A 72089-nucleotide genomic window follows, 5' to 3' on the forward strand; every position below is an offset into this window, starting at 1 on the left:
GATTGGATACTGTTTAGCAATTATAATCCATTTGACCTCAATTAATTATTTTAAAAGACAAACCACGAAAGTAGTCGTAAACGACACTCGCTAGACGTATCAACACGTGCCGCACAAAAGAAGCGAGTAAATAAAAGACGCGCTTAAGAAACCTTTTTTATTTTTATTTTTTTGTCAATGGAAATTAAATGCTAACCCCAGTGTGGCCTCGTGTCCAATCATGTGAACCGCTTCAAAATTCCACCAAGCTTGTGTGACACGTCAGCTGAAGCCACGTAATCACCACTAAAAATCTGGTGGATTGCCACGTCAGACTCCAGGTAACGAGCGTAGAACGAGAGAGAGAAAGGGTTTGGGCAAGGACGGAGTTGTCATTTTCGAGCACCTACCGCCTTTTTATAAGGGTTGTGGATGGCGTTGTTGGGGTTTTCACGGAGCAAGGGAGAGAGAGAAGACAGTTCAGTAACCTAAAGAGAGCCTCTTCCTTTTCCCTTATTATTTTATTTCTATTTTCTCTTTCTTCTCTCTAAATATTTTACTTTCTTATTATCTTTGAAGGAAAGTTTAAGAGAGAGAGAAAGGAGACAGTGTGTGTTTGTTTGTGAGCTCGTGTTGTTGTTGTACGAGTGGCCCTTTTTATTAATATTTAAAAATCATTTCAGACAGCGGTTTTCCGATAGCGGTTTCGAGGTAATAATGGTGGTTTTGGGGTTTATTCATCCTTATCACGACGTATTACTCGTTTGATGAATGTGATTCTCTTTATTGATGTTTGTTTATCTCCCGTTATGGATCTGGCCTGCTAGGGTTTTAGTTTATGTTGTTGTTAGCGATTGTGGACTGTTTCGTCCGGATCTATTTTGTTTGGTACTTATTTGCTGAATGACTTGTATTAGTATTATTGTCTTCGTTTTTACTCTCCTGTTGCTACTTTTTGTGTGTTATGTACTTTTGCTGGAGATCGTTAGATCTTCTCCGTTTGTGTTTATTCTGAATTTTGATTCTATGTTTTCAATCTGTGGGTCAGTCTCTTGGTTCTGAGGCAAGTGCTTTAATTTTTTCTTCAGTTATTAATATATGACTGGATATTTTTGAAACTCTTTACTTCAAATTTTTCTTACATATTTTATTGAGAATTCATTATTCAGTGTTGTGGTGAAGAAATGTTCATGTTTGTAATTTTTGTTTTAAAGCGCATAAATTAACTAATGTTGTTTTCATATATTTTTCCTTTCATGTTGCCTTTTGCGTAAGTGAGCGCACTTGTGATATACACTATTAATGTTTCAGTCCTATTTCCTGCAGTAGTTGGTACTACATCTCTTTTTCTCTTCTTTTACACTGTTGATGGCTAAGATATATTGCTTCTGTGACTATGAATGTTCATAGTTTTTGGTAGATGACTTAATTAGCTCAGTCTTTTTACATGCAATGAAATGTCAGGGTGCAGTTTCTGTCTTTGTTGCCTAATGTTTTCATGATCTTAATTTTTCTTTTTCATTGTTTTATTTGGTAATCTTTTGTGTTGGATTTTATGACTTCCTTGTGGTATTCTATCATAGTTGATTATTTTTTTGTTGCATCCAGGTATCATTATGGTGAGGAAGAAAAGAACTGAACAACCGTCTACTGGGGGTGAGAGCTCTGAATCCCAGGAAACTAGTGCAGGTGGTGGTCGTGGCTCTCAGCGCCCATCTGAAAGGAGTGCTCCACCTTCTCAGGGAGGAGGTGGAGGCGGAACAGGATACCAAGGTAGTGGAAGAGGCTGGGGTCCTCCGTCGCAGCAAGGAGGCCGTGGAGGTTATGGCGGTGGTCGTGGTCGCGGTGGACCGCAACAGCAACACTATGGTGGAACCTCTGAATATCAAGGCAGGGGAAGGGGAGGGCCACCCCAGCCTGGAGGTCGTGGTGGGTATGGTGGTGGTCGTGGTGGTGTTGGTATGGGTAGTGGTGGCCGCGGAGGACATTCTGGTGGCCCAACCAGATCTTCACAAATTCCCGAGCTACACCAAGCAACCCCAACTCCTTTTTCATCTGGGGTGATGACTCAGCCCACCCCATCTCAGGCAGGTTCATCATCCCATTCACCTGAACTGTCAGAAGTTTCTCAGCAGTTTCAGCAGTTGTCTTTACCAGAAGAAGTTTCTTCGAGCCAAGTTATTCAACCTGCGCCACCCTCGAGTAAATCTGTGAGGTTCCCACTTAGGCCTGGCAGGGGTAGTACTGGGACAAGGTGTATTGTCAAGGCTAACCACTTCTTTGCCGAGTTACCTGATAAAGATTTACACCAGTATGATGTGAGTTCTCTATTTTTGTTTCTATCTTTCCATCTTCTTTATATCTAGTACACTAGGTTAATAATTGAAGGTGTTAATGCAATATTAGGTTACCATAACACCTGAGGTCACTTCTCGTGGTGTCAACCGGGCTGTGATGGAGCAGCTGGTGAAACTATACAGAGAATCCCATCTTGGAAAGCGTCTTCCTGCTTATGATGGAAGGAAGAGTCTGTATACTGCTGGGCCTCTTCCCTTTTTATCAAAGGAGTTCAGAATCACTCTCCTTGATGATGATGATGGACAAGGTGGCCAAAGGTTTGTATTTTGTCAGATTTTTCTATTAACACTGAATTTTCCTTGCTTCCATTTGCACATTATTGCAGTTATCTTCTTTTTTATGCAGGAGGGAGAGAGAATTCAAAGTTGTGATAAAGTTGGCTGCTCGTGCTGACCTACATCATTTAGGACTCTTTTTGCAGGGGAGGCAAGCTGATGCCCCTCAGGAAGCCCTGCAGGTTCTCGACATTGTTCTGCGCGAATTACCTACAACTCGGTAGTGATATTTTTTTCCCCCTCTTGTAGTAGCATGTGCGATCACGTGTGCGATCACGTGCACTTATTTTTTTAATTTTTTTTTAAAATGATATTGAGAGATTGTTGGTTGATAGGTACTGTCCTGTGGGTCGTTCATTCTATTCTCCTGATCTGGGGAGAAGGCAACCACTGGGGGAGGGATTGGAAAGTTGGCGTGGTTTCTACCAAAGTATTCGTCCAACTCAGATGGGCCTATCCCTAAATATTGGTATAAAACTTTTGGTTCATCTATTTTGGTGTGGATACCTGTTTGGCATATTTGTAATATGTTTTCCTCCATTTCCAGCTATTATTTTTTATCACAGTTGCAGAAGCCGGGACGTTCCTGACTATACACCTTCTATTGTTCTAATTATCGATTATTTTATAGTTTTTGGCTTGCATCTCTTTAAGTTTCTAGTTCATGCTGCTTATACTCCATCTTTTTTCCTCACTGTGTAAAATATGTATTATGCAGATATGTCCTCTACTGCCTTTATTGAGCCTTTGCCAGTGATTGATTTCGTACAGCAGTTGCTGAACCGAGATGTTTCCTCAAGACCATTATCTGATGCTGATCGTGTTAAGGTCAGACTTCCCTTGTTTTCTATCCCCAACAAGTTGTAGTCGATCAAATTTGTTTTCTTTTGCTTTTGGAATTCAGTTTTTTTTTTCTTGGATTTATGGAAGTTTATTTGTTCCAAAATCAACTTAATTCATTTGCAGTTTTGGTATACTAATAGTTCTTTGATCAATCAAAATCGCTGTAGTATCTATAATTTATTTGTTATGAGATGTGAGCTGGTTGCTTTATTTATGTCAACAGATCAAGAAGGCTCTCAGAGGAGTTAGGGTTGAAGTTACGCATCGAGGAAATATGCGTAGGAAGTATCGTATATCTGGCTTGACATCGCAAACAACAGGAGAGCTCACGTGAGTAATATAATCTCTTTGCAATTTGTTGAGTGTGTTTTTAAATTGGTTGTTGTCTTGGTCATATGAAAACACGGTTTGAAACTTTCTTTTCTAACATGATTTGTTTGTTGTAGTTTTCCGGTTGATGAAAGTGGTACCCTGAAATCTGTTGTTGAATACTTCTACGAAACCTATGGTTTTGTTATTCAACATACTCAGTGGCCCTGCCTACAAGTGGGAAATCAGCAGAGACCAAATTATTTGCCTATGGAGGTAAACTTGTAACTGTATCCTCGACTTCTATGAAGCATGTATCTGCATGCTAATTGATTGCTTTCTGGAAAATGTAGGTTTGCAAGATTGTTGAGGGTCAGAGGTACTCCAAGAGATTAAATGAGAGGCAGATTACTGCTTTGCTGAAGGTGACCTGTCAACGTCCTCATGAAAGGGAGCGCGATATCATGCAGGTCAGCTACGGTAGTAAATTGCTGGTGTTTGCCTTTAGCATGTATTTATTGACTTTGTTAATAACCTGATGACATCTACCTACTTAATCTCACGGAAGCATTGTATAATGGGTTTTTGTAGACTGTTCACCATAATGCTTATCACGAGGATCCTTATGCTAGGGAATTTGGAATTAAAATTAGTGAGAAGCTTGCATCAGTTGAAGCTCGCATCCTGCCTGCCCCTTGGGTATATTGTCTTTTACATAATTTAATTTTTGTTGCATGCCTTATAAATTTTAGCTTTAAAATTGTGGTTGTTACTGTTTGACTCTTATCTTCTGTTTATGTAGCTTAAATATCATGATACCGGTAAAGAAAAGGATTGTCTGCCTCAGGTTGGGCAGTGGAACATGATGAACAAGGTATCTATGCTGCTATGAAATCATTATTTCTTCCCAGTTTCCTTACACTGGATTAAAATTATCTGGGAAATGTTTGTTGTGCATTATTTGAGACTTCAACAAATATACAAACAACAATCCTGATCTCAGTAAAATCTAATGTTGATTGGATTACCTAATGTAGTTATATTTGTTAGATGAATTCTGCACACATGCATGATAGTTTATTTACAAAGTGTGCAGGTATTAATCACTTTGTAGTGATTTAAAACCTTTTCTGGACAAATTATAATCATTTTGGTTAAAGAAAATTGATTTAAGATGGAAATTGTATGAAATATTGGATCTGCATGCACTTTTTGCCATCACATCTTTTTCCTGATTAATCTATGTTTCTTTGCAGAAAATGGTTAATGGAGGAACAGTGAACCACTGGATATGCATCAACTTTTCTCGGCATGTCCAAGACAGCATAGCTCGTGGGTTTTGTTTTGAGCTTGCTCAAATGTGTTACATTTCTGGCATGGTGTGGAACTCGCTGCCATATGTTCTTTTTGGTTTTTGACTAATTTATTTTGAAAGGGTAAAAGATTGAAAAAAATTATATAATTTCAGAGATGTCTTGACCTTAGATCTGGATGTATGCAGGCGTTTAATCCTGAACCTGTAATTCCTCCGATTAGTGCTCGTCCTGAGCACGTGGAGAAGGTCTTGAAAACTCGGTACCATGATGCAATGACCAAATTGGGTCAGGGGAAGGAGCTTGACCTGCTTATTGTCATTCTCCCTGATAATAATGGCTCTCTTTATGGTATGCCACTAAAATTATTTTCACTTTTCCCTTTGCTGCATTGGTTATTTTCTATTAATCCGGATTTGTTTCCACGAATCTTGTATCAATTTCATTTTTCCTTCACTCTTTTTGGCTTATTTTAGCGCTACCATTCTTTAATCTAAAACTTAATTATGTTGCAGGTGATCTTAAGCGGATTTGTGAGACAGACCTTGGGCTTGTCTCCCAGTGCTGTTTGACTAAGCATGTTTTCAAAATGAGCAAGCAATACATGGCCAATGTGGCTTTGAAGATAAATGTGAAGGTTGGAGGGAGGAACACTGTGCTTGTTGATGCAATATCAAGGCGTATACCTCTAGTCAGTGACAGACCCACTATCATTTTTGGTGCTGATGTCACCCATCCTCACCCTGGAGAGGATTCAAGCCCGTCTATTGCCGCTGTATCTCTTCAAATCCATCTCTACATTGTTTCTGAATGCTTTTTTTCTTTCCTTGCATTTTCCTGAATTAGGTTGTTAATATTTCAATCCTTGTTAATGAGAGCCTTTTTTGAATGTAAAACAAAGGTCGTAGCTTCTCAGGATTGGCCAGAGGTCACAAAGTATGCTGGATTGGTTTGTGCTCAAGCTCATAGGCAGGAGCTCATTCAAGACTTGTTCAAGACATGGCAGGATCCTGTAAGAGGAGCAGTGTCTGGTGGGATGATCAAGTACGATTGATCTGTCTTTTATCACTTATTTCCTCTTGTGTGCACACACTGAAACTTCATTGTCATCTACATCGTCACCTTGGCTTTTATACCTATTGATGTGGAGCAGCATTTGGAAACCGATGTTTGCGGTGCTAACTGTTCTTAAACTTTGTGGGTAGTAGTATAACACTTCCTTCTTTTTTCCCTTTGGGGGATGCAGGGAACTCCTTATATCTTTCCGTAGAGCTACTGGACAAAAGCCTCAGCGCATAATCTTTTACAGGCATTGTCATAATCTCTGATATTGTCCAGCATGTCAATGGTCATTCTTGCTATTACTTATTTAATGTTTTATCTGCAGGGATGGTGTCAGTGAAGGACAGTTCTATCAAGTATTATTGTATGAACTTGATGCTATCCGTAAGGTAAAGTTTTTTTGCCGGTCAATTTTCTAATATGTTTCTTCCAAGTTTGCTCAAGATTGTATTGAAATTGGTTTAAATTCTGAAGTTCATACATCCCACTTATTAATTCTCTCTGATTTAACTTAATTCCAGGCATGCGCCTCCTTGGAACCAAACTATCAGCCTCCTGTGACTTTTGTTGTGGTTCAGAAGCGTCACCACACTAGGTTGTTTGCCAACAACCATCATGATCGCAATGCAGTTGACAGGAGTGGAAATATATTGCCTGGTAACTGATTTGGCTTGACAGTTTCATGATTTTGTGGTTATAGTATGATTGCTGAGATTTCAGATGGGGTGTGAAACTCTTTGTAATAAATTCTGCAGGTACTGTTGTGGATTCAAAAATTTGTCACCCAACTGAGTTTGACTTTTACCTCTGTAGCCATGCTGGAATACAGGTTAGTTATTTTTTAAGGTTCTGTTTTTGAGGTAGTGAGATTGCATTTCTAATATTCCCAATATGACAACAGGGTACAAGCCGTCCTGCCCATTACCATGTTCTATGGGATGAGAACAAGTTTACAGCTGATGGACTACAGTCCCTCACAAACAACCTCTGCTACACGTAAGTTGATTGATACCTCAATATGTTAAAAGTCCCTCATTGAATTGTAATAATCTGCTGGTTGTCATGGTTTCCTAGGTTTTTAGGTTGAAAATTTATCACCTTATTGATTTTTAGCCTAAGATTGTGACATTGAGTCGCTGCTATTCTGTATTATTGCAGATATGCTAGGTGCACTCGTTCTGTTTCCATTGGTAAGCTCTCTCTCTTGCCCGCATTCTCGTATTCAAGTGCATGCACACAAATGCAGATGCACAATCTTGCTTTTTCTTTTTCCCAATTATTTTTATGCAATGTTGTGTGAGGTTTCTGTTGTATGTTGCAGTTCCCCCAGCATACTATGCCCACCTTGCAGCATTCCGAGCTCGTTTCTATATGGAGCCAGAGACATCAGACAGTGGTTCAATGACCAGTGGAACTATTGGACGTGGAGGCATGGGTGGAGGGGTCGGTGCAAGGAGCACACGTGGACCTGGAGTTGGTGCTGCTGTCAGACCCCTTCCTGCCCTGAAGGAGAATGTCAAGCGGGTTATGTTTTACTGTTAGGGTTGCCTTTCCATGAGATAAGAATTCGACATTTGCCCTGAGCTAAGGATGTCAGGATTTAGATCTATTTTGAGAACTCCATAGATGGTTTGCCTTACAGTGTATTTCATGCGATACTTGTCTGTAATGGATGCCAGTGATATTTTAATTGTGCAATTGTGACCTGAATTTTGTGCCGTGCTCTGCTTGGACTGGACCTTACTAAACAGGTTGCAATCAAAAGATGAATGAAAGGCTTGGATCCATGGGGCTGATCCTGGTTAACTTTTGTTCTTGTAAAATTAAAGGAGCATGCTTCTACAATGGTGTTTGTTGGGATTCCCGTATTCCATCAAACATCTGGTTATTGATATGAACGTTCTCTTTGTGCTTTTACACTATTGCATTACACTGTTAATTGTATTGCATTAAGGTATATTGTACTAAGTTATAATTTAATGAAATAATATTATTTTATATTAATGTTAAAATTAAATTAATATTATTTAAATTTATAAAATTTTGAGGGTTTTATTATCAATGTTTGAAATTAAGTAGTAAATAATTATTATATATATATTATTTTTTATAATATAAAAATGATTTAATAATAATATATTATTAAATAATTACATTATAATATTATGTCATATTATTAATAATATTTTATTATAATTTATTTTTATATATTAGTCTCTCGTTTAGTTTATTTGTTTATTTATTTATTTGTGTATTCATTAAAATTTTATTATTATAATTACATTATAGTACGAATTTTTAATTCTATCATTCTAAAATGATTTTTGAACTAATCTCGTATGTTTTAATTATTTATTTATGTTGTGATATTATTTAGAGGTTATTCAATTGCATTATTAAAATTGATCTTTATTTCACAGGTTATATATTTGGGAAATGTTGCCAAAAATTTAAGACCAGAAGCTTAAATCTTTATGAAGAGTTATGATTTTTTTTAACATTTATACTAAAAAAATAATGTTAAATTTCTAAAATTTAAGAATTTTGTATTTAGTATTTTTCTAAATACTAATAAATGTTATTTTCTAAATATATGATTTAAATTAATCACCAAAGAAATTAATATAGTATAGTGCGGGACCAAATATAGTATAATTAAAAATTAATATAGTACAATGTAGCACCATATATTGTACAATATTATTATAAAATAATGTTAATGCAATACAGTATAATAGAATATATCTATATTAAAATAATGTAATATTTTAATTTCGTTTTTGCTTTGACTGGGAATTGAATCAATAAAAATAAAGAGGTGAAAGAAAGATAACGAACGAAGAATTCAAAAAAGGGTTTCCAAAAAAGAAATGGAAGAACAAAAGTCATGGATTTACAAAAATCATGTGTTGTGCCTCTGGATCGAAACTAAAAAAGAGATATCTAAAAAGTTTTGATGATTCAATAATAATATTATAGTTATGCCAATTGGGAGTTCTTAGTTACTTTGGCTGGGCAAATCCTAGTGACGGAATAATTAAGTCATAATTTATTGAACAATTGTATCATTAACGATTTCTTTAGTTTTTCTTTATTTTAGTGCGAGGGACTTATCATGAATCCATTGATTTCTGCAGCTTCTGTTATTGCTGCTGGGTTGGCTGTTGGGCTTGCTTCTATTGGACCTGGAGTTGGTCAAGGTACTGCTGCGGGCCAAGCAATAGAAGGGATCTTGAGACAGCCCAAGGCGTAGGGGAAAAATACGAGGTGCTTTATTGCTTAATCTGGCTTTTATGAAAGCTTTAACAATTTATGGACTGATTGTAGCATTAGCACTTTTATTTGCGAATCCTTTTGTTTAATCCTAGAAATAGGAAGGGAAATTTACTTATTTTTTTCTCTTATTTATTATATCTGTGTTTTCTGACTTTTTTGAATTCTATCAAGATTTAACTCTTCCAATTGGAAGGACTAATTTGAGGATGGGGAATTAGGATAGGCATACCAGTTCGCCCTTTTCTTTCCCTGTCTCAGTCTAAAAGAAACCCTCTTTTTAAGTGATATTGCAACAAATGAGGGGTTTTGCAATTGACAGTAGTCTCGGCCCCTAATACTAATAAATAGGGAAATTATCAGTCATATACTCTTAAATGATACTCGTATCAAATGTATGTGAACACTTTTCAAGTGTATCACTCGTATACCATAAATTGACAAAACACTTAAGTTGACAAAACACTTCTGCCTTTCACCAATCTGTTAACTGCCATTTGCAAGCATGACATCATAAGGGTAATATAGTCTTTTAAGATAGACGAAACTTTGATTAAATAAAACGACATGTCATCCCATTTAGCTAGTAACAAAATGACATGTTATATGATATATATTGATAAAAATGACATGTCATCCCATTTATCAGATAATTGTTAATAATTGCTAAAAAAAAATTATTTTACAACTGAATCTACTCCTAAAAAATTTAAGCTAAATTTTTTAAGATCTACTCCTCCAAGGTCCAACTGGATTTTTTTTATGGTATAATATGTATAATTGTAAATAATATGTTAATATTTTTTATGGTATAATATGATTTTTTTATGGATAATTATTAATAATATGCACCATTAATAATTCATTTTTTTATTAAAATAATGTATTGTTAATAACAAAATAAAAAAAATTTGTGTATTGAAAATTTACATTAATTTTTAGGGTAAATTTATCTTTTTACCTCATTTTGAGTTTCAAGAGCGAAATAGTCAATTTGCCACAATTCTGTTAACTTTCTAATAGAAGTTAATGGATTGATGGATGACAGAAGTGTTTTGTCAACTTAGGATATACGAGCGATACACTTGAAAAGTGTTCACACGTTTGATATGAGTGTCATTTAAGGGTATATGACTGATAATTTCCCTAATAAGTATCCCTCTTATCGGGAATCCCCAATTGTCAATTCAAAGAAAGGATTTCGAAATCGAATTTTTGACCTTGTTTTGAAATAGGTAAATTACTAAAAAAAAAAATTAAATAAATATATATTACATAGAAACAAAAAAGAATAATATAATACAGTGTACCAATAGCACCCTTAATATCTTACATACATCAAGAGTTTTAAGAATGTGATTTTCGGTGACACAAGATTGAGTATGTGCCAATAGCACCCTCAGTATCTTACAGACATCAAGAGTTTTAAGAATGTGATTTTTGGTGAGACAAGATTGAGTATTTTTCACCAAAAGTCTTAATTCAATCATATGATCTTGTTTATCCTCTCTTGTTAACATATGGGAAATGTTGGATGGAATCTAAGCAACCTTAATTTACTATATAAACCATCGAGACTAGAGATGGTAAAAAGTCCCTGTGAGTATGGAGCTCGTTGGGGCTCATTTTGTTAGGGGCAAGTATTGGATTTAATTATATTTCTATTTTACAAAAATGATCGGGTACAATATAATTTTTTATACCCAGTAATTGGGCAGTTTGGATATGGGCATAAAATACTGATACTCATATGCATTCACTAAATTCATTTGACTATTGATGATTTATTTTTTAAAAAGTTTTAAAAGCTAAAATTAATAGCTAAATCTGATAAATATTAAAGTAAAAAATTGAAAACCTAAAGTATAAACATTAGCACTTGGCATCTTAGTAAGAAAAAAAGACCATTTAACATGATATTATGGCAGACGTTTATCGAAATTTTAGTCATTTAAAGAATTAGGCATTTATTAGACTATTTAAAATATTGTACTAACAAGAAATAAATGATAATATGAAACTTGTTTGAATTAGGGTTAGTTGAAATAGGTGAAGAATGGACAAGGAAATTCCAAAGCGTAGACTTTTGATTTTGATCCAAATATTTAGTAGTACATTGATTAAAATTGAACTACAACCATCAAATTATAATTAATATTTACCTAAAATTGAAACTATTTTTTAAAAATATTTTAGAATAAAATGTTGCATGTTCATCTAAAGCTAAATAGTTGAGATATCATTTTTTCTTTTTTTAGAAAATAAAAGGGGACATAGGGGATAGGGGAAGGGATGAATATCTGCTAATTTTTATTGGGGAATCCCTAATATGTGCCCATTCAAGCCCACATTAGGTAAGGATTGGTAATGGGGATGTCCCTGACCAAAAGATGTACGGGGTACATATATTAGCATTTTCGCATAATACCTAGCCTGTTGCCATCCTTAATCGAGACTAGAGGTGGTAAAAATACTCGTCTGGTCCGGATTCGCACTGTACCCGGACGTTGTGGGTCGGGTATTATCCGGCTCTGGTATGAAGCCGGATCGGTCTTGAGCATCACTTGATAAACCTGGAACTCAAATTTTATTAAAAAATATTATTAAATATATATTATTTTAAATATTTATATTTATTTGACTCATTTTTTATACATATATAAAGTTTTAAATACTTAAAGTTTATATTTTCATGTCAAATTTTATTGAAATAAATTTAAAACTTATAAAATTATCAAAAAATAAAAAATATATACACATATAATATTAAAAATATAAAATTTCAAAAGTTCAAGCCCTGGTTAGTACAAAGGAAAACCACATCATACTTCACTCACTACGAAATTTCAAAACCGAAGAAAGAACAACGAGCACACACAATAAAATGCAACGAGGTACTAAAGGATTTTACAGAAGTAACCTAATCTATTCCAACCTGTTATTGTAGATAAAGTCATATTTCTGTCGGAAAGAAACCAAACATAGTGCCCGTGAATAAACATAAAAGTCTAACAAAAACACAATAAAATATATATAAAAAAAACCATAAAAAACCACTGCTATCAAAAAATTCCCTAGAAAAAGCCTCTTGATAATAAGTCCTTGCACCTCAATGCGCCACCATTAGGCCACTTACTGACTGCAATATAGGCATGAACGGATCCAATTCAGGCTCCAGAGAGGCTGAAGCCCCTTCTGGGCCATTAACTTTTCTTTTAAATGTATCCCAAACCCCTTATGAAAAAGTTAGATAAAATAATATAGATACATTTTTTGTATGTTTAAAGATTTGTAGTTCAGTGGTAAGAGTGATATTTGATTGTTTTAAAGTCTTGGTTCAAATCCCATAGCCACATTATTTTATTTTTTAAAATATTTTGTAGAAACTACTTTAAAAAATAATATTTTCATGCATTTAAAATAAATAATTTAACTCTTAAATTAAATAAAATTTTTTAAACTAAGTCCTCCTAATTTTAATTTCTGGATATATAGGCATATCCTCTTGATCCGAATACTGACACGTCCTGAATCCAAACACTGAAACAAAACCATCTACAGCCACCGGAAGCACCTTGAGAGGATCAGAAAAGCACAACCAACAACACCCACAAAAACAAAACACAACACCCAACATCCAAATTCGCCGCCGCTACAATTCTGTCTCCACATTCCACAAACAACAATACATCAACAGAATCAAAGAAACAACAAACAAGCAATCTACGTCCAAAATGTATGTATTTACTTACACTGATATGAGATTTTTTTTATTTCCAAAGAAACAACAAACAAACAATATACGTCCATAATGTATGTATTTACTTACAGTGATATATGAATTTTTTGTGTTATTTTTTTTTCTTTATTAGTTGGTTTCATTAAATTCACGTGCGTTAAAGTAATGGTCCATCTCATAGGATAATAATCAAAATTCTCACGTGAGGCGTCAGGAAAAATAAACTAATGATAATAATAATAATAAGAAGTCACATCCCAAATGTTCCTTAAATTCTTTCCCTCCGCTTTCAAAAAAATATTTAGTTAAAAAGGGCAAACTCCCAATCAGAAAATTCCTTTCTTGCTTTCAATCTTTCTTTCCCCATATTTGGCACCAAAGAATGTTCTTTCTCCTCTAATCTCATTTTTTTAGCCATTGTACTCAACTTTTGTCCCATCTGTTTCTCTATATAAGCACATTAAGCAACAATAACAAGCACATAAAAACAAACAGCTAGCGTTCTCAGTTCAAAATCTCTCTTTCTGAAATTATCATTTTTTTATCATTATTATTATTATTATTCTTCTTGCAACAATGTCTTCGTCTCCATCACTGAAGCGATCAGATACAATTGCTGATACCATGCCTGATGCCTTGAGGCAAAGCCGGTACTATATGAAAAAATGTTTTTCAAGGTACGTACGTACTTTCCAAATTGTTAGATCACATGCATGTTATTTCATCGACTCAGTTTAACTTTATAATTATTTTTTTCTTGGAAAAAAAAAGGTTCGTTGCAAAGGGAAAGAGATTGATGAAACGCCATCATTTGATGGATGAAGTTGAAAAATCAATAGAAGATAAAATTGAGAGAGGCAAGGTTTTAGAGGGCTTACTCGGTTATATCCTTAGCTCCACTCAGGTATTTACACGTAATTTTATCTAATTAGGATTCAGTCCTCAGCTTATTTTTTGCTAACGAAAGAATCAGTAATCAAAATTTATTTTATGTTTTTATTTTTTATTTTTCTTACCTAATAACTATTGATTCACATTCAATAAAAACTCAGCTCAGCATTGAATTCTTATCCAATTTTATCTCTTCATATGGTATGTTTATTTAAATCATGCATGTAACATTTTCTCTAAAAATTTGCAGGAGGCAGCGGTTGTTCCACCTAATGTTGCATTCGCTGTGAGACCGAATCCAGGTTCCTGGGAGTATGTTAAGGTGAATTCTGAAGATCTAACAGTTGACGGCATCAATGTTTTGGAATACTTGAAGTTCAAAGAGACAATTTTCGACCAAGACTGGTACGTATATAAATATAATTGTAAACATATTATGTAACAAATAAATATCAGTCCCCATTTTTTTTTCTTTTTTTCGCTTGAAAAATGCAGGGCAAAAGACGAAAATGCATTGGAGTTAGATTTTGGAGCAATGGATTTCTCTAGTCCTCACTTGACTCTTTCATCTTCAATTGGAAATGGAGTCAATTACGTCTCAAAGTTCATGTCCACAACGCTTAGTGCCAACTCTGAGAAAGCAAAGCAATTCCTGGACTATCTACTAGCTCTTAATCACAGAGGAGAGGTAACAGCACTAATAAGTTTTCAATAAAATATAAAAATTAAGAAACCAAAGGCTAAGTCAATATGCAGAAACTGATGGGATCTTGTATTTTCTGACATGCAGCAACTGATGATCAATGATACGCTGGATACAGTTGATAAGCTTCAGGCAGCCCTTATTGCAGCTGAAGTTTCCATCTCCGATTTACCAAAAGACACGCCATATCAGGAATTTCAGCAGAGGTCTCGCTTTTCTATCAACGTTATACTTCTGTAAGTGGGAAACCGTTTGCTGACTGCTTTCTCATTGTTATCCGTTTTCAGGTTCAAAGAATGGGGCTTTGAGAAAGGATGGGGGAATACTGCAGAAAGAGTTAGAGAGACAATGAGGCTGTTCTCAGAGGCGCTCCAGGCGCCAGATGCTGCGAAATTGCAAGTGCTTTTTAGCAGGCTTCCCAACATGTTCAACGTCGTAATCTTCTCTCCCCACGGCTACTTTGGGCAGGCAGATGTTCTCGGATTGCCAGATACAGGAGGCCAGGTACATAACTGCATATTTCAAAACACATTATCATAGTCGTTTATGAAAATTTTGTGGAATGACATCCTGGACTAATATCTTTCTATATGCTGAAATAATGTAAACAGGTGGTTTACATTCTTGATCAAGTAAGAGCTTTAGAGGAAGAATTGCTCCTCAGGATCAAGCAGCAAGGACTTAGTGTGAAGCCTCAGATTCTAGTGGTCAGCAAAACTCTACAACAATCATTCAATCCGAAGATGATATACAAAAAAATAAGCATTACACCAAAAACTAATGCATTTTCACTTACTCTTTAGTTTTACATATGTGCAGGTAACACGTCTAATTCCAAACTCAAAAGGAACAAAGTGCAGCCAGGAATTGGAGCCTATTTATGATACCAAGCACTCTCACATTCTCAGGATCCCATTTAAGACAGAGCAAGCAATTCTCCCACAATGGGTTTCCCGTTTCGATATCTACCCTTACCTTGGCAGATTTGCACAGGCATATTCCTCACTCGCCTCAAACATTCATCTTCTTCTGATTATTTTTCCCCTCAATACTTCATACTTATTTTAAAATCTCTGTTTTATCGAATCAGGATGCCACGGCTAAGATCCTTGACCTCATGGAAGGCAAACCAGACCTTATAATTGGGAACTACAGTGATGGAAACTTGGTGGCATCTCTAATGGCTTCAAAACTTGGAATAACACAGGTCAAAACCGTTATCTCTGACAGTTTCAACAACATTCTGAAAATCACTCACTTTCAATTGTATGACATATGTTCATCTTTTGCTTCCACAAAATCCAGGCAACTATTGCACATGCTTTAGAAAAATCAAAATATGAAGATTCAGATGCCAAATGGAAGGAATTAGATCCAAAGTACCATTTTTCATGTCAATTCACAGCTGACTTAATTGCAATGAATCAAACTGATTTTATCATAACCAGCACATACCAAGAAATTGCTGGAAGGTTAGTCTGCTACATAACCTCATATACCCCAGAACGGATCAGTAATTGCTTGAAATATTAACTGGTTTTTTCTTTTCTCAGTAAGGATAGGCCAGGACAGTATGAAAGCCATACTGCCTTCACAATGCCAGGACTTTGTCGGGTTGTTTCAGGCATCAATGTCTTTGATCCAAAGTTCAACATAGCTGCCCCTGGGGCTGATCAATCTGTCTACTTTCCCTACACTGAGAAACAAAGACGGCTAACCTCATTTCATCCTGACATTGAGGAACTACTATACAGCAAAGAGGATAACAGTGAGCACATGTAAGTCTCCCAGTTTGTTTCATCTCATGCATAACACTAATAATACCAGAAAAGAAGCTTAAAATGCTTACTGTTGAAACTAACAATGTCTGGGACAGTGGATATCTGGCAGACAGGAAGAAACCAATAATCTTCTCAATGGCAAGACTTGATACTGTGAAAAACATTACAGGACTGACTGAATGGTATGGAAAAAACAAGAGGTTGAGAAATATGGTGAATCTTGTTGTGGTGGCCGGATTCTTTGATCCATCAAAATCGCATGACAGAGAAGAAATTGCAGAGATCAAGAAGATGCATACTTTGATTGAGAAATACCAACTTCAGGGCCAGTTTAGGTGGATTGCGGCTCAAACTGATAGATATCGAAACGGAGAGCTTTATCGCTGTATTGCAGATACAAAAGGAGCTTTCGTGCAGCCTGCACTATATGAGGCTTTTGGTCTGACAGTCATAGAGGCAATGAACTGCGGCTTACCCACTTTTGCAACCAATCAAGGAGGTCCAGCAGAAATCATCATTGATGGGGTCTCAGGCTTCCACATTGACCCAAACAATGGTGATGAATCAAGCAACAAGATTGCTGATTTCTTTGAAAAATGCAAGACGGATGCTGGATACTGGAACCAGATGTCAGCAGCAGGTCGCCAACGTATATATGAATGGTAAAAACATGGCACTCCACCAGGATGTTTAAATTACATACCCTTGGATTTTCTGTATAATTTAATATGTACTATGTTGTATTGTAGCTATACATGGAAGATTTATGCAAACAAAGTGCTGAACATGGGATCCATTTATGGATTTTGGAGGCAGATAAACAAAGAACCAAAGCTAGCTAAGCAAAGATACATCCAGATGTTCTATAGTCTCCTGTTCAGGAAACTAGTAAGTTAGCTCAGCCAATTACTTCAAAAATTTTCGAGCATTAGATAGTCATTATTTTAACACTCACAATGTTTCAGGCAAGTAATGTACCCATCAAAGTTCCTGAACCTCTACAATCAGCACAAACTGCACCAGTTGAATCCCAGCAACCTGCAGCAGCAACAGGGATAGCTAAACCCCAGCCACCAGCATCAGCAGTAATAGATAAACCTAACCAACAAGAAAAGACCGCTCAGCAAAAGAAAAGGCATGTACGGAAAACTATGACTGTTATATGAAATTTTAATTTTAGGAGACTAATTCACATGGAAAATTTTGAGCTAGACTGGACAATTTTCAGAAAATTAAGAAAAATTAAATAAATTGTAGCACTGACTTAGTCGTCTTTGCTCTGACTCATCTTTGCATTTGTCTTTGGTTGATTTCTGAGTCCAAACTGGCTTTACTGTAAAATCACACGGGTTTTGGTTCACAGGGAAGAAGGTTCAGAGCTGAAGCCGCCTAGCTCTCAGCAAATAAGGAATCCTGTACGTGACCTTTGGACCCAGTGGGGCATCACCATTGGCTTTCTCTTCATCATCTATTACCTTCTCAAGAGATTGTATTGCATGTTTATGTAAATGTATCATCAAGATAGTGACACATATGCCGTTATTTGTAAGCAATTTGTTCACAATAATAAGAAAATCCCAGCCTTCTATCTGAAAGAGGTTCATGCTGCTTGCAATGCAGTCTGAAATTCAAAATCATTGAGGGTTCTGTGAAATTTCCCCAATAAATTATCATTTTGATTAATTTAACAATTACTCAACCTGCTAATAATTCAGTCGCTAAGATGGACAAATTTACACAATGTATGGGAGCTTAGAGCATTGAAATGAACCAAACAGAAAATAAAATAAAGGACGCTAAATCCCGTAATCTCACACATATTTAAAGAATGAAAAATTGAAAACAAAACCTCATTTTATTGTCTTTCACTTGTTCCTTCATTAGTTGGCTCTTTGTCTTGCATTTGAAAAGAGAAAGGGAAAACAAAAAAAAAAAAACTACAAGAAAGTACAAGTTGCCTCAGGCAAAGCAACAGCTCCCCTTCCAGGTTTCCAAGGTTTAAATTTCACTGCCTTAAAATGATAGAATTGGCATCAGTAAAGCATTAAATCACCTTCCACCTCTCAAATTCTGCAGAGCTTAACATAAAGGAACTGGCATTACGATGTCCACCACCTCCGAATTCCTACAAGGGAATTGCATAATACATTTCAGTAGTTTCACCATAATTACACCTATGACCACGTTAACCAGCAATAAAATGTATATGAAAAGCAATACAGCAAAAAGGATGAACAACCTGTGCAATAGCCGTTGTATCTTCACTATCTACACTCCTGAGGCTTATTTTCACCAACTGATCATTTTGGAGTTCTGGGACTCTATAAACAACAGCTCCTATGCCTCTGAGAGAACAATAATTTAATGGCTTGGTGAAGGGAAAAGAACAACATCAGGAAAGCTACTATGTTGAATAAGTCGAGAAGATAACTGAATGAGAAAAATAACATGAATAATTGAACAGTAATGAACATTAATGTAATTTTGCCCACAACTCTGATTTGCTGGTTATTTATTTTAATTTTAATTTTTATTTTTTGAACTTCGAACTCTGGACATCTTTTCTGCATTAAAAAATGCTTGTCTCATTACAATATGAGTAAATAAAGTGCCACCAAAACAAACTTGTGACTATAATTTTGATTGGTGCAAAACATATTCCAGCCCTACTAAAAGTCTAAAGCATCCCGTCACGAACAATTAAATAAACCAATGCCAATTTAAACAAAATCATCACGACACTTTGCAAGGAACCATAGGGGAAGAGAAAAGCATTAAGCATTTCATAATTGTATGAATCAAAAGAAAAGAATAAGAATCTAGTATATGCATCATTTAAGTGTTCAAAACCTCAAGTTTAAATCATGACTTTTTGTTGCTAACTGGTGTCCCAGTTCACTCCGCAACTCTGCAACAGCATCTGCATCGACAGCCTACAAGTAGAAGAATGAAATTAGAAATCTCTTCAGGGTTGCTATATAAGATAGACACATCAAAAAGTGTGTAATGCAATAATTGTGATAACAAAATTTTCATTATAATTAATAGGATACTAACCATTTTAGGTACCTCACCACTAAGTATACTTCAATGCGTATATTCCTTTATAGGGTATGAGGGTAAAATGAAACAATGTTTCAATGAGCACGGGCGGCACTAATGGTCTAAGGATGTTCATGGTCTAAATTGACAAGAAAATAGAAAGGTTTAATAGAGATCTTTAAATGTGGTCCAAATTGTCTTTTGAAGGAAGCTTTAAATAAATGGTCAGAACTATTTTATTTTAAATTCATAAGCTTATAATTATTACTTTAAGCCCTAGAGGTTAAAAGTCATGAAAGTGATATACACATGACCCCCTAGCACTTGATGTTAAAAAGCATTTCAAGATCTCTTAACTGATTTTATGATGAAAACATATCAAGAAATGCAATACATACAGTAGCCAAAGTCTAGAGCCGAAGCAAAAACATGATCAATGTGTTGAAACTTTCTACCTCTATTTCATGATCTTCTCTTGCACTTTAGAAAGCTAGATTTCTCTTATTTTCACACAAATAATATTTTATCACAAAAACCATACATTGAACCTAATCCTTTCCTCCCTCTATTGTCCAATTCAATCATCATGAAACTCAAATAACCTCAAATCGTAGGTCTTTCTTCCCTAGTTAAACCTAATCAAGCTTGAGATGTTAAACCTTCCCATTAAAAAGCCTTTACTAGTAGCTTGAACACCGGTTCAGTTGCCTAAAAGGTACCCAATTTCACATGACTCTTAACTAGTCGCATTTTAAGCAGTTTTATTATACCAAAGAAGAAAGCCTCACATCCCTTTTTTACACTTGTTTACCAAATAGAGCCTAAACTTATAACATTTGGATACCTCAAGTCCATTGCATCCCAAGTCCAATACTAGTTAGCACTATCTATTCTGAATAAAGTTAAGAAAATAAAATAATAAAGGGAAAATAACAAAAAAGGAATGCAAGCATGATACCAAGCAATGTCCGAATGCTTCACCTCCAAGTACAATTTCATATGAATGAGCGAGAGTCTCTTCAATTAATCTTTGCTTGTGTGATAGGCTCACTATGCCTTGACTGATTACAGATTCCAGGTCCAAGGAGAGTAACTGTCCAAATTTATCATATTTTAACTCATTTAAAGTAAATGTAAATAAACCATCCACAAAAGCATTGGTAAGGAATGTAGTACCTGCTCAAACAAGCAAGGGTTTAATTGAAAACTAAACTCAATGTTTAAATCTTTTAAACCACTACTAAAAGCTTTGCTGTTTTCAAGTCTCCATCTCCAAAGATCTCCATCTTCAATATAATCAAAAAGCAAACTTAACCGCTCGAATTCTCTATGTAATTGTAATCCATTATCCAAAAATTTATTCTTGAAATAATCATAAGCAATTGTCGCTCCACTTCTCTCCATATCAATTGTCTTACTCACATTTTCACCTTCGATTGGAGCCTCAAGAGCAGTTTTGTGATGGTCCAATATCACCACCTTTGAAACTTTGGAAGACACTTGCTGAACAAAACCAGAGGGACCCACATAATCAAGAAGGTAAAGATCATCAATTTCATGCAAAGGAAGATTGTTTGGGCTAATAGGATTGTAAACAGTGTTGGGAAAGAAGAGAGCGGGAACTGAAGAGGATGAGAAGTAAAGGTGAGCGGCAAGAGCCGCGAATGCACCGTCTGGGCAAGGGTAGTGGTATAGCACTGCTGGTTTTTTCTTCATCATGTTCATGATACTACTTGATGGGATGGCTCTTGCTATTGCTGCTACCATCGCATGAGTAATTTCAAACATAGACAAGTTCAGGAGTTCATCTTCCGCCTCAGACTGTCAACTCACCTGTTTCACTCTCTACTTCTGACTTCTGTACAATAAAATAAGGACACGTTTGGTGAATGTTTGTGGGATTGGGAATTTGGGATGATAAGTTTAGGTAAATAAATTAAAATAATTCATTATTAAATTATTATATTATCAAAAATAAATAATTAAATTATTTTTAAAAATTAACTTTTATAGTAAAATGTTTCGTAATCGAAATACTTTGCAAGAAAAATTTAAACTATTTAAATATTTAATAAAAATAAAAAATATTTTTATTAAATAAAATATTAATTTTGATAATATGTTCGAGGCATAATAAATAAAAAAATTCAATGTTGTAAAAATTTTAAACACTTATTTTTAATATTTTAAAAATATAAAATTTATATTATTATTTAAATATTTATTAATTTATTTGAATTAATTTAATTTAGTTACTGTTAGAGGAATATATAATAGCTAATTTTTTTATTTAATATTACTATAATAATAAACTTGAGTGTTTAATCTAGTCCAATTAAATGCTACATTGAACAAAAAATTAGGAAACATTAATGCTGCGTTTACTAAATTGGAATCGAAATGAGAATAGGAAATGAAAATAAGAATAAATTATTTACTTGAATTGTAGGATTCGAAATCAAAATAAGTTGGATTGCATTTAATATGTTTACTTTATCTTCAAATTAAAATCAGAATGAGTTATATTGTAACAAATTACTAAAAAGTATTTAATGATTATTATCATAATTACTATTTTAAATTTTAATTATAATGATTATTTATTCAAAAATTATTATTATTAATTATTTTCAATAATATATTGATATATTAATTAATTTTAAAATTATTAATTAATTTATTATAATAATATACTAATTAATTATAATAATTATATTTATTATTATTATTATAAAATATATTAATTAATTAATAATAATATTGCTTATTTAATTATAATAATATATTAATTATTGTGATTATTTATTCAAAACTATAATTACTAATATATTATTGCTAATAATGTATTAACATTTTAATTAATAATAATTATTATATTAATTAATAATTATTATTATATTAATTAATAATAATAATATATGAATTAATAATAATAATTATATTAATTATTCTAATAGTATATTAATTAATTAATCATAATAATAATATATTAATTATTGTGATTATTTATTCAAAACTATAATCACTAATATATTATTGCTAATAATGTATTAACATTTTAATTAATAATTATTATTATATTAATTAATAATAATAATATATTAATTATTGTGATTATTTATTCAAAAATTATAATTATTAAAAATTATTGTTAATAATGTATCAATATAGTAATTAATTAATTATATTAATAAATCAATTAAAGTGTAAATAAGGACAAAGTGGGCATGTTTTTAATTTGGGGAGGGGTAAAATGGTTAATCATGGGAATGCGAGACTCATTCCCACCCCAGCCCTTGGGAATAAGTCTCCCATTCCCCATTCCCAAATTGTGTTGCGGCCCCACGATTTCAATTTCGATTCTCAACTCAATTTTATGAAGTAAACGTTGTCAATGATTTTAATTTCGGATTCCAATTTCCTAATCCAGGAAGTAAACGCAACATAAACAAATAATACAAAATCCAATCATATCATGTAGTATTTCATCTTATCCCATCCTATTTAAACAAATTCAATCCAATCTCCTAAACTAACGTATTCAGACAAGTTTTGTTACTTTTAATTGTTGACATTTAAGTTATTGACTGCATTTTTTTATTTATTATTTTTATATATACACTTATATGTATGTTATAATCATAAATGTACTCATATTTATAATTGCAAATAAGTTGAGACTACCTCAGATCAAATTTATTGTGACAAAATTCGAATTTAACGTCACTTAATATCGGATAGATATCCTACTCCATCACATTAGTAAGGGAGATATCACCGATTAAATTGAGAGGGAAAATGAGTCTCAACAATTGCCAAGACTTGAACTCATGGTATTGTTGGCACGACTCAAAAGTGTTCATTACTCCCAAATATAAGAATATATAATTATAATATAACCCGATGAATCCAAGGTCGAATCATAGGGAATCTAAAAATCTAGTAGTCAATTATTAAATAAAATTAATTTATAGGAAAAGAAATTACACATTTAAAATGTTCTAAGGTTATGAGGTCCACTCTTAATGTTAAAACTATGATCATAATATTCTCTCATATTATATTTTTACTAATTTAAGTACTATATGACCTAATTATTAATTAATCACTTATAGATAAATATGGGAATAAGTACATAATGTGCTGCACCAATATGGCTTGTCGATATTATATCTAAATACCATATAGATTCAAAGTGAATCTAAATTTACAGATTAAAATAAAATGTAAGTAACTGGTGAAAAAAATAATATGTAAATAATATAATATAAACTTACTTGAGAGAATAATTAATTTCATAATTTAAATCATTGAGCTTCACTTTTCACCTTAGCTTATAAAATTAACAACTCATATTTACAAACAAAACATCCATTTTATTTAACGAACTCCTGAAATATATTATAAAAAAATTAACTACATAAGAAAAGATAAGAAATTGTTTTCTCAGCTTCAGTCTTCCTTTTTTCCTCTCTTCCTCCTCTCTCCTTCTCTTCCTCTTCTCCTTTTATAGGTGCCAGTGTCTCTTCTCATACTTATTTTATTAATATTTAATTTTTTTTATTATAATAATGAAAGAAAGGAAGAGATAAGTGATTATCCAAAGTGGTGGCTGCCACTCGACTATCACTTATCAATTGGCTCAACTTCTTCTTTTTTTTCATTTTTTATTTAATTTATGCAATCCGTCTTTTTTGTCCTCCACTTTTGACTCCGATTTATTCTTTATTTTTAAAATATATCTACAATATAAAATTAAAATAAAATTAACATACTAAAAATTAATTTAACATAAAATTATTTTAGGAGGTCATTAAAATAATTTACAAGTTGAGTGCATAAATCAACACTATAAGTGAAAAATTATATAAAAAAATGATAATTTTAACCTTTATTAAATGTACACTTTTAGTGTTAATCACACTTCTCAATTAGCTTGCTGCGAGTCCCTAGTAAATTAAGCAATAATATGTAACAAAATTCAAACCCAGATTGGATTTTTTTTTTTAGGGCAATTATGTTTTACTTCTTTAATCAGAGTAATGACAACAATCAAATAAAAGTATAAGCATTATCTTCCGCTTATAAGAAAAAAAACACTCTCACGTCAACCATTCACAAAATCAGTCAAGTAAACCCATGCAAAATGATCAATTATCAAAACTATATTAATTAAGCCACTTTCAAGACTGACACGTCAAACCCCAAAATCTCATAGGTAAGAATGACACTCAAAAGAAAATAAACCCAATAAAAACAGTCATTACAAGAAATGCTAGATTGAGAGATAATATGAAAAATAATATCACACACTCTTACCAAAATGAAAGAATAATATCCATAACTTAGAAATGAATGTGATATGAATTATAAAGTCAAATAAATTAGTAGTCCAACCAATAATATTATTTGTATTTATTTTAATGCATCATCACATCTTTTATTAGGATGTAATGAGGGTACGGGCATGGCTAACAAAGAAGGGATGATAGGAAAAATAAAACATATGTTTGAGAAAAAATTAGATCTTTTGGAGACTGCAAGGTGCTTTTCATTTTTTGTCATTTTTCATTATTTATTTATTTTGCATTTAATTTCTTTTCAATTGCACTTTTTTTTTGGTAATGCACCATTTTTTGAATAAAATAATCATCCATAATTTTCTCAAACATAAATAGGTGGGCGAAAATATAGAATATATGGTAATACTCCAAATTGGAGTGGAATATGATGATAAATTAACAAATTAATTATATATATATATATATATATATATATAAATAGGACTTTTAGAACTCTAGTCAAATCTACTAATTCAATGGATTTTCATATATAATAATGCACAAATGTTTTTTTAATCTTTGTCATTAATTAAAACAAACAAAAAATATGGAGATCGTGTATAAAATAATAAAATGCTAAGATATGGAAAATAGTAAAAAAAAAAAGTTACTCTCCAAGAAAAATAATAAGCTAAAAAACTCACTTGAAACTATGACATGTATATTTCTTCAAATCGTTCAATCAATTTCACTCATCAAATCTCTCAATTCACACTTGTCACCAACATCAACATGCAAAGTGACAAACATGGTGTAATATAATTCAAAGCTAAAGATAATACAAATACTAGAATTTCGAAATTATCATGTTATCCAATCACACAAAATACTTTAATTTTTTTTTGTTAATAAACAAAACAAATACTACTCCCACCCCAAAGTTTATTTAAATGTTGTCCTTACATTTTATAATCCAAAGTCATGCATGCCAAAAAAAAAAAAGAAGTTGTAGTGATTACACATGAACTAGCTGCAAAAGCTTAAAATAATATGACAAGAACAATAATTTTTTTTATTTTTTATTTTTTTGACAAACAAAACATAACAAATACTAAGATGTATTTGTAGAGTCATGACACTCTATTTTCAACTATCTTTAACTCAAATTTATTCAAAATTACTCTTTATAACAAAAATCAGTAAAAGCATCACCACTGAACACAACTATCAGTTATTCCACAATTGTTAACTATTCTTTTTCCCAACCAGAACAAGACATTATCTTTAATGTCTTCAAGAAAAAAAAGTAGAGTTTCGAAAATATCATTTAAACAGTACAAGAAAATATTTACAAATAGAGAGTGAAATCTAATTTGAACTTCTTACGAGGGCTACTGCTACCGTCAACCAATACAATGCCAAGGTCTTAGGATCTGACTCTATTTTGTAAACCTGTAAAAGATCAAGTAACTCATTTGTAGTAGGAGCACAAATAAAGATTTTTTTGAATGGAATGAAATGATTTTTAATTGCATGGTTAAGAAATGCTATCAAGTCATTCTAAAAGTTATTAACATTTAACAAATCGATGAGTTTTTGATAAATGTTCACATGACCCAAGGTACAAAAATAATTAGCGCCTCTAGAGTTGCAAGTTCAAATGAGCCTATATTCCAGGTGCAACTTTCTCTTGGCTATGACACAACCAATATCTATAGCTGCTCGAACGAACTCTTTGTATTTTCCATAGTGAAACCCAGAAAGTATGCAAATATTCATGAATTGTCTACTCAAAGTTGCTGCCAATAGGAAAATCTTCAAAAGCAATCTGTGAGTATTTGAAAAAAGGAGTTCGTATTTAAAGATCTTGGTGATCGACAAAAATGATCCACAGCTGTATATAGAATAGTATGTTTGTCAAATGACACATAAAGCTCGTGGCTCAATATTCAAAAGCAAAGAGTAAAATGATACATATAATGATTAGGTATAAAATCACACCATTAAAAGCAATAATGCAAGCAATAAAAGAAATATTAAAATAAAAAGGATATTTACTAGTAGTTATGATTGTGGCTCACATCTTCCTCTAGGTCTATGTTCAGTAGCAGTTTGAACCATATATTTCTTATAATTGGCAAATAAGGTCATATAGTTAAATTCTTGAGATTGTATCGTGCATGTTCTTTTTTGAATAATGGCCATAACTGGATAATTACTCTCTGTATGTATCCACTATGATGCATTTCAAGAGGTGCAAGGATATCGTCCAATGATTCTTTATTCAAGTCATCCCTAATGAATTGAATCTTGTATTTCCTATTATTAGACACAATTCCGTCTAGTTCTTCATTTTCTTGAATAGTTTTCTTTCCTGCAACCAAGCAGGTAGGCAACAAATTTTGAAGGTAACTTTCCTGCCAATTGTACAATCTAAAGGAGTAGGGTAAATAGCTTGTGAAGTTTTGCAAGAATTTCGTTCCTACGTTGGCGTGAGAATGTCAATGATTATGGAAAACTGAAGGAATTGACTTTAATAGTCACAGATTACTGTTATTCGCCACTTAACCTGGTAACAAATTATAGCACACTAAAAAAATTAACTTTACAAAATCAAATCAAACGTGAAAGTGAATAAAATGACAAAGTGAAAATACACTATGTAAATGAATATAATCGAATACTTAACTCACTATCGTTGTTTTATTGAGTTAACCTCAAGTTCTAATTGGATGTCACATATATCACTCTCTATTGCCCTAATTTGTGTTTCTAGATCCTCAACATGGGATATTAGCATTGGCGGTCATGAATTCCGAACAAAATGTAATTTACAAAATTATATCAGGCCTTTCAGGTGAAATTTCACACGTGAAGTTCTCCAAGATGCTTGAAGAGGATTTGTCTCGCTGAGGTACTCATAACATATATAAAAAAATGATGAAATAAAATATAGCTGTCAAACAACAAGCTTAAACGAGAAACAACATGATACTCAAAAGATGTGCATTCGCATCATTCAAGATAGAGAAATAAATGTTTAAACAATTCAAATAATAAAATAATAGTAAAATGAATTGACAAAAAGTAAAATCACCTATTAAAAACAAAAAAAAACTTAATCAAGATTTGGTGGGTCACTAAAATGAAATATTAACTAGGCAACCAAAGAGGGAGGGTGAATTGAGATTCTAAACATTTAAGCAACTAAAACTTAATGCAATTTAAACTAAGCAACTAAATTCAAAATAAACAAATTAATGTGTAATGAAAAATAAAGAGATAGGGTAAGGGAGAGCAAACACGCAATTTTTACGTGGTTTAGGCAACAGAGCCTACGTTCACGCCTCCAAGCTCATCGGGCTTTAAGATTTCACTAAAGGAGCCTCTAAGGTTTCAACAACTCTTACAATTAACTTCCAAGGTGTCAATAGACCTTTACAATAAGAGAGTATTCTTAATCTATTGTCCCAAGTATATCCTAACACTTATAATCTCTCAACTTGATTTTACAAAAGAGATTACAAGTAAATTTCTCTCACTCAATATGTTTGATTACAAATGAAAGCTCAATGTGTGAATGAATGAAACAAAAACAAGTTTAAAGGTCAATAAGAATTGTATATTCAGTAGTAAGCTCAATGATAACTCTTGGATCACTTCTTGTTTTTTTAATTTTTATTTTAAAAGGTGGGGCGAGGGGGGGGGGGGGGGGGCCCAAATACATTTTTTACCCCCCTTACCACCCCCAAGAATTGAACCCAAGTTCTGGTAGAGAATACAGCTGCACTGCAACCAACTCGACCACGCCCTTGGGGGGGCTCACTTCTTGTTTGAATTTGATTGAGCGATTTTATAGTTGGAGCTAAAAACTAGTCATTGTTGACTTTCTGCACATAATCGGATCGCCGTTAGCTTTTATCGGATTGCCATTTTGACTTGAGCAAGTGACCGTTGTGCTATAATTTCAAATTGTCCGATCACCGTTTTCCAGATGTCGGCTTGCCGTCAATGTCCAGAAGTTAATCTTCAATTTTGTTCGATGTTGGTTAACTGTTTTCTCCTAAATGGTTAGTCGTTTGCTACAGTGAAACTATTTTATAAAATTATAGTTTTGCCTTAAAACTTTTTGTAATTATACTATAACCTAAAACTTTATGAAACTTTTCAAATAAGTCCATTTTTAGAATTTCAAGCAATACTTGTTGATTTCAAAGTTCTCAAAACTTTTTCAATTTAGATCATGAACTGGAAAAACAACCAATTTCATAAAATCATTTTTCCTTTAAATATAAAACCTTTATATTATGAAAATAATGATTTATTTAAAATGTATGAAAAATAATTTGAGCTTTTAAAAGCTTAATTATTTTTAATCTTGTTTGTTGTCATCAAAATCATCATTATAGACACATTCATGTTAACATCAAATTTATTTGGTATTTTCTTCATGTGGTTAGTATCTCAGGTATGACTTTAGTCTTTAGCTATTAACTTTAAATGTGGCATTGTTCCTTAAATTCTCAATTTCTACGGCCTTATATGGATATGCATTTTTCACAACAAATGGGCAACTCCATTTTGACTTTAACTTCTCTGAAAATAAATGAAAATGAGAATTATAAAGCAACATTTATCGACCAATCTCAAATGTTTTTTGAATTTTTTTTATCATGAAAAATTTTGTATCTTGCCTTAATAATTCTTGAATTCTTATATGCATCATTCCTTAATTCCTTAAGTTCATTCAATTGTAATTTACACAAATCACCAGCAGCATCAAGATTTGAATAAAAAGTTTTGATAGCTCAAAATAATTTATGCTCAAGTTCAACTAGTAAGTGGCAATGCTTACTATAAACCAGTTGATAGGATGACATTCCTAAAGACGTCTTGAATGCAGTACGGTAATCCCAAAGTGCATCAGTCAATTGAAGAGACCAATCTTTATAGCTCAAGTTAACCGTCTTTTCTAAAATTAATCTCTCTATTTGTTAACTTAACTTGACCACTTGTTTGAGGATGATAAGGGTAGCAATTTTATGTGTGATTCTTTATTTCTTCATTAAAGACTAAAATGACTTGTTATAAAAATGCTTACCTCCATCACTGATAATAACTCAAGGGATTTTCTTTTAAAGATGGATCATAGTTTTATTACCGTTGTGCCAATAAGGAATCACTTCAATTCATTTTGAAACATAATCAACACCAACCAAAATATATATAAAACCAAATGATAATGGGAAGGGACCAATGAAATCAATTCCTTCACAATCAAATATTTCAATGATAACGATGGGTTTTAAAGGCATCATGTTTTACTTTGAGATGGACCCTAACATTTGACAATTCTTTAACATTTGACAATTCTTACACATTTTACTAAATGCATATGAATTTTTAAATAATGTGGGCCAATAAAATTCATACTACAATATTTTTGCAGCTGTCTTCTTTGAAGAAAAGTGGCCACTACAAGCTTCAGCATAACAAAATTAAATGACGCTACTTACCTGGCTGTTTGATATGCATTTCTAAAGAACAATACTTAAACAAGTATGGTCCTCCCAATAAAACTTTTTCACATCCGCTAAGAATTTCTTCTTGACTTGTGAGTTCCAATCAGATGGCATTTCACTTGTTGCAAGATAATTAACAATGTTAGCATACCATGACATATTGTGTATAGAAAATAAAAATTCATTAGGGAAGGAATCATTGATGGGTGGTGTATCAATAGAAGGCCTTTTGTAAGTCCGGACAGGTGGTCTGTGATAACATTTCCACACTTTTCTTGTCCTTGATTGTGTGGTTGAATTCTTAGAGTAACAAAATCCATCATATTAATCTTGGTTTGGCATCTTATTTAGATATTTATTATCTAACAGTAGTATAATCAAAATAAACAATAACAGATTAGACAATTAAATACGATTCAAATTACACCAAGTAGTTCTTTTTTAGAGGTATTCACTTGGGTACTATTCAACGTTTTACTTGTGTAATAAATACCAAAGGACTTGCTTTCCTTTCTTTGTCCCAAAACAGCTTCAATGGTATAATTGCCAGCATCACCCGTTTGCTAAAAAAGTAAAGACCAATCAGGGGGTTGCATTATAGGAGTTGATGTTAAAACATTTATTATTTTTTCAAAGACTTTCTGCCTTTTATTAGGAGATTACAATAGTGGTCTAGATATAGTACTAAAATCTTTTATAAGGCTCCTGTAAAACTTGGCATGACCCAAAAAAAAAAAAAAGCAGAGTTCCCTAACTATCTTTGGTGAGGTTAAATTTGAGATGACTTCAACTTGGATTTATTAACTTCAATTCCATTAGAAGACACTGCATGGCCCAAGACAATTCAATAAATAGTCATGAAATATTTTTCCAATTTAAAACAAGTCATCTTTCTTGCATCTTTTCAAACGTTTTCCAAATTATCAAGACATTTATCAAAAGAACTTCCAAATACAGTTAAATTATCCTTAAAAGCCACCAAACAATTTTCAACCACGTAGCTAAAAATGTTTAGCGTACATCTCTGAAATGTTGTAGGAGCATCATAGAGTTCGAAAGGTATTCTCCTAAATATAAATGTTTCGAATGGGCATGTGAATATGGTCTTTTCTTGATCTTTTAAGGCCATAAAAATTTGATAATAAGCCAAGTGGCCATCAAGAAAGCGGTAGTAGGGGTGTCCTGTGTTGTGCAAATTTTAATGTACTCGCAAGTGCACGAATCTATTGTAGTATAGATCAATAATGACGAGTGTCGATCCCACGAGGAGGTGGATTTTAATTGTGTGTAGAATTAATTTTGTAAATGGGTGATTGGATTTGTGGTGGAAATGATTTGGAATATGCTAAATCTTAAATTAAATTGGTGAGAATAAATTCTAAAATTGGAATTGAAATGGCGAGAATAAATTGAAGAGAAATCTATTGAAGTGACGTACTTGGGTATGTGGATCCGTATCAACATGCATCATGGGCTAAATATTCCTTATTAATACCAATTAAATCATGAGGGGGGAATCCACACCTCATGAACCACACTCTAATCAATATGGTGCTAAGGGCTTATCGTGCCAAATAATAATAACCTTATACTAGAGAGCCGGTGTAACCAAGGCGGTATCTAGACAAGATTATTATTATTTGTCGACGAGAAGTCAAAACATCTACAAAAACTAGAGGGGAAGAGAAAATAAATTTACCAAATTAAGCCCATGACACATGTTGAGACTTCACCTTCAACCCAAGCTTGAAAGAAAATTAGCTACTCATAATTGAATTAGGGACAAAATGGGAATTTATTAAAATACGTAGAAAATACAAGATAGAGAAGGAATTACAGAAAACAGAGTCCAAAAATGGATTCAGAGATATCAAATTAGGGGGGAGAGACCCCTTTTTTATAGATACATGGAGTAAATCATGGCCATCGGATTAAAAACAGTTTGGATGCTTAGGATTGCGCCATGTCATTAGTCAATAGTACGCGGTTTGACCACGCGGATGAACAGTAACACGGTTTGACCCGGGTTGAACAGTGACGCGGTTTGGTTGAAAATAATCCTGTGTGATGCATGTACCGTACGCGAGATTTTTCGTCCACTGATATGCTGCACGTCACCATCTACAGTACATAAGAATTTTAGCCCAACAGGATCGTGACACCTCATTAGTCAATGCCACGTCATCGGTCAATGCCACGTCATCAATCCGTCTATGTAAACAGTGTCATGAACAGTAACGTAGACAGTACCGTACATGTGAATAGTGCCATTTTTCCTTTTATGCTCCTCCTAAGGTTTTCGACCGTCCTGAGTTCAAAAGTGATGTCTGTTTTACCGTCTGATCTCTCGTTTATTGTGAAATGATCATGATGTCCCTAAAATACATAAAATACTTAATTAAAATCAAACACACATAATTAAATTGCAACAAGCTTAAATACATAAAAGTAAGGGTTGTTAGTAAAACTTAAAATGTAAAATGATGATTTTCTCCTTTATAAATATACATTTTCTAACACTCAACACACCCCCCAACCAGCTTATTGCTAGTCCCTAGCAAATAAAGCGAAAACGAAATTCAAATCCAAAATGATTTTTTTTAATAGAAACACTCGTGTTTATTCAATCAGATTAATGATAGCAATCAAATAAAAGTATAAGTATTATCTTCAGTCTAAAGAAACATCACACCCACATCAACAATTCATATGAATCAGCCCAGTAGACTTTGTTATAGCTACTTTCAAGAATGACATGTCAAACCTCAAAATCTCACTGGAACTAGTGACACTCTCACAAAGAAATTAAACCCAATAAAAATAGTCACTCCAATGAATGGTAATTGAGAGAAAATAATAAAGAAGTGATATCACATGCTCTCACCAAGATGAAAGAAATATGCCCTCAGCATAGAAATAATACGATCTCAAGTCAAACAAAAATGCTAGTCAACCCATTTTATTTATCTCTTTTTCTTTTATTATTATGCACCACTACATCTTTTTAGCCCATATAACTAGCTTCTTCTTCAAACTATAGTTCCCTAAAATCAAGAAGGACTTTTATTAGGACGTAACGTAGGCTAGGGACATGGCTAATATAGAAGAAAAATAAGGAAAACAAAGTGTATGTTTGAGAAAAATGCAAATATATATATATATTTTTGAAGTTGCAAGGTGTATTTCACCTATTGTTGTTATTTTTATTCTTTTGAAACAACAACTTTTGTTTTGTTGTTTTTTTTTTGCTTTTATTTGGCATAACTTCACTGAACAAAATAATTATTTATATTTTCTCAAACATAAATAGGTGATGGAACTTATAAGACATCGGGTAATACTCCAAATCAGAGTGGGTCAAGATGATAAGTTGACAAAGAAAATATTTTTTTTCTTTTTTTTTAAAGGCTCAAAAGGGGTAACTATGGATATCTAATAAAAGGGATGGCTAGAAAGGCTCAAACGGATCAAAGATGGCCTTTCCATCGTCTTTTAGGGCTCTAAATAATTATCCATATCTACTAGTTAGATGGGCCTCCCAATGTAGCAACACACATTTTTTTCTTTTTCTTTTTTTTTAATTTTACAAATTTTGTTTTTTAAGGGTTAACTCAAAAGAAATTTAGAGGTCGTATATAAAATAATAAACTGCTAAGCTGTATAAAGAATAGGCAAAAGGGTTACTCTCCAAGAAAAATGATAGGCTCAAAAACTCACTTGACACTTATTTATGACATGTTCATTCCTTCAAGCAACTCATATTTGTCTCCGACATCAACATGTAAAGTAGCAAACATAGCGTAATATCACTTAAGACCAAAGATAACACAAATACTAAAATTTGAAATTAATCATGTCATCAAATGTTAAAACAAATAACATAATTTTTTTTAAACAACATTCTACCCCCCAACCTATTCTAAACATGAAAGGAAAATACACATGTAGAAATGTGAAAATGATGTAGAAAAATTAATTAGAAAAAAATGTTTTTTTTTAACTAAGAAGATGCGTTTCTAGAGGCACTACATTCCATATTCAGCTATCTTCGACTCAAATATTTGAATATATTTATAAATGAGAAATTAAAAAGAAGAAGAAAAATGAACATCAAAACTTAATAAAGAAAAAGAAAATGTCTAATTTTTTTTTTGATTTTTTTTTGTTTTTTTTTCAAACGATGAAGATGCGTTTCTAAAGTAACTACACTCCATATTTAGCCATCTTCAACATAAAAAGTTAGCAACAGTTAGTTTCTACAACAAAAAATCAGTAAAAACTTAACCAAAATTCCATAATTGTCGATTATTCCCTCCCCCCAACCAGAACGAAACATTGTCCTTAATATTTGAAAGGAAAGAAATAGAGTTTAGAAGACATCACCTGGGTGGTGTAACACAGAAGAAAATATTTACAAGCGGAGAGTTAAATCTAATTTGTACTTCTTACTTCGGCTACTGTTACCGTCATTATTTGGATGCTAATTAGCAGTGTGAGCACAAATAAAAAGCTTTTTGGCATTGGAAGGAACGAAATAGTTTTTTATTGCATGGTTAAGAAATGCGATAAAGCCATCATAAAAATTATTGACATTTAACAAACCGATGAGTTTTTGGTGAATGTGCAGATAGACCCAAGATGCTAGTGTGATAATTGCCTCTAGTGTTGTAAGATCTCCTGGAAGGAAAATAAAAGCATCAGCATGATTAAGCATTTTAGTTATTCTTTCTTGCATACCTAAGACTACTAACTCTTTTCCAGTTGATGAGTCAAACGAACTGCCCAATGGTTTTAGGACTCTTGGGATGATGCCTAACACTTGACTTCCTCTGACAAAAGCTGCTTCAGAGACCATTTTTGATAACCCTCGGTTACCTCTTCCATACACCAAGTGTAATTTTCTCTCTGCTATACTTCGACCAAGATCGATGGCTGTCTCAACGAACTCTTTATGTTTGCCATAGGTAAATCCAGAAAGCACACAAATGTTCTTGAATTGTCTATTTGGAGTAGCTGCCATTGGGATACTTCTCAAAAAAATAATTTGTGAGTGCTTGACAAAAAAAAATCACATTTAAGAGTCTTGGTGACAGTGGGTCACAATTGTGTATGAGGTAACATGTCAGTGTCAAATAACGCGTAAAGCACGTGGCTCGCGAGTTAAAAAGGAAATAGTAAAAAGAAAAAAGCAAACAGTAATAAGGAAAAAGCAAACAATAATAAAATTATTAAAGACAATAATGCACACAATAAAACAATAGTGAAATAAAATAACAGTGAGGTGAAAGAATATTTACAAGTAGTTGCGATTGTGGCTCACATCTTCCTCTGGTTTTACGTTCAGAAACGGCTTGAACGCCTTCTATGGGTCGAGGATAGGCTTCCTATCCATTTTTCTTATAAACTGGTAAACAGAGTTGTTTATAGTCAGATTCCCGAGACTATATCGTGCATGCTCTTTCTGGAATAATGGCCATAACTGGAGAATCGCTCCTTGCACATATCCACTGGGATGCGTTTCAAGAGACAAAAGGATATCATCCAATGACTCCTTATTCAAGCCATCCATAATGAATTGAATCTTATCTTCCCTGTTATCAGACACCATTCCTAAAGAACATGGGTTTTTATTGCAACTCATTCTGGCACACTTATGACAAGCAATAGAAATTCTTCGAGCTCGTCGTTTTCTTGCATAATTTCCTTTACCACAACCAGGCATGTATGCAATAAATTTTGGAGGTAACTCACCTGCCGATCGTACTTCAGCCTCGATTAACCAACGGATGTCAGCAGATATGTTATTCCTCATGAGTAATCGCATGCGTTCGGACCGAGCTTTATAGATCGTAAGGAGGGCATTTTGAGGAAGTGAAGGGAATCGCTTATGAAGCTTAGCTATAGTCTCGTTTCTGTCCATACCTTCGCTTCAGAATATCAGTTATTATGGAAAACTGAGGTAATCGACTTCATTGTCACGGAGTACCATTATCTGCCACTTCACCGTGATAACAAACTAAAGCACACAAACAGAAAAATAAATTAAAACACACAAAGAAAATTAAAATTGTCATCTTATTGAATTTACCTCAAGCTCCAACTGGATGTCGTAAACACTTCTCTCAATGTCTCTGAGTTGGCTTTCTAAACCCTCAACATAGGCTACTAACTCTGGTGGTTGTAGAGCCCAAATACGATGTGTTTTACAAAATTGAATCTGCCTTATGAGATGAGTTTTGACATGTTGAAGTGGTTTAAGAATGTTCAGGAGGAACGGTCTAAGTATGGTACTCATGATTAAAAATGATAAGAGAAAGCTTAATAGTTAAACAAACACACTTATGCAAAAATAATTTCAATTAACAAAATAATATAAAGAAAGAAAAAGAAAAGAAAAGAAAAAAAATTATCAAATCACCGAAAAGAAAAGAAGAAAAAAAAATCAATTCAAATCTGGTGGGTCACTCAAATTTATTTCGGTGTCTTCTTCATGTGGTTGGTACTCTAGATATGGCTTTAATCTTTGACCATTAACTTTAAATGTGACACCGTTCTTTGGGTCCTTAATTTCAATTGCCCCATGTGGAAAAACAGTATGTACAATAAATGGGCCAGACCAACGAGAGCGTAACTTACCTGGGAATAGGTGCAAGCGAGAATTGAATAAAAGCACTTTCTGACCTGGAGTGAAAGATTTTCTCATAATTTGCTTGTCATGGAAGACTTTCATTCGTTGCTTGTAAATCTTGGCATTTTCGTATGCGTCATTGTGAATTTCTTCAAGTTCTGCCAGTTGTAATCTTATTTTTGAGCAGGCTTACTGCATGTCAAAGTTGAATTTCTTGATGGTCCAATATGCACGATGCTCGAGTTTCACAGGTAGGTGGCAAGCTTTTGCATACACTAACCTGTAGGGTGACATCCCAATCGGGGTCTTGAAAGCCGTTCTATATGCCCATAATGCATCATCAAGTGTTAATGACCAATCTTTTCTGTCTGGCCTCATCGTCTTTTTTAATATGTGCTTTATTTATCGATTGGAGATCACAACTTGGCCACTGGTTTGCAGATGATATGAGGTCGTCACTTTATGAGTGATTGAATACTTTGTCAAAAGAGCTTTGAATGCTTTGTTACAAAAGTGGGCACCACCATCACTGATTATTGCTCGAGGGAATCCAAAGCGTGAGACAATATTGCTTTTCAAAAATCCTATCACCACCTTGTGATCATTGGTTCTGCATAGAATTGCTTCTACCCATTTCGATACATAGTCAATAGCAACCAATATATATTGATGGCCAAAAGAAGGGGGAAAGAGTCCTATGAAGTCGATACCCCATACATAAAAAATCTCAACCACTAAAATTGGATTTAGTGGCATCATGTTCCTTCGTGTAATGCTCCCCATTCGTTGACACCTATCACATGAAGAACAAAAAGTGTAACCATCTCAAAATATAGTTGGCCAATAAAAACCACATTGTAAAACTTTAGTTGCTGTTTTCTTAGCACTGAAATGACCTCCACAAGCTTATTCATGGTAGAATGAAAGAATATTCTGAATTTCATTTTCTGGGACACATCGTCTAACAATTTGATCAGCACAATACTTGGACAAATACGGGTCATCCCAAAAGAAATTCTTTATCTCTGCAAAGAATTTAGCCTTATCTTGCTTAGTCCAATGCTCTGGAAGTTTACTTGTAACAAGATAATTAACTATATCAGCATACTAAGGTAATACTTCCACACTCATTAATTGTTCATCTGGAAATGACTCATTCAATATTAATGGCTCTGTAATTGTGTCAAAATGGAGACGAGAGATGTGGTCTGCCACAACATTTTCTGTCATTTTCTTATCTTTGAATTCAAAGTCAAATTCCGGCAAAAGTAACACCCAACGAATTAGTCTAGCTTTTGCATCTTTCTTTGTGAGAAGATATTTAAGAGCAACATGATCTGTGAATATAATTATTTTACAACCAATGAGATAAGAGCGAAATTTCTCTAATGCAAACACTACTGCTAGCATTTCTTTTTCAGTAGTTGAATAGTTCAACTGTGCATCATTCAATGTCATACTGGCATAGTAAATAACGTGGGGAATTCGATCAACTCTTTGTCCTAATACTGCTCCTACTGCATAATCAGATGCATCACACATGAGCTCAAATGGTAAGCTCCAGTTTGGGGGCTGAATGATGGGTGATGATGTCAACAACTGCTTTAGTTTTTCAAATGCCACAAGACATAAATCATCAACGATAAAAGGTACATCCTTAGCAAGTAAATTGCATAAGGGTCAAGAAACTTTGCTAAAATCTTTAATGAAACGTCTATAGAAACCAGCATGCCGAAGGAAAGATCTTACTTTTTTGACTGTTTTGGGTGGAGGAAGATTAGAAATGAGATCCACCTTGGCTTTGTCAACCTCAATACCTTTGCTCGAAATGATATGACCGAGAACAATACCTTGTTTTACCATAAAATGGCATTTCTCCCAATTTAAAACCAAATTCTTCTCGATACATCTCTGCAGAACTAGTGTTAGATGATGTAAACATTGATCAAACGAATCACCAAAGACAGAAAAGTCATCTATAAAGACTTCAAGGAATCGTTCAACTATATCAGAAAAAATGCTTAACATGCATCGTTGAAATGTAGCAGGTGCATTACATAATCCAAATGGCATTCTCCTATATGTAAATGTGCCAAAAGGGCAAGTGAAAGTGGTCTTCTCTTGATCTTTTGGTGCTATGGGGATCTGATTGAATCCTGAGTAGCCATCTAGAAATCAATAAAATTCATGGCTTGCTAATCTATCAAGCATTTGATCAATAAATGGTAAAGGAAAATGGTCTTTACGTGTGACAGAATTCAACCTTTTATAATCAATGCATACACACCATCCTGTAGTCACTCTAGTGGGTATCAATTCATTATTTGCATTCGTAACTACTGTGACTCCTGACTTTTTGGGGACAACTTGTACAGGACTGACCCATGAACTATCAGAAATTGGGTAAATGATACATGCGTCTAATAGCTTAAGGACTTCTGTTCTAATAACTTCTTTCATATTAGGATTTAACCGACGTTGCATTTCCCTAGTAGATTTAGCATTTTCATCAAGGTGAATGTAATGCATACAATCTACTGGCTTTATACCTTTAATGTCTACTATGGTCCATCCTAATGCTCCTTTGTGCTCTTTTAAAACATCCAACAACTTACCTTTTTGTTCGTCATTTAGGGATGATGAGATGATTACCGGTAAAGTGCTTTCTTCTCCCAAAAATGCATATTCCAATGTGTTGGGCAATGGTTTGAGCTCGAGTTTTGGTGGTGAATCTGATGATGGGATGAGTTTCTTCTCTGATGGTGCTACTTGTTTAACTCTTGACTTCCATTTATTAGTATTAGTGTCCATGGATGGTGCTGAGTCAAGTAGGGCGTTGACCTCATCGACTGATCTGTCAATATCAAAATCCAAACTAAAGTGAGTTAAACATGTTTGTAAAGAATCATCACTAAGGTTTGAAAGAAAAGTATTATCAACTATTGTTTCTATTAAATCCACATCAACAATTCCATCATCTGCACTGTGAGGTTATTTGACAATGTTGAAAATGCTTAGCTCCATAGTCATGTTGCCGAAGGACAACTGCATATTTTTAGTCCTGCATTGAATGTGAGCATCCGCAGTTGCCAAGAAAGGTCGGCCTAGAATAATGGGGATGTGCTTCCTTGAATCCTGGATTGGTTGAGTATCAATTACAATGAAATCAACAGGAAAATAAAACTTGTCTACCTGGATAAGCACGTCCTCCACAATACCACGAGATATTTTCGTGGACCGATCTGCAAGCTGTAACACCACTGGAGTTGGGTGTAATTCTCCCAGTCCAAGTTTCACAAATACTGAATAAGGCAACAAGTTTCCACTAGCTCCTAAATTCAACAAAGCATTCTCAATTGTGTGGTTCCCTATGCTACATGAGATAGTGGGGGAGCTTGGGTCTTTGCATTTTAAAGAAATTTTATGTTGGAGTATAGAACTAACGTTTTCTGTTAAAAATGCATTCTTTTGAACATGCATATTTCTCTTTTTAGTACAAAGGTCCTTAAGAAACTTGGCATAAGATGAAACTTGTTTAATAGCATCAAGTAAAGGGATGTTAACACTTACTTGTTTGAAGATTTCAAGAATCTCACCTGTGGATTTTCCCTTCTTGCCTTTAGCTAATCTCTGTGGGAATGGAGCTTTGGGAACATATTCTCGTGGGTTGGTTTCTTCTCTCTCCTCCGGTGGTGAGTCCTCAACATTCACAGGTACAATTTGATTTTCTTTTATCACCGGTATCTCTACTTTGTTGTCGACTTCTTTTCCTTTTCGCAAGGTCATGACTGCTTTGACCTCTTCATGCTGCTGTGGTGAACTGGTACTTGCTTCATGTACTCCTTTAGGATTAGGCACTGGTTGATTTGGAAATTTGCCTTTCTCAACAGTCATTGCCAAGGTCTGAACTGAAGAAGCAAGTTGTCCCACCATCTTCTCGAGGCTTGAAACTGATTGAGCTTGTGAGTTGAAGCCTGCTCTCAACTCATTTCGTAGTCCATCAATGGTGCGATTCTGTTGCTCAATTGTGGAGTGAGTAAGATTCTTGAAATTCTGGAACGAATCCTCCCATGGTCTGGGTTGAGAGCAGTTCTGGTTCTGATTGAATGGTCTAAATGGGGGCTGAGAGGCTTGAGGATTTTGTGGAATTGGTGGAGCTGGAGCTGTTGGTCCATTCTGTTGAATTCCTTGAGACCATGAAAAATTGGGGTGGTCTCTCCATCCAGGATTATATGCGTTGGAGTATGGGTTGTAATTTGACGGTTTTCTCATTACACCTATGGCATTGGCTTGATCTGGATATGAGTTCGGGTCATGTGGTTCTGTTGATTTAGCAGTTGATAACGATGCTATTTGTCAAGCGAGACCTTCAACCATCTCCTTGACTTCTTTGATTCCCGAAGTTGACTCGCCAATGTGAACCTCATTTACTCCCTTAATTCTTCTAGTATTCCTAAGTGATCGACTCCGTTGTTGGGAATTATCCGCTTGTCGCTAGAAGAATTCCCAAATCTCTGATGCATTTTTTGACATTAGCTCTCCTCCACTTGTTGCGATTAGCCATTCTTGCACATTCGGCAATAATCCTCCAAAAAGTATTGGCATTGGTGCCATTTCTCGTACCCATGATGTGGACACTTCAAGAGTAGCCCATTGAATCGCTCCCAGTTTCGAAAAACTACTCGTCTTCTCTCTGGGTAAACTCTGAAATTTCCCTGCGAATAGCATTGGTTTTATGCACTGGGAAATGTTTATTCAAAAATTTAGTTACCATTTGTTCCCATGATGTAATGCTATTAGTAGGCAAAGTATTTAACCATGAACGAGCTCTATCCTTTAAAGAAAATGGGAATAATCTGAGTTTAACATCATAGTCTGAAAAATTCTCATATTTAAATGTTTGACAAATGGCATGAAAATCATTCAGATGATTATATGGGTCCTCATTTTCTAAGCCATAAAATGTGGGGAGACAATTTAGCACACTAGGTTTTAATTCAAAACTCCTAGCAGCTACATTTGGGTATCTTATACATGATGTGCTCAAATTAGCTAAAGGACTACTTTAGTCCTTAAATGGCCTCTCCTGTGGCTGCAAATCCATTTTGTTTTTAACTTGTTTGTGTGTGCGAAGTGTTTTCTCAAGTTCAAGGTCTATAGGTTCAAGATTAGGTAATAATGACCTATGACCATGCATGCAAAACAAATAAAATAAAAATAAAAATGGGAACAAAACAAATAAAAATAAAGAAGAGGGAGAAATTATGATACTAACCTTATTGCCCTATTACAACCTTTCTATAAAAATACACAAAAATAAATACGTGAAATAAATTAACTAAAAATTAAATTAATAAAATAAACAAAAATTACAAAGAAAAATAAATTGAAAAATAAATTACAGAATTTTTAAGCAGAGAAAAAGAAAAGAAATACTAACTTTTAAATGTAGATTCACTTTTTTTTCTTTTTTTTTTTCAAAAAAATACAAGAAAACAATTTAAATGGAATTATTCACAAAAATTAATTCTATGAATTAAAATTACTTACCTCCCCGGCAGCAGCGCCAAAAACTTGTTGTGCAAATTTTAATGTACTTGTAAGTGCACGAATCTATTGTAGTATAGATCAATAATGATGAGTGTCGATCCCACGAGGAGATGGATTTTAATTGTGTGTAGAATTAATTTTGTAAATGGGTGATTGGATTTGTGGTGGAAATGATTTAGAATATGCTAAATCTTAAATTAAATTGGCGAGAATAAATTCTAAAATTGGAATTGAAATAGCGAGAATAAATTGAAGAGAAATCTATTGAAGTGACGTACTTGGGTATGTGGATCCGTATCAACATGCATCATGGGCTAAATATTCCTTATTAATACCAATTAAATCATGAGGGGGGAATCCACACCTCATGAACCACACTCTAATCAATATGGTGCTAAGGGCTTATCGTGCCAAATAATAATAACCTTATACTAGAGAGCCGGTGTAACCAATGCGGTATCTAGACAAGATTATTATTATTTGTCGACGAGAAGTCAAAACATCCACAAAAACTAGAGGGGAAGAGAAAATAAATTTACCAAATTAAGCCCATGACACATATTGAGACTTCACCTTCAACCCAAGCTTGAAAGAAAATTAGCCACTCATAATTAAACTAGGGGCAAAATGGAAATTTATTAAAATACGAAGAAAATACAAGATGGAGAAAGAATTACAGAAAATGGATCCCAAAAATGGATTCAGAGATATCAAATTAGGGGGGGGAGGCCCCCTTTTTATAGATACATGGAGTAAATCATGGCCATCGGATTAAAAACAGTTTAGACGCTTAGGATTGCGCCACGTCATCAGTCAACAGTACGCGGTTTGACCACATGGATGAACAGTAACACGGTTTGACCCGGGTTGAACAGTGACGCAGTTTGGTTGAAAATAATCCAGTGTGATGCATGTACTGTACGCGAGATTTTTCGTCCACTGATATGCTGCCACGTCACCATCAACAGTATATAAGAATTTTAGCCCAACGGATCGTGACACCTCATCAGTCAATGCCACATCATCGGTCAATGCCACATCATCGATCCGTCTATATGAATAGTGTCATGAACAGTAACATAGACAATACCGTACACGTGAATAGTACCATACATGTGAATAGTGCCATTTTTCCTTTTATGCTCCTCCTAAGGTTTTCGATCGTCCTGACTTCAAAAGTGATGTCCGTTTTGCCGTCTGATCTCTCGTTTATTGTGAAATGATCATGATGTCCCTAAAATACATAAAATACTTAATTAAAATCAAACACACATAATTAAATTGCAAGAAGCTTAAATACATAAAAGTAAGGGTTGTTAGTAAAACTTGAAATGTAAAATGATGATTTTCTCCTTTATAAATATACATTTTCTAACACTCAACATCCTGCTACTCTCTCAAGAATTTAGTTTAAAAATGAAAGGGGAAAATGGTCTTTTCTAGTGGCATCCTTTAATTTTCTATAGTCAATGCACATGCGCTAACTCGATAGGATTCATGTTGGAATTTGTTCATCTTTTTCATTTTTCACAACATTTATTTTAGATTTCTTTGGTACTACAGTTGTTAGATTTACCCATTTACTATCAGAGGTAGGATAGATAATTCCTACATCTAGTACATTTGTTAGACTTACCCATTAACTAGATAGGATTCGCGTTGGAATTTGTTCATCTTTTTCATTTTTCACAACATTTATTTTAGATTTCTTTGGTACTACATTTGTTAGACTTACCCATTTACTATCAGAGGTATGATAGATAATTCCTACATCTAGTAGTTTAAGGACCTCATGTTTTACCACTTCTTCCATATGAGTTTAGTTTTCTTTGTGGTTGACAGGTTGTTTTGACATTTTCTTCTAAATGTATTCGGATTGTGCAAATTAAATGATTAATGCTTGTTGTACGAATTTTATTGTACTCGCATACACAACAAATCTATTGTAGTATAGAGTAATGGTGATGAATGTTGATTCTATGAAGAAACAGATTTAATCATATATAGGATTAACTTTTCATGTTTGTATGCGAGTTGATTTATTTATCTTAAGATTTAAAATAAAATGGCAGAAATGATTTGAAGATGAAATAATGCAAATAAAGCACTTAAGTCTCTAGATTCACACTCAACAATTCATCATGGGCTTAATATTCCTTTTTAGTTCTAAACAATTTAGGGGGGGGGGGAGATTTACACTCCTCATAGTCCTCATTCTGGTAAACATGGTATCAAGCACTTATTGTGTCAGGGGAAATAATTTTCTGTTAAATGTGGTATCAAGTATACATTGTGCTAGGTGATAATAATCGTACTGTTAACAAAATGTAATGACTATCCACTAAATAACTTATTAAGCCCATGGATCATGTTGAAACTTCACCTTCAACCTAAGCTTCAAACTAAATTAGCCAAACATTTTGAACTAAGGGTAAAATGATAATTTTATAAAAATACGTAGAAAAATGTAAGATACAACATGATTTAGACAAAATGGAGCTACAATTTGGATTTAGAGTTGTTGAATTAAGGGGGATCCTCCTATTTATTAATACAACAGGTAAATCATTGCCATAGGATGAAAATAATTTAGACGCTGAGGATTGCACTACGTGGCAAGCTCTGAATTGGATAGATCACATCGTCAAGGCTATCATTCCGTGTATGCGTATGTATTGTACACACATTTTGGGGTCCACTAATTTGCTGCCACGTCAGTAGCAAAACAAAGGTCAATTTTTTGGTCCAATAATGTGCTATCACGTCATCAGTCAGTGTCGCATCATCTTGGTCAATACCACATCCGCATTTTTCAGTCCACTAAGATGTTGCCACATCATTAGTCAATGTTGTCATGTCATTAACAAATGCCATATCATTAGTCAATGCCACGTCAACTAAGCCCCATTAAAATTCTAAAATTATCGTTTTTGTTCTTTATGTCATTCCTAAGGTTTTTTTTAACTATTTTGAGCTAAAAAATATTATCTGTTTTGCTGTCTAACTTCTCGTTAATTATGGAATAACTAAAATACCCTTGAAATATATAAAATACTTAAATTATTACAAAACACATAAAATCAAAATTTTGAAGGACTTAAATACATCAAAGTAAAAATATTAATGAGATTTAGAATACAAAATTATGATTTTACCCTTTATAAATATACATTCTCCAGCACTTAACTCACCCCCAACCAGCTTATTGTTAGTCCTTAGCAAATTAAGCTATAATATCTAGCAAAACCAAAATTGAAATCTTTTTTTTGGGCAATTGTGTTTATTTCTTTAATCAAATTAATAATAAAAATCAAATAAAAGTATAAATACTATCTCCCGCTTTGAAAAGACAAATTAATCATGTAAACTTAAGCAAATGATTGATTATCAAATCTACATTAATCAAGCCGCTTTTAAGAATGACATGTCAACCCCCAAAATCTCACGGGTATGAATGATACTCTCAAAAGAAAATAAACCCAATAAAAACAATCACTTCAAGGAAGGTAGATTGAGAGAAAATAATAGAAAAACAATATCACACACTTTCACCAAGATCAAAGAATAATGTCCGTAGCTTAGAAAAGAATATGATCTTAAGTCAAACAAATTAATAGTCAAACCAATATTATTTGTATTTTTTTCATGTATCACCACGTCTTTTAGTCCATATTACCAACTTCTACTTTAGACTATTGTTTCCTAAAATCAAGGACTTTCATAGGATGTGATAACTGCATAGTTTCTCCATATTTTACTATTAATTTCTCCAATTTTTTCTTGTTTTGGTCTTAAATACTCTATTAGTTAATTTTTAATTTAGTTATTTTATTAAATTATATTTTATAATTTTAATTTTTGTCTTAATTTTATATTTTATTATTGTAGATTTTATTCTTAATTTATAGTTGTTAGTTTATATTATTTTATTTGATAGGGAATTAGTTGGAGATTATGGAAAAAAAGGCATAAAAAATTTAATTTGGGAAGCAATCAAGATTAAATTGGAAACCAACTAAAAGACAAGGGGAAATAAAGTCAAGAAGCCGTGGCAAGCTAGCATTCGGCGGACATGCATTAGCAAATTAAGAATTGGAATTGGCAATTGTAAATGCATGGCTTTATATGATATGGAAAGCAAATTGAAGAAAAAGGAAATTTCCATATTTAATCAAGCGTGCACATTAGGAAAAATGGTAATTAAATGGCTTTGATTTGAAATCAAAGTGGACGGCATGTGGAAGGCATTAGTTTCCTTGTTGATCATGGATTTGGAGAAGGCAAAGTATGGGTGTCAAAAAAGTCTGCCTGGACCGAATCTGGCCTGGGCAAAATCCGGACCGCATACCCTAAAAAAAGGGACCCGGGTTTGAAATTCTCGAACCTGGACATTTCCAGGTCCGGCTCAACACCAAAAACCCGGAACCCGGACCCGGTTTCTTAATAAATTAAAAAAAGAAAATATAAATATATTATATATAAATATATAATTATGAACTTATGATATGTTGGATGTTATTTAGATTTATTGTGTTGTTGAATTTAATTTTTTTTTCTATAGATTGAATGAGTTTAGGTTAGAAATTGGATGAATTTAGGTATTAGAAAATAGATTGAAACAATTTTTATTTATTATTTGTATAAAATTTGCATTGTTAGTATGTTATATATTTGTATTTGACTATTTTCTTTCTTAAAGCTTGAGATTGAATGAGTTTATTTGACTATTTTCTTTTTTAAGATTTGCATTGTTAGAGAAATGAAAGAAAAAATTGAAGACATGCAGGCTTAGAAGCCCGGAATCGGGAGCTACCAGGCTTGTGCCCGGACCGCACGTGTAAAAGCCGAGCTTAACCCAGGGCCGAGTTGCCATTTCACTCACTTGGTCCGGTCCCAGGCAGCACCAAACCCGGATCGGACCCGGGGTTTTGCCAAGCCTAAGGTAAAGGGTGTGAAATAAGTAGACCACCAAGAACTATACAAGCCAACCTTTGGCTTTATGAAGAAATATACAATCGGCAGCCAAGAGGGATTGAAGAGAGAGTAGCCGCAAGAAGAAGAAGAAAAGGGGAGAAGTCGAAAGGAATTAAATTGGTGCAGAGTCAGCCCTTTGAATTAATCTCCATGATTGGTTTTATCAACTCTTTTATTTCTAGTTCAATTATGTTAGGTTAGATTTTCTATTTGGCTGAGGGTGAATTCAAAACCCCAAACATGTCATATGATTAACGTTCAATTTCTATCATTCAATTTATTTAATTGAGATTGTTTATGTTTTTATATAATTAATGTCTATGATTTTATTCTTGTCTTATTTGAGTGGCCAATTAGATAGGACTTGAATAAATTCTATTACTAGGTTAAATTCTTGATCCGTAATTGTTTTGATATTTTAAGGGAAATTATCATTCGTATACCCTTAGTTTACTCCGTTATAAAAAATACTACAACACTTTGAGTGTGTATCAATCGTACACCTTAAGTTGACAAAATGTATTTGCCGTCCACTAAATCATTACTTGTCATTTAAATATGATGACGTCAGAGGGGTAATATAGTCTTCTCATATGATACAAGTGAAAATTTAAGGGTATACAAGTGATAATAAGAGAATTTAAGGGTATACAAGTGATAATAAGAGATTTTAAGGGTATATAAGTGATAATTTTTCTTTACTTTAATTGAAGTTTCAAGGGTAAAATCGTCAATTTGCTATAATTCCGTTAACTTTCAAACGACAGCTAACAGTTTAGTGGTCGACAAATAGCTTTTGTCAATTTAGAGTGGACAATTGATACACCCTCAAAGTATTGTAGTATTTTTTATAACATTGTAAATATAGGGTATACAAATGATAATTTCCCATATTTTAATCATCCGTAGCAGGTTGGAATCAGTGATTTCAATTGGAGAACATAACCTAAGTTAAATAATCTAAGTTTGTGTGTTTATTGCCTAGATTAACCTAATGTCTTTCTCTACTTCCATTATCTTAAATTTACAGAGCTCGTTTCAATTTATTTAATGGTTAGAGATTATGTGAAAAGTTTATTTTACCTAATGACACATTAAGGAAAGATTGAGACTAACAAAACTTATTGTTGTCTACGGTTGATAGTTTCAATAGAAATTGATGATAGGATTGATATATTATATGCATGTTTGGTGGTGGCGGCGAATGATCCTTTGACCAAAATTTTCATCATTATTATTTCTTTCTCCTTAATTAGAGTTTTTATTAAATTATTGTTTTTGTAGTTTTAATTTCTTTATTTCCTGCTATTTAGTTAAAAATCATAAACCCCCCTTTTTATTTATAATTGGCATTTTCTTTAGTTAGATTAATTTATATTCTTCTTCTTCTTACTACTACTACTACTATTATTATTTTATTTTAAGTCTTGCTTTAGAGTTGATAATAAATATAACTAGCATAGTCTTCATGGGATCAATCCTTACTTGCTATGTACTGGTTGTTTATATTATTAGTAAGGTTTTAAATTTAGTGCACCATAACAACACTACTAGAATGTAATGTAGGCTAGGAAAATGGTTAACAAAGAAGGGATAATAGGAAGAACAAAATATATGTTTGAGAAAAAATATAAATCTTTTGGAAATTGCAAGATACTTTTATTTCTTTCTTTCCTTCTTTATTTCTTTCTTCATTTTTTCTTTTTTTCCTTTTTCTTCTTTTTTCTCTTTTTTTAATTATTAAATCGAAAAAGAAAAATCTTTCATATTTTTCTCAAACATAAACAGGTGATAGAAAATATAAAATGTAGGATAATACTCCAAATTAGAGTGGGATAAGATGATAAGTTAATGAAGAATTTTTTTTTTAAATCGGCTTAGAAGGGGTAATTATGGATACTTTATAATATGGGTTGTTGGAAAATGCTCAAACGGATAAAAAATGACATTTCTATAAGTTTTTAGGGCATTAAATAGTCTTTCATGTCTATTGCTTCAATAGACTTTCAGGTGTAGCAACATACAATTTTTTTTTATTGGTCAACTCAACGGAAAAAGATACAGGCCATGAATAGAATAGTAAACTGCTAAGCTACGAAAAAGGGTTGCTCTCCAAAAAAAATTATACGCTAAAAAATTCAATTGAAACTTATTATGACACGTACATTCTTTCAAATAACTCAATCAATTTTACTTATCAAATTTCTCAATTCGCACTTGTCACCAACATCAATATGCAAATTGGCAAACATGGTGCAACATAACTCAAAGCCAAAGATAAAACAAATATTAAAATTTAGAAGTCATCATGTCATCTAATGTCAAAAGATCACACAAAATGCCTCAATTTTTTTATTTGTTTAAAATCTCTAAAACTAAGAAGATGCATTTTTAGAGTAAATAAACTCCATATTCGGCTATCTTCAACTCAAAAGTTTTAGAAAGGTTAGTAAAAACACAACTGTTAATTATTACAAAACTATCAACTATTGCCTCCTCTAACCAGAATGAGACATTGTCTTTAATGTCTGAAAGGAAAGAAGTAGAGTTTAGAAGACATTACCTGAATGTTATAACACAAGAAAATATTTACGAATGGAGGATTAAATCTAATTTGTGGTTTTTACTACTACTGATACCATTATCAGTCAACTAAATGCAAGAATCTTAGGATCTGGATCTGGTCTGTAAGCTTGTAAAAGATTAAATACCTCGTTAGCAGTAGGAGCACAAAATAAAGAGTTTATTCACTGTGAATGGAATGAAATAATTCTTTATTACATGGTTAAGAAATGCTAGCAAGCCATCATAAAAGTTATTAACATTTAATAAACCGATGGGTATTTTATGAATGTTCAAATAGGTTCAAGATGCAAATGTAATCAGCGTCTTTAGAGTTGCAAGATCTCCTGGCAAGAAAATGAAGACGTTAGAACGAATTAACACTTCGATTATTCTTTTTTGCATATTTCAAACGACTGGCTCTTCTTCAATTCGTGAGCCGGGCATACATTCAAGAGGTTTCAGGGCTTTTGGAACAGTACTGAGCGCTTGGCTCCTTCTACTGTAAACAACTTCTTAGACATGTCTTGATAACCCTCGATCACATCCTCCACATACCCAGTGTATTTTTCTCTCTCCTAGTACTCGACTAAGATCTATAGGTACTTGAACAAACTCTTTGAATTTTCCTTTAAAAAACCAGAAAGCACACAAACTTTTTTGAATTATCTAGTTGAAGAAGGTACCATTGGGGCAATTGTCAAAAATAATTTGTGAGTGCTTGAAAAAGAAGCTCATATTTAAAGATTTGGCGATAGATAAAATGATACACAACTATAAATGGGGTGGTATGTTTGTCAAATAATGGATAAAACTTATGGCTCAATAGTTAAAAGTAAACACTAAAAAGAAATGAACAATGATTAGATATAAAATTACATTATTAAAAGTAATAATGAAAACAATAAAAGAATAGTAAAATAAAAGGATAGGTACTAGTAGTTGTGATTGTGGCTTACATCTTCCTTTTGTTTTTAGGCCCAGAAATGAGTTTAATCCCTTCTATGGGTCGACGATAGGCTTAACATTCAGTTTTCTTATAAATTGGCAAACAAGTCCGTCTATAGTCAGATTTTTGGGATTGTATTGTGCATGTTATTTCTAAAACAATGGCCATAATTGAGAAATTACTCTCTATACATATCCACTAGGATGCATTTTAAGAGTCAAAAGGATGTTATCTAATGACTTTTTTATTCAAGTCATCCTTAATGAATTGAATCTTATCTTTCCTGTTGTCAGATACCATTCCCAAAGATTACATGGATGTCTTTTGCATTTCATTCGGGCACACTTATGAAAAAAAACTTCAAGTCTTGTAACTCTTTGTTTTTATGAATAATTTCCTTTCCTGTAACCGGTCATGTAGGCAACAAATTTGTGAAGTAACTCCCCTACTAATCATATTGTGGCTTCAATTAACCAATGGATGTCAATAGAGATGTTATTTCTCATAATCAATTGCAAGCGTTCGGATCGAGCTTTAAAGATAGTAAGGAGTGCATTTTGAGGAAGAGAGGAAAATCGTTTGTGAAGCTTTGCAAGAATTGCGTTCCTATCCATAAATTGGCTAAAGAATATCAGTTATTGTGGGAAATTGATGGCCACTAAATTGATTTAACAAATGACAATACCCCAAAGAAAAAGATTAATCTATCAAAAATAAAATATATGTGAAAGCAAACAACAAAATAAAAACACACAAGGAAAAAAGTAGGTTGTTAACTCACCATTGTCCTCTTATGGAGTTTACCTCAAGTTCTAATTGGATATCATATAAATCATCCTATAATGCCTTCATTTGTCTTTCTAGCTCTTAAAAATGGGATACTAACGCTGATAGTCATAGATCTCAAATAGAATGTGATTTAAAAAATTGGACAGGCCGCTCAAGTGACGTTTCACATGTAGAAGTTCATTAGGATGGTTGAAGAGGATCCGTTTCATTGAGGTATTCATAACATATAGTACAAGAGCAAATATAACTTTTAAACGAACATAATTTAGCAGGAAACAAATAATTTCAATCAGCAAAGGAGTTGTAAAACAAAGTGACAAAGAGTTAAGTTACCAAAAATAAATGGGGAAAAGTCTCAATCTAAATTTTGTGGGTTACCCAAATTTATTTCGATGTCTTCTTTATGTGGTTGGTACTCTAGATATGGTTGCAATCTTTAACCACTAACTCTAAAAGTGACACCATTCTTTAGATTATTAATTTCAATAGCTCCATATGGAAAAACAATGTGAATAATAAATGGACCAGTAAGAATTGAATAAAAATACTTTTTGACCTTGTGTAAAAGATTTTCTTATAATCTGCGTGTCGTGAAAGACTTTCATTCGCTGCTTGTAATTCTTGGCATTTTTATACGCATCATTGCGATTTTTCTAAAGTTCTGCTAGCTATAATCTTCTTTCCAAACTAGCTTGTTACATGTCAAAGTTGAATTTCTTGATGGCCTAACATGCAAGATGCTCGGGTTTCACTTGTAGATGATAAGCTTTTCCATACACTAGCCTATAGGTAGACATCCTAATAGGTGTCTTGAAAGCTGTTTGATACTCCCATAATGCATCATCTAGTCCCAATGGCCAGTTTTTTCTATCTAGTCTCACCGTCTTTCCTAATATGTGCTTTATTTTCTTATTAGAAATCTGGACTTGGCCACTGGTTTTTGGATGTAGGGTTGCCACTGTGTCTGATGGAGTATTTTGCCAAAAGCGTTTTGATTATTTGCTGCAAAAATGGGTACCACAATCACTGATTATTGCTCGAGAGAATCCAAAGTGTAAAACAATGTTGCTTTGCAAAAATATCATCACTACCTTATGATCATTGGTTCTACACGAAATTGCTTCTACTCATTTGGATATGTAGTAGACAGTGACCAATATGTATTGATGGCCAAAAGAAGGAGGAAAGGATCCTATGAAATCGATGCCTCATATATAAAAAATCTCGACCACCAAAATAGGGTTTAGCTGCATCATGTTCTTTTGTGTAATGTTTCCCATGTGCTAACACCTGTCACATGAAAAACAAAAAGTGTAATCTTCTTGAAATAAAGTTGGCCAATAGAATCCACATTGTAAAACTTTAGTAGCCATTTTCTTGACACTAAAATGGCCTCCGCAAGCTTATTCATGGCAAAATGAAAGGATGTTTGAAATTTTCTCTCTGGGATGTATCGTCCAATAATTTGATCTGCACAATACTAGAATAGATAAAGTGAAATACAAGTATGCAACCCAAGAGAGGGGGGGGTGAATTGGGATTCTAAAAAAAATTATTCAATTTATAAAGAAAAACTTGATGCAAATATAATCCAAATTCAAAGCAATAACAATTAAGTTTATCACAATATAAAAAGATAAGGTAAGAGAGATTCAAACACAGAGATTTTTATGTGGTTCGACCAACCTCGCCTACGTCCACGCCTCCAAGCTTTCCGGGCTTGAGGATTCCACTAAGCAAGCCTCCAAGGCTTCAAATGCTTACACTTGACTTCCAAGGTGTCAATAAACCTTTACAACAAGAGATTATCCCCAATCTCTTAACCCAAGTGTATCCCACCACTTATAATCACTCAAAGTAAAAGATTACAAACTGTTTGCCTCTCACAATATATAAGATTACACAATGATGCTTAATATGTGAATAGATGAAGCAAGAATGTGTTCTAAGCTCTATGAAGATTGTATTCTCGAATATTAGCTCAAATGGTCGTGTTGTGATCAACCTTCTTTGAATTTGAATGAGCTTATTTATATTTGGAGCTAAAAATCTAGCCGTTACAAACTATCAGACAGAAAACGGTTTGCCGTTAACCCTAAACGGTTAACCGTTTCGGTTGGTCAAAGTTACCGTTGGGCCAGATTTCAAATAAACGGTTTGCCGTTTGGGATTACCCTTTCGCCGTTAACTTCCAGAGACCTGCAAGATGAGCATTAGATATCCGTTTACACTAAACGGTTAAGGACTTGCGTGAAGTAACGTTTCTGGATATTATCGGTTAACCGTTGGTAATAAATGGTTAGCCGTTTGGCTCCAGTAACCTGCAAAACAATTTAGCCTTATCAGTTTTTGTTAATCAGTGCCAGAGGAGGACAACCTTCAATTCTGGACGTTATCGGTTAACCGTTTAAAATAAACGGTTCACCGTTAAGTTCCAGTAGCCTTTCCATTCTTGGTGATTTTCGTTTTTCATAAACGGTTAGAGCTTTAGGCAATATGTTGCTCTCTGGTGTTAATCGGTTAACCGTTTAAATAAACGGTTCACCGTTAAGTTCTAGTAACCTTCCCATCTTTTGTGTTTTCTGTTTTTCATAAACGGTTAGAGGTTTAGAAAATATGTTGCTCCCTGGCATTAAACGGTTAGCCGTTTGATGGAAAACGGTTTACCGTTTATTTTCAGAATCACACTTTAAAACAGATTTTACAGAGAATCATTTTTGAATTTGAAGGTCCATCTTTTATGAAACAATGAATGGAATAATTATCAAGGCTTTTGTTTATTGAAGAATAACTCTAATAATTTTATCAAAATATATTTAAAATTTGTTATCATCAAAATCAATATTATTAACATATTTATGTTAACAATCTCCCCCTTTTTTATGATGACAAATTCTAATCAATGTTTAGCTCCCCCTTAATATGTGCTCCCCCTAAATGTATGGCCAAATTGAGAAATGTTCAATAAAAAGATTTTTGCCAAAAAAAAAATTCTTAAATCTCCCCATTTTAAATCCATCTTAAAAACCATAATCTCTCCATTTTAAATCCATCTTAAAAACCATAATTATCTCCCCCTTCATCATCAAAAAGAAAAGAGAGAATAAGAAATACGCAAATCCGTTAAAGAAGTTGCCCGGTTTTAGCGAGCGAAAATTTTGGCAGAGTTTCCCCTTAAAAATGATCAAAACCACTTATACAAAATGAGATAAAACACTTCCAAAAATAGATTGACACCAACTTCTTCTTTCAACAAGCCAACAACTCCATGAACAAAACAAAACAACACTCCAATATCCACAAACATACCAACATTACAATATCCACAAATAAATTAATACTTCAATGACCAACAATCAGTAATCAACAATCATCAATCATCTAATCATCAAGAACATCACACACATATGCATCAAAGTCCAAAAAAAATATAAAAATGCTAACAACCAAAATGTAGAATGTATGTACGAAAACAGAACTCAGAAACTATGGAGGCGGAGAAGATGTGCTCCCCGGATCATAGCCGAAATAGCTGAGAAGAGTGCGCTGTCAGGCGATAAGCTCGAGCTGCTGGTCAATGCTCTGCTGTTGGAAAATTTAAAAGTCAGAGCGGAGCTGCTGGTGATCATGGGAAATGATGTCCAACCGATCAAGAATCAGCTGTTGTCGCTCCAAAATCCGCTGAACATCAGTAATCAGCTGTTGCACCGCGTCTGAAGCAGGGGGCTGAACTAGAGCTGGAGGCGGCATAGAGGCAGATGGCTGCTCAGGAACAGCAGAAGGCTCAGGAGCAAGAGGCGGCTCGAAAGAGGAGAGGATGTCAGTATATATCGAATGCTCCTCAGGGTCAGAGTCAGCTGGAGGCCGAGGGACAAAGTAGCGACGCGGAGGATGAGGAAGAGCTCCTAATCTAAAGTCAGGAAGCTGATCGGAAGGATATATATCGTTGAGCATCCGATCGTCCTCTGGAGCAATCAAGGTATCCCGGTTTTTGGAGTTGCTTGTCTTTATCCACACTCCATTCTTCCTAGAGAAACTGATACTAGTCATGGCCTCAGGACCAATCCGTTGAGTCTCCATATGTCCAGTATCAAGAAGTGGAACCTTAAAGCGTTGCAGTATCTTAGTGATGATACTGCCATCAGGAAGCAAGCGGTGATTGACCGCAGGAGTACTCAACATATATCGCACAATAATATACCCGAGGTTAATGGGACGGTCTGTAAGAAGGCTATCTAATAGGGCAACGTCCAACCTCGTAACCTCATCCGAGTGACCCTTCCTAGGTGTCACTATGTGCTGTAAAATAGTGTGAAGAATACGAACTTGGAGAGGTAAAAGTTGAGACCAAAACGGAAGCAAACAAATTTCATCCGATAAGTCTCGACGACGACATATATTACGGACACCATCAGTATGACGAAAAGTGTCAAAGGAAAGGGCTTTCCTAGAGGTGTAAATATCAAGCCCCTCACAAGGGATACCAAGAAAGTCAGCTAAGTCCGTATCATCAAATTTTATTGGCACACGGCCGACTTGAGTAACTATCTTATTTGGGCGAGTATCGGAGATTTCCATGTTGGAGTAAAAGACTCACACTAAATTTGGATAAACCCGGTCATCAAGGTCAATGGCAGCCTCCCAAGGTTGAAGCATATCCCGAATGCTTCTACCACAAACAACTAAATTGCGGAAATCATCCATGTCAACAAAGAAAGAGTCAAGTACCTTTCGACTATCGAAGCGATCTTCGAACCGCTTGGCCAAGGAAGGTGTGGGGAAGTGAATCCTTGCAAATTCAGAGACTTCTCGAGGAGGTATAGGATTCCTTGGAGGCACAGATTTACGCCTGGGGTTTCTCCGAGAGGGTTCAACCATGGAAAATGTAGGAGAGAAGAAAATGAATTGATGAGGAGCTTATGGATGAATAGGGGATGAGAGTTGGGTGCTCAATTTAGTTGAAGAAAGGGAAGAATCGGATCAAAAACGAAGAAATCCGACCCGCGACAGTTAGGGTTTCGATTTGGAATTTTTGAATTTTGGGCTTGATTTGTCGTTTTGGATCAGTGAAATTGTTCTAAAGGTGATAAGAAATGATGTTGAAGGTTTGATTTGGCAAGAAAAGCAAGAAAAATGAGGGTTTGAGGGTAGAGAGACCTTCGGCTGCGCAACAATGGCTGAAACGGTGAAGGGATAACTGGAGAAGGAGAAGAAAACCTTTGAACAGTTTTTATACTCACGAAAACGGTTAACCGTTTATTTAAATAGTTAAGGGGTAACTTCCAGAGGCTAAAGAAAGGGCAACGGTGAAAGCCTAAGTGCTTAACGGCTAAGGAGTAACTGTTAGAAGACTCTCTATATACAAACGGTGCACCGATTGTAGCAAACGGTGAAAGGGTAAACGAACAGACACATTATATCATTTTTGGAACAAAACGGTTCACCGTTTATTGGAAACGGTTATCCGTTTATTTTATATGTAATTTCGCGCATTTGATTTAATTTTTGGCCATCAAATAATATATTCCAAGATCATTTTATTGATCTGGAAATATTTTATGAGCCATTTTAATGCATGATTCATGAACATATTTTCAATCAATTAATTCATATAATCAAGAGTTATCAAGGAAAATTCATCATTTGACTATCAAGCTCAAGCATTTCATAAATAATAGTTAATCAATTCAGTACACTCAATAGCATGAATAGAGACATTAATGCGAAAATTTTATCATCCCAAGTTCATGCCGAATTTTTGAAAATTGTTCTTGGCAAAGCGGTTTTGTGAAAATATCGGCAAGTTGTTTTTCCGTAGAAATAAACTCTAATGCAATATCTCCCTTTTGAACATGATCTCTCAAGAAATGATGTCTAATTTCTATATGCTTGGTTCTAGAGTGTTGAATGGGATTCTTTGAAAGATTTATAGCACTAGTATTATCACACTTAATAGGAATTTGTTCGAGATTAATGCCGTAATCTCTAAGTGTTTGTTTCATCCAAAGTGCTTGTGCACAACAACTTCCGGCAGCTATATATTCAGCCTCGGTAGTTGAAAGTGCAACAGAATTTTGTTTCTTGCTAAACCATGAAACAAGAGAGTGTCCTAGAATATAGCAAGTTCCACTAGTGCTCTTCCTATCCACTTTATAACCAGCAAAATCCGCATCCGAAAAACATGTTAAATCTATATGAGTTCCCCTAGGATACCAAAGGCCAATATCTATGGTTCCACTCAAATAACGGAAAATTCTTTTAACAGCGAGCAAATCAGATTCCTTGAGACATGACTGAAATCTTGCACACAAATATACACTAAACATGATATCGGGTCTACTTGCAGTCAAATAAAGTAGGGATCCGATCATACCTCGATACATTTTGATATCCACTTCTTTACCTTTTTCATCTTTGTCCAACTTGGTTGTTGTGCTCATTGGTGTATTCTTGGTCTTTGAATCATCAATGCCGAATCGTTTGAGTAGATCCTTTACGTACTTGGCTTGATTTATAAAAATTCCTTCCTCGTTTTGTTTGATTTGAAGTCCAAGGAAGTATTTCAACTCTCCCATCATACTCATCTCAAATTCTTTGCTCATACACGATGAAAATTCTTTACACAACAACTCATTAGTAGAACCAAAAATAATATCATCAACATAAATTTGAACAATAAGTATGTCTTGGTTCTCATGCTTAACAAATAGAGTAGTATCCGCTTTACCCATAGAAAAGTCATTTTCTAGCAAGAAATTTTTAAGTCTATCATACCATGCTCTAGGTGCTTGTTTTAATCCATACAAGGCTTTAAGCAACTTATAAACATGATTTGGAAATTTTTCATTTTCAAAACCAGGAGGTTGTTTCACATAAACTTCCTCCAAAATATAACCATTTAAGAAAGCACTCTTGACATCCATTTGATATAAAATAAAATCCTTATGACATGCATATGCTAACAACATCCTAATGGATTCTAACCTTGCTACAGGTGCAAAGGTTTCATCAAAATCAATTACTTCTTCTTGGTTGTAACCTTGAGCCACTAATCTAGCTTTATTTCTTACAACCATACCGGATTCATCCATCTTATTTCTAAACACTCATTTAGTACCTATTATAGATTGATGTTCTGGTTTAGGAACTAATTCCCACACATTGTTTCTTTCAAATTGATTTAACTCCTCTTGTATTGCCATAGTCCAAGATTCATCATTTTCTGCATCCTCAAAGGATTTTGGTTCAATTTGAGAGATGAATGCATTATGCTCACAAGTATTTCTAAGTGATGATCTAGTTGTAATACCTCGTGAGGGATCTCCTAAAATTACATCTTTAGGGTGAGAAGAGACATACCTCCACTTCTTGGGGAGTGTTTAAGAAGTACCTTCATTTTGCTCCACATTTGGTTCTTCATGATGTTCCTCTTGAATTCCATGTGGTGCGTCTTCTTGGTTGTCATTTAATGCTTCTTTTGGTTGTTCTTCTTCTGCATTATCATCAACAACGACTTTCTCCGTAGAGGAGGGGTTAAACTCATCAAATGTGACATGCATAGATTCTTCCACAACTAAAGTTCTTTTGTTATAGACTCTATAAGCTTTGCTTGAATTTGAGTAACCAAGAAAAATACCAACATCAGATTTTGGATTAAATTTACCAAGATTATCCTTTGTGTTCAAAACAAAACATTTGCATCCAAAATCTTTAAAATAGCCAATGTTGGGTTTTCTATCTTTCCAAAGCTCATATGGAGTTTTATTAAGATTAGGTCTAATCAACACCTGATTTAAAATATAACAAGCGGTGTTGACGGCTTCGGCCCAAAAATATTTTGGTAATGCATTTTCATTTAACATGGTCCTAACCATTTCTTGAATAGACTTATTCTTTCTCTCAACAACTCTATTTTATTGTGGAGTTCTAGGTGATGAAAATTGATGCTCAATGCCTAGATTATTGCAAAAACTCTCAAATGCATGATTTTCAAATTCTCCTCCATGATTACTCCTAATGCATACAATACCATGCCCTTTTTCATTTTGTAATTTCTTACAAAGCACTTTAAAAGCATCAAGAGCATCATCCTTATTGGCTAAGAATAATACCCATGTATATCTAGAATAATCATCCACTATCACAAATGCATAATATTTGCCATTTAGACTTGCATATCTAGATGGCCCAAAAAGATCTATGTGAAGAAGTTCAAGTGGTTTTGAAGTAGAAATATGGTTTTTATTCTTGAAAGAAGTTTTAATTTGTTTTCCAAATTGACAAGCTTCACAAATCTTATCCTTTTGAAAACCAATTTTCGGAAGACCTTTAACTAAATCATCTTTCGAAATTTTTGAAATCAAATCCATACTTGCATGTCCTAACCTTCTATGCCATAACCAACAATCATCATGCAATGCCGAAAAACATTTATCAAGAGTAGATGCACATTCTATGTCAATGATATAAATATTACCACATCTATTTCCAACAAATAAGGTTTTGCCATCACATGAGTTCTCAATAACACAACTAAATTTATCAAAAATAATGTTATAACTTTTTTCACATAATTGACTAATGCTAATTAAGTTGTGTTTCAAGTTTTCAACCAAACATACATTCTCAATTAGAGTTGAAGAGACTTTACCAACATTTCCAATTCCAAGAATTTTTCCTTTTGAGTTGTCTCCAAAAGATACGTCTCCACTATTTTCAATTTTGGTGAAGCTTAAGAACCATGCATAGTTTCCGGTCATGTGCCTTGAACAACCGTTGTCCAAGTACCATTTATTTTTCTTCTTCTTCAAGCCCTACAAGAAAAAGTCTCAAGTTTTAGGTACCCAAAGCTTTTTGGGTCCTTGAGAGTTAGCAACGGTTCCTTTTGGAACCCAAATGCATTTGACACCATAATATGCATTCCTTTTCACGGGACATCTAAATTTCATGTGACCATTTTGATTATAATAATGACATACAATCTTATGATCATTTGTGGAGGTAGCTTTAACAAAATAATTCTTATAATACTTTTGTTTCAAGTTAGGCTTATATCCAAGTTCTCCTTTATCAAAAACACATTTTTGTGAGTTAAGCATATTATCCAACATCTTTTGCCCATTTGTAAATTTCAAAACAATTTCATTCAATTAATTACTCTTTTTCTTGAGCAATTCGTTCTCATTTTTCAACTCATCTATGTGTGATTTCAAATGTTCATGTAAGATGCTAGGTTTCTCATTTGATAATGCAATTTCATCATGCAATGTTTTGTTTCCTACTTCTAGGCATACAATTCTTGCATTTAGAGATTCATTTTCATTTTTAAGCTTTTCCATTTCCTTTTTAAGACATACATTCTTTTTACCAATTTTCATCAACTCATTATGCAAATCTTGAAAAGCATCATACAATTCATCATTGGTAGGATCACTTACCTCATTGAGATCATCATCCCCTCCTATTGCCATGAGTGCTAAGTTTGATACTTCTTGCGATCCTTCATCATCATTTGATTCTTCCTCACTATCATCCCAAGTTGCAACCATTGCTTTCTTCTTGAGTTTGTTGATAAGTGGGCACTCCGATCTTATATGTCCAGGCTTATTGCATTCATAGCAAGTGATTGCCTCATTCTTCTCCCTATGGTTCTTGCAGTTTCTGAAATTTCTTCGCTCTCCGGTTTTCTTGAAGAATTTTCTGAACCTCTTTGCTAGCATGGCTAGCTCTTCATCATCTGGTTCACTCTCCCCATCACTCTCATATTTTGAAGCTTTGAGAGCAATGCTTTTCTTCTTCTCCTCATGTCCTTTTTCTGCAGCTAAATCCTCTTCATACGAAATAAGAGAACCAATTAAATCATCAAGAGGTAAAGTATTTTAATCTTTGGCCTCTTCAATGGCAGTTATTTTAGGTCTCCATTCTTTTGGAAGTGACCTAATGATTTTCTTAACTTTCTCACTATTTGAGAAGGTTTTCCCTAAGGCACCTAGGGTGTTCACTATGTCCGTGAATCTAGTATACATAGAATACACATTTTCATTTTGTTCCATTTGGAACAACTCATATTGACGAGTGTATCTACTGATTTTAGACTCTTTCACTTGATTTGTCCCTTCATAGACAACTTCAAGTTTGTTCCATATCTCTTGTGCACTTTCACAACTAGATACTCTATGGAATTCTTTCTTATCAAGGGCACAAAACAAAGCATTCATAGCCTTGGAGTTTAGAGACATCTTTCTCTTTTCTAACTCACTCAATTTACTCGATGGTTTAGGAATATCATCTCCTACTTCATCTTTAACCGTAGGCATGAATGGACCATCGCAAATAACTTCCCAAATTTCATAATCTAAGGCTTGCAAATAGATTCTCATTCTAGTTTTCCAATAAGCATAGTCATTACCATCGAAAAATGGTGGTCTAGTTGTGGATTGCCCTTCTCTAAAGGTTGAGTCATTTAGGGTTGCCATGGATCTTTTACTCTAGACGATTAAGTCTTAACAAGAGAACGAGACTCTGATACCAATTGAAATACAAGTATACAACCCAAGAGGGGGTGAATTGGGATTCTAAAAAAAATTATTCAATTTATAAAGAAAAACTTGATGCAAATATAATCCAAATTCAAAGCAATAACAATTAAGTTGATCACAATATAAAAAGATAAGGTAAGAGAGATTCAAACACAGAGATTTTTACGTGGTTCGGCCAACCTCGCCAACATCCACGCCTCCAAGCTTTTCGGGCTTGAGGATTCCACTAAGCAAGCCTCCAAGGCTTCCAATGCTTACACTTGACTTCCAAGGTGTCAATAAACCTTTACAACAAGAGATTATCCCCAATCTCTTAACCCAAGTGTATCCCACCACTTACAATCACTCAAAGTAAAAGATTACAAACTGTTTTGCCTCTCACAATATATAAGATTACACAATGATGCTTAATATGTGAATAGATTAAGCAAGAATGTGTTCTAAGCTCTATGAAGATTGTATTCTCGAATATTAGCTCAAATGGTCGTGTTGTGATCAACCTTCTTTGAATTTGAATGAGCTTATTTATATTTGGAGCTGAAAATCTAGCCGTTACAAACTGTCGGACAGAAAACGGTTCGCTGTTAACAGAAAACGGTTAACCATTTTGGTTGGTCAAAGTTACCGTTGGGCCAGATTTCAAATAAACGGTTTGCCGTTTGGGATTACCCTTTCGCCGTTAACTTCCAGAGACCTGCAAGAGGAGCATTAGATATCCGTTTACACTAAACGGTTAAGGACTTGCGTGAAGTAACTTTTCTGGATATTATCGATTAACCGTTGGTAATAAACGGTTAGCCGTTTGGCTCCAGTAACCTGCAAAACAATTTAGCCTTATCAGTTTTTGTTAATCAGTGCCAGAGGAGGACAACCTTCAATTCTGGACGTTATCGGTTAACCGTTTAAAATAAACGGTTCACCGTTAAGTTCCAGTAGCCTTTCCATTCTTGGTGATTTTTGTTTTTCATAAACGGTTAGAGCTTTAGGCAATATGTTGCTCTCTGGTGTTAATCGGTTAACCGTTTAAATAAACGGTTCACCGTTAAGTTCCAGTAACCTTCCCATCTTTTGTGTTTTCCGTTTTTCATAAACGGTTAGAGGTTTAGGAAATATGTTGCTCCCTGCCATTAAACGGTTAGCCGTTTGATGGAAAACGGTTTACCGTTTATTTTCAGAATCACACTTTAAAACAGATTTTACAGAGAATCATTTTTGAATTTGAAGGTCCATCTTTTATGAAACAATGAATGGAATAATTATCAAGGCTTTTGTTTATTAAAGAATAGCTCCAATAATTTTATCAAAATTTTTAAATTGTTAACATAAATATGTTAATAATATTGATTTTGATGATAACATAAGGATCATCCTAAAAGAAATTCTTTATTTCTACTAAAAAAATTATTTTGTCCTGCTTGGTCTAATCCTTTAGAAGTTGACCTATAATAAGATAGTTAACTATATCAAAATACCATGGTAGTACTTCCACACTCATTAGTTGTTTATTTGGAAATGATTCATTTAATATTAATAGTTCTGGGATTGTGTCAAAATTGAGGCAAAATAGGTGATCTGCCACCAAATTTTCTGTGCCTTTCTTATCTTTAAACTCAAGGTCGATTTCCTACAAAGGTAACACCCTGCGAATTAGTCTGGCCTTTGCATTTTTCTTTGTAAGAAGATATTTAAGAACAACATGATCTGTAAACACAATTATTTTACATCCCATAAGATAAGATCAAATTTTTTCTAATGCAAATACTATTGCTAGTATTTCTTTTTCAATGGTTAAGTAATTCAACTATGCATTATTTAATGTCATACTAGTGTAATAAATGACATGGGGGATACAATCAACTCTTTGTTCTAATACTGCTCCTATTACAAAATTATATGCATCACACATGAGCTCAAAAGGTAAGTTCAATTTGGGGGTTGAATGATGAGTAAAGGTCAACAATTACATTAATTTTTGAAACACATGAAGACACAAATCATCAAATACAAAAGATACATCCTTAGTAAGAAGATTTCATAAAGGTCTAGAGATTTTGCTAAAATATTTAATGAAGCGTCTATAAAATCCAACATGCCCAAGGAAAGATCTTACCTCTCTGATTATTTTGGGTAGAGAAATATTGGAAATGACATCTAGTTTGGCTTTGTCAACCTCAATACCTTTATTCAAAATGATGTAACTAAGGACAATACCTCGTTTTACCATAAAATGACACTACTCCCAGTTCAAGACCAAATTCTTTTCTACACATCTCTACAGAACTAACGTTAAATGATGTAAACACTGTTAAAAAAAATCACCAAGTACAGAAAAGTCATCCATAAAGACTTTAAGGAAACATTTGACCATATTAGAAAAAAATGCTTAACATGTATCGTTAAAATGTGACAGGTGCATTGCATAATCCCAAAGGCATTCTCCTATATAGAAAAGTACAAAAGGGCAAGTGAAAGTAGTTTTCTCATGGTCATTTGATTCTACAAGGATATGATTATATCCTGTGTAGCTATCTAAAACAATAAAATTTAAAACCTACTAATCTATCAAGTATTTGATCGATAAATTGTCACTCTAGTGGGTATTAATTCATTGTCGACATTAGTAATTACTATGAGTCCTAACTTTTTGGGGACAACTTGCACATGGCGTACCTATGAACTATCAGAAATGGGTAAATGATACCTGCATCTAATAGTTTAAGGACTTTAACTCTAACAACTTATTTCATGTTAGGATTTAACTAACGTTGCATTTCCTTATTAGATTTTGCATTTTTGTCAAGGTGAATGCAATGCACAGACTGATATGTCTAAAGCCAACATTGTTATTCCAAAACCTATCCAATGGAAAGATGTCAATCTTCCTGATGAATGGATTCTTGAAGGAGCCACTGCTCCAGTAATCCCAAAACAACTTGAACCGAATACAGAGTTGCAAAATGTGACTCAGTATTCCGATGGTAAAGTCAAATTGTCCTTTAAGAGATCTACATCAACCAGATTCTCCGATAAAGATTCATGCGCAAGCATTCCTTCAATGGAAAGAAAATTTTCAAAAATTCCTTCTGAAATAAATCTCCCTTTCCAATCTGTTAAAAGTCAACCTAGGTTTTCTACTTCAGATATACCTAGTCCCTGTTTTCATTCTGTTGACTATACCACTAGTGTTCTGAAGAGCTAGAGAAAGATGATGCTCTACAGAGTAGAGAATCCATGGAGTAAAAAACTAAAGTCTATATGAATGCCTATAGGTATGGTTTTACAGCCCTAAACGGATCCTCTTATCCTAAAGCGGGACTTACTACCAGTAAAAGATTCAGCACACACATAGAAAATAATTTTAAACAACACAGATTCTTTACAACTATATCACATATACTCCCCCTGGCTTTGACACCAGAAGAAAAATAGGATCGAAGGATGGATGTGATTATGCAGAATTTTAAATTTAAACTTTAATAATGCAATAGGTATGTGGCGTTGTGACCAGATCGATGCAGAACTTAATCTGCCTTTGAGACCAGATCTGACTTAGAACAGATCAATATCTCGCACGTTCTGTTTTCCAGCCGATATACCCTTTTAAATTTCTAGTGCGAGATATTGATCGAAGGGTATATCTGATAAAAATTTAAACAAAACGTGATTTGCCAAAAAAAACATTTTCTGTTTAAAGTTTGTAAATAAATTGGTATATCTCTTAGGACAGCAAGTATGGAAGTATTAAGAAAAGTTTAAACAGAAAATGATAAAATGACATACACTCAGCACACACATAGAAAACAATTTTAAATAACACAGATTCTTTACAACTATATCACATATGTCTGAATACAACATCTTAGGACTGTTGCAACAGATGACCATGGCAGCCAATGCCTAGAAAACCCAGTCGGGAACTTCTGATAGAGCCATAGCAGAAATTTTCATCGCAGGGTTTACTGGTCAACTTAAAGGTTGGTGGGATAATCTTTTCACCAAACAACAGAACGTGCACATGTCCCTTCGATCAATCATTGGATTTCATCCAATGATTTCCAGCCGAAAATACCTGATTAAAATACACTTTAAAAGGGTATATCTGATAGAAATCGGCTCTGATACTAGAAGAAAAATAGGATCGAAGGATGGATGTGATTATGCAGAATTTTAAATTTAAACTTTAATAATGCAATAGGTATGTGGCGTTGTGACCAGATCGATGCAGAACTTAATCTGCCTTTGAGACCAAATCTGACTTAGAACAGATCAATATCTCGCACGTTCTGTTTTCCAGCCAATATACCCTTTTAAATTTCTTTACAATCTTTAAGCAGAAAATGTTTTCTTTAGCAAGCCTAGCAACAGATCTAAAGGCTCATAGATAGTATTAGATCTAGATCGCAGAACTAATACTCTAAATGGTTGGAGGGAGAAAAGAAGATACAACAGAAGACAGAGATCTGGTCTCCTTGCTTCTGAGGAATGTAACAATTTATATGGCAGATCTGATACAAATCAGTCTGCAAAGCATGTATGAAAATTTAAATGCTTTAAAATAAATTACGGAAATTAAATTGCAGAAATTTAAACATACAGAACTTTAAATTTATTACAAACTTTAAAAGGAATTACAAATCTTACATTTGATTTTTCTTGCTTTGTTCTTCTTTAAAGAAAAGTATTACAAAAGAAATGGGAAATTAATCAGAAGACAGGAAAATTCCTTGTCGTCTTCCGATTCCTGATTCCCAGAGAGAGAGAGAGAGAATTTGAGAAAAATGAAAGGAGAGAGTTTCTAGGTTCGGAAAAGAATGGTGAGTCTAAGTCTTCACCTCTTCTTTTATACACTTGAAGCTTTACAAAAGAAAAAATTAATAACTATCTTTACAGCGTGTCTTCACATGCGTTGCTGGAGGAGAGTGGGACCAGACCATGATGAAAGTAGTGAGTGGAGACATCATGATTTTCTGCTTTATGGACTTTCAGAAGGCTTCACGTGAGTGGGGCCAATGCTTTAAGAGAGATTCCTGGAAGTGGGCCTTGATGCTTTAAGTAAAGTTATTTGGGTGAAGAGACATGTGCGCTCTCACTTGTGTCCAGGGGACCACCCAAAAAGGTACAAAGTGCATAATAATAAATATTTACCTTTTTTTTTTTAACATACAATAAAAGAAAATTATATACTACGAAATTATATACAACTTTAATGCTTTATTGGAGGAAAGATTCTGAAGCAATCGTCATCGTTGTCGTCTCCAAGGGAAATAAAGGGCTCTTGATCGGGCTCTTCATCTTAATCAGAGGACTCAGCAATAGAGGATTCTGATCTTGAGGCGAGGAGCTGTTGCATAACTTTAAAGTATTCATCTTCAGTTTTGGCACTGGCCAAAAGAGATTGGGCTTTGGATTTTTGGGTAAGGAAGGCTTCTTGGGCTTTGGAATGTTTAATGGTTGGTGCAAGAAAGCCTTTGGAACAAAGCCAATTTCGAATCATGGTGTCAGTCAATTTAGACTGTTCATCAAACTTTGACCACCATTTTACTTTAAAGGTTCTTTGTAAGATAAGTTGGGTTTCTTGGGTGTGATACATGAAGTTCCACATCTATACCCATGGAAGGAAGAAATTTGTACAGAAACAGAGAAAGGGAGGAAACCTTTTCTCGGATTCAGAGGGAATATAATGGGCTTTGAACAAATTTAAACAGTGGATGGCATTAGGTGTTAGAATATCAGGGATTGGGCCAAAATAGTTCCACCATTGTTGAAACCAATTCGGGAGGCTTTGGACGGTTATTTTTGAATTGAAGAAAAATAACCATGAGTGGGTCTTTTTTGGGTTTTGTATAAAGAATGTGTTAAACCAGGCTTGTTGATAATCCCAGTAGGAATAAGTCAAACAATGTGGTAAACGCATTTGAAAATTGGCGGGAAATTTCTTTTGGTTGTGGAGTAGATCACCCCATTGTTTTGGGCTCAAGACCTTTAGTATTGTGGCCGCAGAATAGGCCGGCTCAGAATGGGAATCACTGAGGTAAAAATGTTTGAATTTAACTGACTCAGTAGATTCTAAAATACTTTGGTAATAAGGCTGGGGTTTTGTTAAATCTCAAGGTTTAAAAAACCAGCTTTTGGGGAAAAACTTTGCAAGGGCTTGAAATGGGTCGGTGTGGTAAAAACCATCCTCCATCATTAAAATGTTTTGGAAATGGGTTTTATCAAACCAATTTGAAGATTTCTTTGAAAGCTTTGTCTGAGAAAGAACAATTTGTGAAGATGAACTTTCCCCAGAAAGAACTATATTTTGATAAGGTGTTTTTGTAATTTCTTTCGAAATAGGTTTTTCTTTTTCAATATCATCTTTAGGAGAAATTTGGCTTTGAGAAAAACTTTGTAAAGCGAGCATAAGCTCGGGAGAATTAGAAATGGATTTCATCCAATGATTTACCTGTTCTTGAGTGGTAAGGGCTTTAAACTTTGATTCTTCATCTTCGATCATGTCAATCCAAGATTTAATTGGCATTGCAGATGAAAGTAATTTTTCTTTAGGAGGAGAGGATTGGGTGTCTTTAGTCTGGGATACAGGGTCTTTGAGAATCCCTTTCCCTTTGTCCCTTTTCTTTGGCGGCATTATCTGTTTTGAAGAAATTCCCTGGTTAGAAAATTAGGGATAGAATTTGTATCTCCTTTAATAAATTCAATATCAAAATCAAAAAAACTTAAAATAGCTTGCCAACGTGCAAAAATCTATTTTAATGCAATGTTTTGAACATCTTTTTCTAAAACATGTTTTGCAGCTTTGCAATCAATTCTAAGTAAAAATTTTTGATTTAACAAATCACTTTGAAATTTAGAAATGCATAAAACAATAGAAAGAATTTCTTTTCGATAGTAGAATAATTTTTCCGACATTCATTCCAATGGGCAGAAACATATTGTACTATCTGTTCTTTATTATCTTCCTTTTGTTTTAATATACCTCCATAACCTAAATCTGATGCATCTGTTTCAACGATTTTAGGTAAAGCAGGATTTGCAAGAAATAACATGGAATGTTCCTTACAGAATTCTTTATTAGTTTGACAACTTTAGTATGTTCATCTGTCCATGCAACAGGATTCTTTTTTAGCCGATCATGCAATGGTTTAGACATCCTATTGATGTTAGGGCAGAAATTAAGAATATAATTTAAACTACCAAGAAATCTCTACAATTGAGTTTTATCAAGAATTTTATCATGAAATTTATCAGCAAATGCAAGAGATCTTTCAATAGGGGTAATTGTTCCTTTAGAAATGTAATGACCAAGGAATCGGACATTTGTTTGGAATAATGAGACTTTAGAACTAGAAATGGCTAGTCCAGCCTTTCTAGTGGCAAGGTAAAAAGTTTTTAAATATTTGAAATGCTGATCAATCGTTTGAGAAAAAATCAACACGTCGTCTATATAAACAATACAAAACTCAGAAAAAAGATTATAAATATCATTCATGATTCTTTGGAATTCTAAGGGTGCATTTTTTAAACCAAATGGCATAACAGTCCATTCATACTGTCCGAAAGGAACAGTAAAAACAGTTTTATAACGGTCTTTAGGGTGAATTTGGATTTGCCAAAAACTAGATTTCATGTCAAATTTTGAAAAAATAAAGGCAGAACACAATTTTTGGAGCAAATCTTTTTTATTAGGTATAGGATACAGAATCCATTTTAATGCTTTATTTAAGGGTTTGTAATTTATTACAAGTCTTGGTGTTCCTCTTTCTATCTCGGAATTTTTATTTATATAAAAAGCAGCACAAGACCATGAGGATCTAGATTTTACAATGAGTCCTTTAGTTTCTAAATCTTTTATCTCATTTTTATAGTGTTGTTCCAATTCCATGTTCATTTGGATTGGACAAGCTTTAGTCGGTATTTGTTTTTCGTCGAAAGAATTTTCATAAGGCAAATCTACCAAATGTTGTTTTCTGTTCCAAAAAGCAGATGGTAAATCAGCACATATTTCTTTTTCAATGAGATCTTTAAAATTAGAGATTTTTCTTTGTATACAGTCTTTTTGTAATTGGCTTTCAATTCTTTGTAAACTTAAATCCTTTTTTAAACAAAGCAAGTCATTTTGTTTAGATTTAAGTATGGCATTGATTTGGTTATGGTAAACAGAACAAGCTTTAACAATATTTAAGTTTCTTGTTTTTGGTTTCTCCATAAAAGGAAAAACAAGTTTTTGGTTTTTTGCTTTAAAAGATATACTATCATAATTGACAGTATATGGGGTGATAAGATTTATAAACGAAGTTCCTAAAATGACAGTATGGTATATGTCATTTGTAAGAAGAAAGGAAGTTCTGAATTCAAAACTATTGTTATGCACTGAGGCGTCAACTTTGGATTTGATTTTTAGTTTTGAATTATTGGCAGCAGAAAGTCTTTCATTAGTCTTTTCATGAAATTTTTTAGGAACAATATCTTCTTTAATGCAATTTAAATCGGCACCAGTGTCAAAGAGAGCAATGGTGTCAATTTCAAAATCTTTAGAAAAAACTAAAGTGATTTTAATCAGGTATTTTCGGGTGGTGATTTGTTTTAAAACAAACAGAAAATCATTAGATACTGATTCAATGTTTTCAAGGTTTTGTTCATTATCACCATCGGATTCAACTTCTTTATCAGAATTATCTTCTAATTGTTATTGTAATAAAAGTTGAATTGTTGCAGAATCATTCTTTTGCTTTTCTTTTAATTCTTTAATCTCGAGTTTGATTTCTTTGATTTCTTTATGAAGATCTTGGATGTTGGGGATTGTTTTCTTTGTTTTCTTTTTAGCCAAAATTTCAGTAAGATCATAAGAATTCTTTTTAACAACTGGAACAAGAAACTTAAATATTGTTAAAGCTTGTTCTGTTTACCATAACCAAATCAATGCCATACTTAAATCTAAACAAAATGACTTGCTTTGTTTAAAAAAGGATTTAAGTTTACAAAGAATTGAAAGCCAATTACAAAAAGACTTTATACAAAGAAAAATCTCTGATTTTAAAGATCTCATTGAAAAAGAAATATGTGCTGATTTACCATCTGCTTTTTGGAACAGAAAACAACATTTGGTAGATTTGCCTTATGAAAATTCTTTCGACGAAAAACAAATACCGACTAAAGCTTGTCCAATCCAAATGAACATGGAATTGGAACAACACTATAAAAATGAGATAAAAGATTTAGAAACTAAAGGACTCATTGTAAAATCTAGATCCTCATGGTCTTGTGTCGCTTTTTATATAAATAAAAATTCCGAGATAGAAAGAGGAACACCAAGACTTGTAATAAATTACAAACCCTTAAATAAAGCATTAAAATGGATTCTGTATCCTATACCTAATAAAAAAGATTTGCTCCAAAAATTGTGTTCTGCCTTTATTTTTTCAAAATTTGACATGAAATCTAGTTTTTGGCAAATCCAAATTCACCCTAAAGACCGTTATAAAACTGTTTTTACTGTTCCTTTCGGACAGTATGAATGGACTGTTATGCCATTTGGTTTAAAAAATGCACCCTCAGAATTCCAAAGAATCATGAATGATATTTATAATCTTTTTTCTGAGTTTTGTATTGTTTATATAGACGACGTGTTGATTTTTTCTCAAACGATTGATCAGCATTTCACACATTTAAAAACTTTTTACCTTGCCACTAGAAAGGCTGGACTAGCCATTTCTAGTTCTAAAGTCTC

The 72089-nt window shown here is 33.7% G+C and overlaps 3 protein-coding genes across 5 annotated transcripts; 2 read left to right on the forward strand and 1 right to left on the reverse strand.

Annotated features, from left to right (window-relative positions):
• Window positions 1–415: 415 nt before the first annotated feature.
• LOC102616587 (protein argonaute 1) lies at window positions 416–8137 on the forward strand. The gene is made up of 22 exons (XM_006478057.4): window positions 416–690; window positions 1588–2297; window positions 2386–2594; window positions 2683–2832; window positions 2948–3081; window positions 3331–3440; window positions 3679–3785; window positions 3902–4040; window positions 4118–4234; window positions 4356–4463; window positions 4567–4638; window positions 5021–5143; window positions 5266–5428; window positions 5593–5852; window positions 5979–6121; window positions 6324–6386; window positions 6465–6528; window positions 6661–6796; window positions 6895–6968; window positions 7041–7135; window positions 7298–7329; window positions 7461–8137. Exons 2-22 carry the CDS (start codon window positions 1596–1598, stop codon window positions 7679–7681), a joined length of 3222 nt encoding a protein of 1073 aa, XP_006478120.2. The 5' UTR covers window positions 416–690; window positions 1588–1595; the 3' UTR covers window positions 7682–8137.
• Window positions 8138–13624: 5487 nt separating this feature from the next.
• Window positions 13625–18121, forward strand: LOC102615807 (sucrose synthase 7-like). 2 transcript variants are annotated; one of them, XM_006478054.4, is made up of 15 exons: window positions 13625–13828; window positions 13923–14055; window positions 14293–14447; window positions 14538–14730; window positions 14833–14951; window positions 15033–15249; window positions 15357–15452; window positions 15565–15738; window positions 15836–15952; window positions 16051–16217; window positions 16299–16523; window positions 16622–17188; window positions 17276–17414; window positions 17492–17661; window positions 17890–18121. In XM_006478054.4, the coding sequence occupies exons 1-15, from the start codon at window positions 13728–13730 to the stop codon at window positions 18032–18034; spliced, it is 2718 nt and encodes a 905-aa protein (XP_006478117.2). In that variant the 5' UTR covers window positions 13625–13727; the 3' UTR covers window positions 18035–18121. The 2 variants fall into 2 exon arrangements, with proteins under 2 accessions (XP_006478117.2, XP_052293380.1); XM_052437420.1 differs by having other exon boundaries at window positions 16299–16493; window positions 16595–17188.
• Window positions 17859–21462, reverse strand: LOC102616103 (uncharacterized). Of its 2 annotated transcripts, XM_006478055.4 has the most exons (6): window positions 20745–21462; window positions 20527–20661; window positions 19377–19459; window positions 18766–18871; window positions 18580–18651; window positions 17859–18147 (listed from the first exon to the last, which is right to left on the reverse strand). In XM_006478055.4, the coding sequence occupies exons 1-6, from the start codon at window positions 21354–21356 to the stop codon at window positions 18127–18129; spliced, it is 1029 nt and encodes a 342-aa protein (XP_006478118.2). In that variant the 5' UTR covers window positions 21357–21462; the 3' UTR covers window positions 17859–18126. The 2 variants fall into 2 exon arrangements, with proteins under 2 accessions (XP_006478118.2, XP_024954387.2); XM_025098619.2 differs by lacking the exons at window positions 17859–18147; window positions 18580–18651 and having other exon boundaries at window positions 18766–18894.
• Between the last annotated feature and the right edge of the window lie 50627 nt (window positions 21463–72089).

This window comes from Citrus sinensis, chromosome 3 (genome assembly GCF_022201045.2).
Source record: "Citrus sinensis cultivar Valencia sweet orange chromosome 3, DVS_A1.0, whole genome shotgun sequence".
In the NCBI taxonomy this organism is placed as follows: domain Eukaryota; kingdom Viridiplantae; phylum Streptophyta; class Magnoliopsida; order Sapindales; family Rutaceae; genus Citrus; species Citrus sinensis.

Bases quoted from the DNA above. Each gene is read 5' to 3' on its own strand.
- LOC102616587 (XM_006478057.4), top strand. From the start codon at position 1,596: ATGGTGAGGAAGAAAAGAACTGAACAACCGTCTACTGGGGGTGAGAGC. The intron at 6,797-6,894 runs GTAACTGATTTG...TAAATTCTGCAG, and splicing joins GAGTGGAAATATATTGCCTG to GTACTGTTGTGGATTCAAAA. The intron at 6,969-7,040 runs GTTAGTTATTTT...ATATGACAACAG, and splicing joins GTAGCCATGCTGGAATACAG to GGTACAAGCCGTCCTGCCCA.
- LOC102615807 (XM_006478054.4), top strand. From the start codon at position 13,728: ATGTCTTCGTCTCCATCACTGAAGCGATCAGATACAATTGCTGATACC. The intron at 13,829-13,922 runs GTACGTACGTAC...GGAAAAAAAAAG, and splicing joins ATGAAAAAATGTTTTTCAAG to GTTCGTTGCAAAGGGAAAGA. The intron at 17,189-17,275 runs GTAAAAACATGG...GTTGTATTGTAG, and splicing joins CGCCAACGTATATATGAATG to CTATACATGGAAGATTTATG.
- LOC102616103 (XM_006478055.4), bottom strand. From the start codon at position 21,356: ATGTTTGAAATTACTCATGCGATGGTAGCAGCAATAGCAAGAGCCATC. The intron at 19,460-20,526 runs GTATCATGCTTG...TTCTACTTGTAG, and splicing joins AAGCATTCGGACATTGCTTG to GCTGTCGATGCAGATGCTGT. The intron at 18,872-19,376 runs GTTTTGAACACT...TTGTTCTCTCAG, and splicing joins AGTCATGATTTAAACTTGAG to AGGCATAGGAGCTGTTGTTT.